Here is a 72,089-nt window from a genome sequence, read left to right on the forward strand (position 1 = left end):
AAGCAGGAAGGCGTGGTCTTTCGCTTTCTCTCAAGGAGGAAAAACCTCTCCAGAACTCTTCTTCTTAACAGCTCATTGGGCAGAACTGGGTCACATGGCACTCCCTAAACCACCAACTGGCAAAGAGCAGGATGACCTCGGCTGGTTTAGACCAATCATGATTCGCTCCCTGGAGCTCAGCACAATGTCGCCTGGTATCTGGACAGTAGCAACCAACGGTGTCTGCCACAGCTTCTTTCCTTCCTCTCCTTGCTCCAGGCTCTTCTCAGGGAGGGAGCGTAAAACCTAAAATGCATTTATGCACCGACAACTGCCCCTCTGACAACTGCCTCCTTCCCAGGAATTATCTGGTAGGAGGAGAGGCTAAGAGAGGATGACAAAGCATTATTTGAATTTATCTCATATTCTCCAATATCTATGGTATTTGCACATACTAGGTCCATTTATCCCTTCTGAGGGTGAGGCTTTTGGAACTCAAAAGCCCAAGGGTGACTTCATTTTCTCTTTTTGGTTTTCATCCCGTCCCTGAGTTAATGAATGACTAGTCAGGGTAGGGTTACAGGGGAGAGTATTTTCTCATCATACTCATCTGTGTCCCCAGGTAGACTGCAGCTCCTTGAGGGCAGAAACTTGCTTTGTTTCCCCAGCACCTGACAGTCAGTAAGCACCCAAGCAAGAGAGACTGAAAGGATAAAGGACCTCTCTTCCCGGGGCGGGAAAGGGAGCTGTAAAATCAGTCAGTGGATCTGAATACTAACCTTTCCATTCACAAGTCAAGAGAGACGACATTTTTTGGTCCCCCGAAGTTTCTGGTCTTCCCAAAGGGGAATATCTAGGTCGGGAAGATGAGGTGCACCGGCTTCAGACAAGATAAGTAGAATATTATCAGAGTCACCACAGGATTAATAAGGCATATCTGTTGCACAGGAAGCACATGGAAAGAAAATGTTAGAGTTGAAAAGTGTTCAGGATCAGAGGGGCTGTCTCCAGTCCTACGATGCCCAACAGAAAAATGGTCAAACTGGGTTAGAGAACCCCTTGGATTTGTGCAAACCGTTACACTGAGTAAGAGCCTCTAGAGAGTTCAAGATTTCCTACTACGAGCAAAGCTCTTAGCACAAGATCGGGAGGCTATGACTGTATTCGGTAGAAACTTAGAAAAAGCATTGAGATGTTCAAAGATTGGAGCTATAGAGATTTAGTGTAAAATTCCTTCTCACTGCAGATAAGACCTTTGAATTTTTTTTAACTTTTTTATAACAGCTTTACTGAGATAGAATTCACATATCATATGATTCGGCGATCTAAAATGTACAACTTAATGGCTTTTAGTATATTCACAGAGTTATGCAACCATCACCACAATCAATTTTTGAACATTTTCATCACCCCCCCAAGAGAAACCCCCTACTCATTAACATTCTCTGCCCCTCAATTTCCTCAGCACCTGGCAAACACCGGTCTGCTTTTTTGTATGGATTTGCCTCTTCTGAACATTTCATACAGATAGAATTGTGTAATACTCAGATACTGGATGTGGCCATGAGTTTCACCATCCTCATAAACAGTACCGTCACAGTTATACACACTAGAGAGACCCACAGCTGTGTCACTCAATGGGCACAGTCACATAACCAGGCCATTGGCCACTCATGTATAAAACACAGTTGGGACAACCGTTAATTTCTTTAGTAGAATGAACATCTGAGCTATTTGAAAATTAATACTAATATGGTAAGACCTTATTTTTCACTTGTAGTATTATTAATGTTTCTTTTTAGGAATTGTTGTTCTTGGTATTTACTTTATCCTTTGACCCTCCTGCCAACTTAGGCACACAAATTCTGCCACTACCAATGGAAGGATTGAAATCCAGAAAGAAGAGCGATGAAGAACCGCTTCATTGCCCTGTTCATTGTCCTGTCTGGTGGCACTGCTGGGGCCCATGGTGCATTGGCATGGGCCTGCAACCACTGGAAGGGAGGGGCCCTTCGGCCTTATTTGCATAAAGATGCCATGTGGGCTAGCAGCGGCCTTTCCCTCAGGTGAGAAGGGAAAGGGTTCAGGTTTAGGCAGTAGACAGGAGAACACCTGAGTCAGAATCAGGCTTCACAAAAAGACCCCACACATAGATGTCAGAGGGCCTCACAGATGGAAGATCATATCCTCTCCCCCTTCAAAAACATCTGCTTGCTTCTCGATGCATATGGTACAAATGTATACTCATTTCCTCCAATGTCGACTGCAAACCACTACTGCCCAATAGAGCTTCGTGTGATGATGGAAGTATTCCATTCTGTGCTATCCATGGGGCTGGAGAGCATCTGAAATGTGGCTCGTGTGACCGAGGAACTGCATTTTCAATTTTAAGTAATTTAACGTGAAATGCCACACGTGGCTAGTGGCTGCTGTACTGGACAGTGCCAACACTGAACATTTCCATTGCTGAAGGAGGTTCTATCAGATGGCACTGTTCCTTTGGAAACCAGCCCTGAGACGGGGTTTGGCATTGAGCTGGAAGGGTAAGGGAGTGGGAGAGTGAGACAGGAAAGAAAGGCAGCCAGAAGAGAGCACGTCCACACCGTGGGCACCCGGGACTGAGGGATGCAAGGAGCTCCGGAAGCCCGTGTAGAGCACGCAGTCATGGTCTCAGCATCATCCCGCCCAAAAGGTAAAGGAGTCGGTGTATTTTTCCATCAATTTCCATCGCTCATTGATTGAGGGTTGATTGAGGGGTGTTAATTCTTGAGCACATCCACCTACCCAGAGAATGGGCTGAGAAGGCTGTGTAGCCAGAGGGAGCCTTCTAACCAAGTCACAGCCGGTGGTGGGTGGGGTTGGCAAGGCCTGAGTGCTTGGGGCAGGGAGACTACCTGCCCCGTCTCACTCCTGACCCCCGTCTGCTCTCCAGATACAACTGTACTATCTTGCACAGATCCTTAAGGACATTTCTGCACATATAAATAGAAATACATATAATAATGTAAATATATATAGTTCCTTTTTTCCCCCCCATTTATACAAGTGGCATCATTCCAACATCTTCTTTTGCATTTTGCTTTTTGTACTCAACAGTGTATCCTGGAGATATTTCGTTGTAGTCATTTCTTTAATTTCCTCTGCTTGACTGTCTTTATCATGACAAAGTTCAGTCTTAAAAAGAGCTGCAATGGCTTGGCTGAAAGAATGCAAAGAGCTTTGTGTTTAGCTTATGGATTTAGAAGGCAAGCTGTTTGTTGAGACTGCAGAGTTTGGTTCAAGGCATTTTGGGATGGCGTGATTTTCCTGTTGAAGACAAATGGGAATTTGCTTGGTGATAAACTCAAGGCAGTGTGTGGGCTGATGAGACAATAGAGCATGCAATCAGTGCATTAACCTCCTGGGACGACTGCAGCAGCAGAAGGCGGCTGTCTCCGGGGTCGGGCATCCACGGCCTGCCCTGCACAGAGGCATCGGGGCCCCGGGTGCGGGCTCTAGCTCTGCTGCTGACTTGCTACATCACTGTTGAAGCCTCTTGACCTCTCAGGGCCTCTGTTTTCATGTCTCTTAGGCGAACATGGTCAGGCCTCTCCTACTGTCTCTCAACGGGTTCGATGCCTGGACTGCCAGGGGCTGCAAACCCAAATGCCTTCAGGGCTACATAGGCAAGTACCTGAGTCAAGTAAGTAATAGGGAGTACTGGGACTACAGCTAAAAGGAAAATAAGTCACACACACATCCCATCTCCCAGATTTAAACCTTTAAACAAATACTATCCTGGCTAAACAAAGCATTATCTGTGGGCTACTTGCAGCCCTTCAGCAAGAGCTTGCATCCTATGAACTTGAGTTGATTCCAGGGCACAGGAGGTGGTACTGCCGGGACTGTCTACTAAGCCTCATCCCTCATGAGTCTTTCCAAAACTGCATCTCCCACTTCGGCAGTCCGTTCCTGCACCAGCCAGGAGAAGTGCGACTGTGCTGTGAGAATGACTCGAAAAAGTCAGCGGCTTTAAACAGCAAAGGTTTATTTCTTGCTCACACTACACGTCCCTTGTGGGACTACACTACCACGTGGGCAGCTGGAGGCTGACCTCCACATCCCCACTCGTGCAGACTGACGGGGCTCACCACCTAGGACCTCTCGTCATTCAAACGCTCACACTGCCGGGGCCCAGCAGAAAGGAAACATGTGAACGGGTTCTTAAGAGCTTCTGCTTGCACTGCATTGTCAAAGCAAGTCACATGGCTTGGGTGCCCTCAAGTGTAGTCCTGTGCTGTCTGGAATGAGGACCGCCACCATCTGTGCCAGCACTGATAGTAGGCACACGCTCCTTCAGAGGTCTAACCAGCTGTGTGCGTTCCTTTCTTCCGTGTCTACAGCTCAGAGGATGTGGACTTCCTACACTCCTACACCTGGCTAAGCTCTTTATCTCACAGGCTTGTAGGCATGAAGACTGATGTGCCCTGAGCCTCCAGGCTGTTTCTCCTTCCTTGTTGCTGTGGTACTCAAGGCCTGAGCTCATTATAGCCAGAGCAGCGGCACAGTGGTGGACCTAGGGGTCCTTAGTTTGGGGTCCATTCTCTGATAGTTTTTGAAAGACTTAGTTTTTTTTTTTTTTTTGAGCAGTTTTTGGTTCACAATAAGATTGAGAGGGACGTACAGAGATGTCCCATATAACCCTTGCTTCCACACATGCCCAGCCTCCCCCATTATTCACATCCCACACTAGAACCTTAGGGTTCACTCTTGGTACTGTACATTCCATGGGTTTGGACAAATGCATAATGACATACGGTCATCACTATAATATCACAGAGTATTTTCACTGCATTAAAAGTCCTCTGTGCTCTGTCTAGTCATTGTCCCCACTACTCCCACCAGCAAACAGATCTTTCTATTGTCTCCATAGTTCTGGCTTTTCCAAAATGTCATACAGTTGGAGTCACACAGTTTGTACTTTCTCAGATTGCCTTCTTTTACTTAGTAATCTGCATCTGAGGTACCTCCGTCTTTTTTTCCCCCACATCTTTTTATGGCTTTGATAGTTCATTTCTTTTTAGCACAGAATGATATTCCATTGTCTGGATGTACCAAGTTTATCCATTCACCTACCTAAGGACATCTTGGTTGCTTCCACATTTTGGCAATTATAAATAAAGCTGATATAGACATCCACATGCAGGTTTTTGTGTGGACATACATTTTTAACTCCTTTGGTAAATACCAAGGAGCATGATTGCTAGACTGGGTGGTAAGACTACATTTAGTTTTGTAAGAAACCACCAAACTGTGTTTCAAAGTGGCCGTACCATTTTGCACTCCCACCAGCAATGAATGAGAGTTCCTGTTGCTCCACCTCCTCATCAGCGTGTGGCGGTGTCAGTGTTCGAGGCTTTGGCCATTCTCTAATAGATGTGAAGTGGTATCTCAGTACTGTTTTAATTTGCATTTCTCTGATGACATGATGTGAAGCATCTTTTCATATGCTTATTTGCCATCTGTGTATCTTCTGGGTTGAAAATTTTTGCATCTACGTTCATGAGAGATGTTGGTCTGTAGCTTGTAGAGTCTCTGTCTGGTTTGGGTACTAGATAATGCTGGCCTCACAGGATGAGTTAGGGAGCATCCCTTGTGTTTCTATCCTCTGAAAGGGACTGTAAAGACTTGGTATAATTTCTTCCTTAAATGTTTGATAGGATTCACCAGTGAACCCATCTGGGCCTGGTGTTTTCTGTTTTGGAAGGTTATTATTGATTCAATTTCTTTAGTAGACATAGGCCTATTCAGGGCACTTATTTCTTCTTGTGAGAGTTTTGCAAGATTGTGCCTTTCAAGGACCTGGTCCGTTTTATCTAGGCTATCATGTTTGTGGGCAGAGTGTTGGTCATAGTGTTCCCTTGACTATCCTTTTAATTTCCATAGGATCTGCAACGATGTGCCTTCCTTCATTTCTGATATTAGTCATTTGTGCCCTCCTTTTTTTCCCTTTAGAGTTCTTTGTTCCTATTTTCATTTTCCACTCTTTTTCTGACTTTGTGGTTTTAATTACACATTTTATATGATTCCATTTTCTCTCCTTTATCATATCAGCTGTACTTTTTTTGTTTTTTACTTTGTTTACACGGTTGCCCTAGAGTTTATAGCATACATTTACAACTACTCCAAATCCTCTTTAAAATAACACTGTACCACTTTACAGGTAGCGCGAGTATCTTATAATAACAAAATAATCCTAACTCCTCCCTCTCATCCCTTGTATCATTGCTGCCATTCCTTTCACTCATATATAAGCACATACACACACACACACACACACGATACATACACATGTACACATAATCAAATACACTGTTGCTATTATTTTGAACAAACTGTTATCTGTTAGATCAATTAAGAACAAGAAAAATTAAAAGTAAAAAGTAAAAGTTAAAATAATCTTACACTATACACAAAAACCAACTGAAAATGTATTAAAGACTTGGATGTAAGACCTGAAACTATAAAACTTGTAGATGAAAACATAGCAAGTAAGCTTTTTAACACAGGTCTTGGCAATGATTTTTTGGATTTGACACCAGAAAGCAACAAAAGTAAAAATCAACAAGTGAGAATACATCAAACTAAAATGCTTCTGTATAGGAAGCAGAGGAAACTATCAACAAAATACAAAAGCCACCTACTGAACGGGAGAAAATATTTGCAAATCATAACATCTGAAAAGGGATTAATATCCAAAATATATAAAGAACTCATACAACTCCAAAGAAAACAAATAATCCAATTAAAAAATGGGCAGAGGATCTGAATAGACATTTCTCCAAAGAAGACACAGAAGTGGCCAATAGATATATGAAGAAGTGCTCAACATCACTAATCATCAGGGAAACACAAATCAAAACCACACTGAGATATCACCTCACATCTTTTAGAATGGGTATTATCACAAAGACAAGAAATAAATGTTGGCGAGAATGTGGAGAAAAGGAACCTTTGTGCACTGCTGGTGGGAATATTAATTGACACAGCCACTACGGAAAACAGTATGGAGTTTCATCAAAAAATTACAGAACTAGCATATAATCTAGCAATCCCACTTTTGGGGATATATCCAAAGGAAATGAAATCACTATCTTGAAGAGAGATCTGCATACTAATGTTCATTGCAGCATTATTAATGATAGTTGAAACATGAAAACAATCTATGTGTCTGTCAACAGATGAATGGATAATGTTGTATATACAATGGAATATTATTCAGCCATAAAAAGAAGGAAACCCTGCCATTTGTGACAACATGGATGGACCTTGAGGACATCATGCTAAGTGAAATGAGTCAGACAAAGACAAATATCGTATGATCTCACTTATATGTGGAATCTAAAAAATCCCCATGAACTCGTAGATACAGAGAACTGATTGGTATTCACCAGAGGCAGGGAACGGGGATTGGGCAAAATGGGTGAAGAGGATCAAACAGGACAAACTTCCAGTTATAAGATACGTAAGTCCTGGGGATGTAATGTACAGCATGGTGACTACAGTTAATAATACTGTAGTGTATATTTGAAAGTTGCTAGGAGAGTAGATCTTAAAAGGTTTCATCACAGGGAAAAAAATGCAACTATGTGAGGTGATGGATGTTAACTACTTATTGTGGTGATCACTCTGCAATATATACATACATCAAATTATGTTGTATGCCCAAAACTAATACAATGCTATATGTCAGTACTTAGCATACTCGAGGTCCTGGGTTCAAACCCCAGTACCTCCATTAACAATAACAAAAAAGCTAAAAAGAAAACCCAATGTTATATGTCAGTTAAATCTCAATTAAAATAAAAAAAAACTTTAAGTAAAATTAAACATAAAAAGAAAAGTTAAAGAAAACCCAAGCATGTTGGAATTTAGCTTCCAAAAGAGGTAGCTGGCTAGGTCAATAAGATATACTGTTAAACGACGAGTTTTGTCTCCTGCTTTATAATGAACTGAAGTTTTCAACTGATCACAATTCAGAACTGGGTTTTAGCCTACGATCAGTCCTCATCCTCTTTGCCCTAAATGTCTTACATGTTACTTGTGAGCACACCAACCGTACCGCTCATCACCATCCATTTTGGTGCATGCCCAGCATTTCCCAAAGAAACTTCCCTGTAACTTTGCAAAGTGAGTGTCCTCAGACATTCTGAATTCTTGCCTGGGACAGACCAGCTTTCTAAGTCCCCATGGACTTAAATACACAGGTATCTGAGAGCAAGAGTGGGAACAGGAAGCATAACCTAATGCTCTTTCCTACAGAGATTCTAGTTAATTTCACATGTATTTTGGCACTAGTTAGAATCCTGCTTTTTTGGCCAAGCACTTGCGGGTCTGCTTTTGTAGAAGCTGCGGTGGATCAGAGCCTCCGAATTAAGAGAAATAGTTTACAAAGCTTGCTTACACCTCTTTTTTCCATCATCAGCTCCGTCAAGATGCCCCACCACCAGCCGGGAGAACAGAGATTTTCAGTTCAGGTGGGAGAAATGCTCTGAAAGGTTGTGCCCAGAGGAATAAGCCCATAGGCAAATGTTTCCAAACTACCTGAAGGTTTAAAAAATGTTTCAGAGAAAAGGAATCTTACCAAGATATGGAAAGAAAATATTTTTTTAAAACCCAGCCAAAGAGTCATGTTTGGATGTAACAAAAATACCTAAGATAAAAGCTGCTAGTGTTGTCCTCAGGGTGGTAATGAACCACCTCGCACAGCCATGCTACCTTACACAATGAAACTGCATCGAAATCACCTGACTTCGAAATGGAAAAAAAAAAATGAAGAAAAAGAAATGTTTTAATTTTACCTTCATTTATTCCTTTTTTCTTCCCTTCTTTACGTAGCTCTGAGTTTCGGGCGTGTATTATTTTCCTTCTCTCTAAAAAAACTTCTGGTAACATTTCTTGCAAGGCAGGTCTACTGGGAACAAATTCACTCAATGTTTGTTTGCCTGAGAAATTCTTTATTTCTCCGGGTACAGAAATCTAAGTTGATGGGTTTTTTTCTCTCAACACTAAATATTTTCACTTCACTCTCTTCTTACTTGCATGGTGTCTGAGAAGAATTTGGATGTAATTCTTATCTTTGTTCCTCTTTAGGTAGGGTGTTTTTTCCTCTCGCTTCTTTCAGGATTTTTTCTTTATTTTTGATTTTCTGTAATGTGAAGATGATAGGCCAAGTTGTAGTTTTTCGGGGTTATCTGGCTGGGTGTTCTCTGAGCTGCCTGGATCTGTGGTTTATGTCTGACATTCATTTGGGGAAATTCTCAGTCATTATTTTTTCAAATATTTCGTCTGTTCCTTCCTCTTTCTCCTCCTCCTGGTATTCCCAATGATGTGTGTGTTACACTTTCTTCAGATGTCCCACAGTCCTTGGATACTCTGTTCTCGCCTTTTTCAGTCTTTGCTCTCTTCGCTTTTTTGGTGTTGGAGGAATCTGTTGATCTATCCTTTACAGAGATGTTTTTCCTCAGCTGTGTCCAGTCTTCAAAAAAGCCCATCAAAGGCATTTTTCATTTCTGCTACTGTGTTTTTTGATCTCTAGCATTTCTTTTTGGTTCTTTTTAGGATTACCATCGCTCTGCTTACATTGTCCATTTGTTCTTACATGCTGTATTATTTCATCATATGCTAGAGCCCTTAGCATATTAATCAGAATTGTTTTAAATTCCTGGGCTGATCATTCCAACATGTGTGCCGTGTCTGTTTCTGATGGTTGCTTTGTCTCTTCAAACTGTGTTTTTTGCCTTTTGGTATGCCTTGTCGTTTTTTCTTGATAGCCAGACATGACGTGCCAGGTAAAAGGAAAGGCTACAAATCGGCCTTCAGCAATGTGGTGGGGAGGAGTGGGGGGAGGAGGAGCCCTCTACAGTCCTGAGATAGGTGTCTGACTTTCCGTGAGCCTCTGCCTCTGGACTGTGGACTTCACAAATGCTCCTCAGTTTTTTCTCCTCTCTTTGGTGGGACAGGATGGCTGGAGGTGGATACAGCCCCGGGTCAGTTAGGCTCTGATAATACCCTAGCAGGTTAGGCTCTGGTTAACTAGTTTCCTGGAGGGCAGGTCTTGTAAAGAAAAACAAAGTGCTCCGGCTTATTTCAGAATGGTTCCTTTTCCTCTTCCCCTGCTGCAGACCCGAGGGGACCTTTCTCCACTATGTACTGAGAGAACCTGGTCAAGCTCCTGGAGATAACTAGCACACTATACTGTGGGACCCCTCTTTGACTTGGACCTCCTGGACTTTTTAACCCTCAGAGTTGTCCACTCTGACCCTCCAGCAATTCATCACTTACAGTTCACGTTTTCCTGCCCCATCGCTGGTTCCCACGAGGTTTCCGCTCCCGAGTATCAGCTGTGATCCTCCTGTTCGCTTGTCTCTCCAATCTCGGGGGCAAGGACTTGCTCGGCATCCTCCCCTTCTTACAGATCCAAGAAGAGTTCATTGCTTTTTCTGCCTGTTCAGCTGTTACTTGTTCTTGGGGTGGAGCGGTGATGCCCAAGCTCCTTACCTGTGGAACCAGACTCTCTGACAGGTTTTAATCTCAACAGATGAAAGGTATATATGCACATAATTTCAAAGTCAAATAACCCTGCAAGATTTACTCCAAAAAGTCGTAGTCCCAGACCCCATCGTTCCACAGCTGATTCCACTCCCCAGAGGCCATTGTCAGGTGATGATAAGTGCTATGGGGGAAATAAACGCAACAGAGGAGTTAAGGGGTGCCCTCCTGGTTGCAATTTTATTTATTTTTTTAACATTTTTTACTGAGTTATAATCATTTTACAATGTTGTGTCAAATTCCAGTGTAGAGCACAATTTTTTCAGTTATACATGAACATACATATATTCATTGTCACATTTTTTTCTCTGTGAGCTACCATAAGATCTTGTATATATTTCCCTGTGCTATACAGTATAATCTTGTTTATCTATTCTGCATATGCCTGTCAGTATCTACAAATTTTGAACTCCCAGTGTGTCCCTCCCCACCCCTCTCCCCCTTGGCAACCACAAGCTTGTATTCTATGTCTATGAGTCTGTTTCTGTTTTCTATTTATGTTTTTTTTTTTTTTAGATTCTCATATGGTATTTTTCTTTCTCTTTCTGGCTTACTTCACTTAGAATGACATTCTCCAGGAACATCCACGTTGCTGCAAATGACGTTATGTTGTCAGTTTTTATGGCTGAGTAGTATTCCATTGTATAAATATACCACTTCTTCTTTATCCAGTCACCTGTCGATGGACATTTAGGCTGTTTCCATGTCTTGGCTATTGTAAATAGTGCTGCTGTGAGCATTGGGGTGCAGGTGTCTTTCTGAAGTAGGGTTCCTTCTGGATATATGCCCAGGAGCGGGATTCCTGGGTCATATGGTAAGTCTATTCCTAGTCTTTTGAGGAATCTCCATACTGTTTTCCACAGTGGTTGCACCAGACTGAATTCCCACCAGCAGTGTAGGAGGGTTCCCTTTTCTCCACAGCCTCTCCAGCATTTGTCATTTGTGGATTTTTGAATGATGGCCATTCTGACTGGTGTGAGGTGATACCTCATGGTAGTTTTGATTTGTATTTCTCTGATAATTAGTGATATTGAACATTTTTTCATGTGCCTATTGATCATTTGTATGTCTTCCTTGGAGAATTGCTTGTTTAGGTCTTCTGCCCATTTTTGGATTGGGTTGTTTGGTTGTTTCTTATTAAGTCATATGAGCTGCTTATATATTCTGGAGATCAAGTTTTTGTCGGTTTCATTTGCAAAAATTTTCTCCCATTCCGTATGTTGTCTTTTTGTTTTACTTATAGTTTCCTTTGCTGTGCAGAAGCTTGTAAGTTTCATTAGTTTTTTGGTTTTTTTTTGCTTTTATTTCTATTGCTTGGGTAGACTGTCCTAGGAGAATATTTTTGAGATGTATGTCAGATAATGTTTTGCCTATATTTTCTTCTAGGTTTATTGTATCTTGTCTTATATTTAAGTCTTTGATTCATCTTGAGTTTATTTTTGTGTATGGTGTAAGGGAGTGTTCTAGCGTCATTGATTTACATGCTGCTGTACAGTTTTCCCAACCCCATTTGCTGAAGAGATTGTCTTTATTACATTGTTTATTCTTGCCTCCTTTGTTGAAGATGAGTTGACCAAAAATTTGTGGGTTCATTTCTGGGCTCTCCATTCTGTTCCATTGGTCTATATGTCTGTTTTTGTACCAATACCATGCTGTCTTGATGACTGTAGCTCTATAGTATTGTCTGAAGTCTGGAAGAGTTATTCCTCCAGCCTCTTTCTTTTTCTTCAGTAATGCTTTGGCAATTCTAGGTCTTTTGTGGTTCCATATAAACTTTATTATGATTTGTTCGAGTTCTGTGAACTATGTCCTGGGTAATTTGATAGGGATTGCTTTAAATCTGTAGATTGCCTTGGGCAGTGTGACCATTTTAACAATATTGATTCTTCCAATCCAGGAGCATGGGATATCTTTCCATTTTTTAAAGTCTTCTTTAATTTCCTTCATCAATGGTTTCTAGTTTTCTGTGTATAATTCTTTCACCTCCTTGGTTAGATGGGTTGCAATTTTAAATAGGACACTGAAAAGGTGATGTATAAATAAGGGCGGAGGGAGTGATTTATGTGAACACTTAGAGGATAAGCCGTCTGGGCAGAGAAATGACAAATGTAAAAGCCTGGGGGGAGCGGCGCGCCAGGCTGTTCTGGATCACTGCCTCCCACACTGATGTGTTGAGGCTGCCCAGGGGGTCTTGTTAAAATGTAGATTCTGGTCTGCATGGGACCAGCAGGTCTGAATGGGACCTGAGACACTCCATTTCCAATGAGCTCCCAGATGCTGTGGCCGCTGCTGGTCCAGCGACCACAATTGGAGTAGCAAGGTCCTGGAAAGAGGAGATCACTGGGGCTGGGGCAAAAAGAGTGAGCAAGTAAACTGAACCAGTGTCAGAAAGCTGACAGGGGACCAGATCCTGCCATGCCTTCAAGCACACTGTGAGGACTTGAACTGTTACTGTAAATTAGATGGGAGCAGGGAAGTGTGTGATCTGGCTTCTGTTTTAGAGGCATCTCAGTAAGAGCTGTGTTAAGAACAGACTGTAGGAGGGTCAAGGTGGTTAGCAAGCCATTGAATGAATCCAGGTGAGAGATGCTGGCGCTTTGGACATGGAGGTGGCAGTGGGAACGTGAGAAGTAGGTAGAGACGACAGGATTTCTAATGGATTGGTTGGAGGAGTAAAAGAGAAGAGTCATTGAGCACTTGGAAGGATGGAGTTGCCATTTCTGCCCCATCTCTCACATCCATCTTCTCTCTCCGGTTCCACTGTCACTGCTCTAGTCAAGCCCCATTAATTCTCAGTACTGTAACTGCCTTCTAACAGACACTGCAAACTTCTTGAGAAATGGCTTTGTGCACTCCAGGCCTTTGGAAAGACCTTACAGTTGCTTACAGAGTCCATAGTTTAGCGTGGAAGACCCTTCACAGGCTGGCCCATTCCCACACTTCCGGGTCATTACTCCCCTTCATGAACCCATTGCTCTCGTCCAGGGCTTCACAACCTTCTCCCCATCGTGATGTACCTGCCACGGAGGATGAAAAGCTCTGGGATACTGGCACATTCTGGCATGGCTGCCCTGAAGCCATCACACTGGCTTCCATTCAGCTTCATCTACTTTCGTTATATATACTTGAAGAAAACAACCCATTTGCACACTTCCCTTTCTTGTTCCTTTATCGTTGTATCACATTGCTGCCGTCAGTGCCACGCCATGTGGAGACCATGGACCAGCAGCGTCAGCACCACCTGGGAGCTGGATACAAAGGCAAGTTCCTGGGCCTCACCCCAGGCCATGAAACCACAATCTGACAGTAGAGCCTGGGAATCCATGTTTTCACGAGCTCCCCAAGTGATTCTTTCACATGCTAACGTTGGCCATCTAGTGGATAACGTCATACCTCAAACTGAATGTCAGTAGGTCCCTACACCGTGTTTGAGACCAACTGATCCAGACTAATGTGCTCAACCCTGGCTGTCCGGTAGGATTACCTGCAGAGCTTTCAATGAAATAGCGGTGCCTGGGCCCCCACGGCCGGCGAGCCTGATGGGACTGGCTGGAGTGGATCCAAGTGATTCTAACATGGAGCCAGGTCTGAGAACCCTGGGGGAATGGCAGATGGCTCTACATTCTGTTTCCCAGATGCAACCAAATTCTCTGCCTCCCGCTGGCCGCTCTACCTGGAGTGTGTCCGGGCCCTCTCCATCTTGTTGAACACATCCATTCTAGGAATAGGCTGAGCCCAAATACAGCTTCTCTTCAAACTGGACTTGGCTCCTCTTCTCTCAATTTCCTGAAGCCACGTGGCTGGCTTCTATGGCACTTGTAGCCAAATAAGAACCTCTTACATTGTTCTCTTTGTTAAGATAAGGCCTCATTCAATGAGGTGTTTCTCAAACTGTGTTCTGTGGAGTAGTAGCATTCTGTCATATACTTTTGTTTTTTTGGATCATACGTTTTTTTTTTAATGGAGGTACTGGGGGTTGAGCCTAGGACCTCATACATGCTAAGCACACGCTCTACCACTGAGCTCTGCCCCCTGTCATGTACTAATACTTATTTGTGGGATTGTTCATGGCCAAAAAATGAAAATTGAGAACTATTACACACCACGCAATTTCTGCATGTCACTCTCCAGGTGTTTCTCCCATCCCCAGACCACAGCTTCTCAGTCTTTTTTCTTTTTTCCTTTTAGTCTTTTTTTTTTTTTTTTTTTTTTTACAAAAGTTACATTTTCTCTCACAGAGCTGAAATTCACATAACATAGAAGTAACCATTTCCAAGTTCACGGTTCAGTAGCATTTGGTATACTCACAGTGTTGTGTAATCAACACCTCTTTCAAGTTCCAAAATGTTTTCCTCACCTTGAAAGGAAACCCTACTTCCATTTGCAGTCACCCCCCATTTCCATCCAATCCTCCAGCCATTAGACATGTTACTACTTCTTACTTTGAATCAATTTGCTCTTCAGAAAATTGGGGCTCTTGCTGTATCAGACCGTTAGGAGAAACTAGGCAGGTAACGAGGGTAAACTGCCCAGCACGATACGCATCGGGTACCTAGCAGTGGCTGGATCCTTACTTCACTTTCCCTTCCATCTTGTCATTCTGGTGTCCTAGATGTCAGATTCTACAGCGCTCAGAAGAAGAAGAAAGGCTTTGTAAATTTTCTTTGGGAAAATAAAAATATATCTCCCTGCTCTGAACGGTGGAACAAGAGTAGCTGCTATAAATACCATTAGCAAAAATCTATATTAAATTTCTATTTCTATTTTAAGACCCCTTTAATTTCAGAATTATTTTAGATTTACAGAAACGTTGTAAAGATAATACAGTTTCTGTAAACCTTCACCCAGTTTCCCCCATTGTTATCCTTTTGCATAATTACGGGACATTTGTCAAAACTAAGAAGTTAACACTGGCATATCTCTGTTCAGTTAAGCTACATCCTTCATCTGGATTTCACCAGTTTCCCCACTTACACACTTTTTCTACTCCAAGATCCAAGCAGAATCCCACACTGCAAATAGTTGTCACGTCTCCTTGGTCTTTTCTGTGACAGTTTTCCCTTTCCTTGCTTTTCATGACCTTGAGGGTTTTGAAGAGTACTGGTCAGGTATTTTGTAGAACGTCCCTCAATTTCAGTTCCTCTGATGTTCTCGTGATCAGACTGGGGTTAGGGGATTTGAGATGACCACGGGGGTGAAGTACCTTCTAATCACATCAGATCACATCAGGTAGCACATGGTACCCGCAGAACTTATCACTGGTGAAGTCAACCTCAAGCTGTGGTGTCTGCCAGGTTTTTGCACTGAAAAATATTTTCCCTTTTCTATACTCTGTTCTTTGGAAGTCAGTCACTGGTTACGCCCCTCCTCAGTGGGGAGGGAGAGTAGTAAAGCCGCCCTCCTAGAGTGGGCAGTACCAGTGATTACCTGGAGTTCTTCTGGAAGACTGGTCTCCTCCTCATTTATCATTCAATCATTTATCAGTATGGACTCATATGTATTTCTTTTATATTTTGGCTTATAATCTAGTTCTATGTTACATCTTTTGTTGCTCAAATTGTTCCAGTTTGGCCACTGGGAGATCTTTCAGACTGGCTCCTGTGTCCCTTTGACATGCTTCAATCCGTTTTTTTTCCCCCAGCATCTTAGCTTTTGATATACACTTTGGTTTTCTTCCCCACAAATCCACTGAAATTGCTTTAAGGTCCTTCAGGTTACAATGGTTTCTAGACTGTCAAGTCAAAGTCTACTTTTCTGTTGTTAGTTTATCTGACCCTTCGGTGATAATACTGTTAATCTCTTTCCTTCAAGTGGCATTTCACTTTCTAAAAATTCACTATGGAATTTTCAAACATGAACAAAGCTAGAGAAAAGAACATACTGAACCTCCATGCAGCCACCACCCAGCTTCAACAGTTCTCAGCATTTTGTTGACTTTGTTTCTGTTGTCAGCTCTCCCATGCTCTACCACTAGCATACTTTAAAGGAAACCCCGGCTGTCATGAGTTCAACTGTTAAGAGTTGGTGTCTTCAACAGATTAGAATTTAAAATATATATATATATATATATATATATATATATATATATATATATATATATATATATATATAAAACTGTAAAACAATTATTATACCTAACAGAATTTATCATTAATATCCTCTAACACTCTGTATTCAAATTTCCCCCCAAATTTTAATAATTAATTTGTTCAAGTTAAGATCCACACCAAATTCACACATCACATCTTATAACAGTCCCTCCCCCTGCCACCACCCCTTCTCCAAGACATACTTTTTAAAAGTCCATTTGTTGAAGAAACCGAGTTTTCTGTCCTGTCAGCTTTCCCAGCTCTGGATTCGGCTGGCTGGGCCTTCACAGTGGGTCTGAGCATGTCAGGCTGCTCCTGGAACTTCCTAAACATTGGTAATTAGGTGTGGAGTCTTAACTAGATTATTTTCATATGTGCAAAAATATTTGCAATATGTTTGATATATATTAATTTATCTATCTATATTTATCCTAATAATACATACATATTTACAAAAACTGCTTCACTGGTGGGGAAGTCAACTTCCTAATGCACCGCACTAGAAGCCGTATTGTCCAGCTGTGCCATTTCTGATTTTCCCTTCTGAGACACCTCTAGCTCCTGGTTTTCCTCTTTGTCTTTACCATTTCTTCTCAGTTCCCGTCACAGACTCCTCTTTATCTGTGTGTTAAAGTCATTGTCTTTGGGGCCCCACTGTCACTGGTGCATTCCTCCTACTCTGTATATGGCCCCCCTTTCCATATTGCTAAGGCTCAGGACTCAAGTCTGTATTTTTTGATGCAGACTCTCTCCACTGAGTTTTAAGCCCAAATATCCAGTGACCAATAGGATGTCACTGTGAGCTTTGTCCTGTGAGCTCTTCAAACTCAGTGTGTTCCCAAATGGAATTAATTATCCTTCCTAAACATGTTTCTCAGTGTTTTCTTTAGCTCAACCAAGAGAACCACCATCCAAGATGGAAACCAGAGCCATTCTAGACTTTTCCTCACCTACCCCAAATCGCCAAGCCACAGAACCTCTATTTCCTCAATATCTCAACAGTGTCTCCTCTTCTTGCTGCAGTAAGGCTCATTTCTAAACTTTAGACAAAGAATGCATATGCATTAGCCAGACTCCCACATTTTCCGGCAGGACTGGAACCTCACCTTGCGCTCCAGCATGGAACACACTGGAATCTTGCTGAGGTCATAATCGGCTCCAGACTTCATTGTGCTTGGATACCTTGTGCTTCACACATGTTGTGAATATGACTGTCGAGGCCAAGGTCAGCAGGTGAAGCAGCTAAAGGTGGGGAGTTAAGCAGTCAGAAAACTTGGGTTCGACACCCACTTCCACCACTGAGAGCAAACTTGATTAAGTTGGTTAATTTCTCTGTGCTTCAGTTTCCTCATGTACAAAATGGAAATAATATTCCTTCACCACTTTTCTGAAATCCCCAAAGCACTAGAAACTGGAAGATGTGTCTCGTGTTGTTTTAAATAATTTGTTTGGCAGCCAAACCTGACGACTGTCAGGATTTGACGGTAAAAGCTGACGTGACTGGAATCGAGGATATTTATGGCCTTTCCATATCCCACTTAGAATATTCTTCATTTTACTGCAACATCTGCTTTTGATGACAGGCTGTTGCCCCAGCCCATTGGGACAAGTTCCACAATACGTTGTTGTACTTTTCAAAAGTACACTGTCTGAATTCTGAAACACATCTGACCTAAGAGTTTTGGAAAACAGGTTGTGTACCTGTAATACTACTTCATAGGTCTGTCAGAGGTTGACTGCTAACTAAATTAATATTTGTAAAGCAATTAGAAGAGTATGTGGCCCATAGTAGATCCTATATGTGATAAATAAACATTTCATGGAACAGTTAACCCTAGAAATGAAGTGAAAGAGAAACTATTTGGTGTCAGAAGTGTGAATTTGGGGGCCTCCATCAAAGCTGGGTTCCTACCATAGCTTTTGTTATAAAGAAACGAAAAATTAGAGAGACAGAAAAGCCCCTTTTGAATGGCACTCTAACCCTCTCTCTGCTCAGATCTAACCACTATTCTGAAGCTGATGTGTGTAAATCATTTCCAAGCAAGTTTCTCAATTTTAGTACATAGACGTGCGTCCCACGGTGTGTATTATTTTGGAACAAAGAATGATCCAGCCCCGAATGCCAATAATGCTGAGGCTGAGAAGCCCTGCCCTCGCCTCTCTCCTACGCTCTTGTGCATTGTGCGTGCCTCCACGGTGCACACACTGCAACTACCACCACTGCACACATGTGTGCTAGTCCCCTGAGGGAAGACGCCATGGGCTAGCTAACTGGGATGGAAAGGACTCATTATCTGCCGTGTCAATGAGTGACCAAGTCATGGGTCCCTCCTACCACAAATGATACAGGAGACATCAGGGAAGAAGGACAGGTGGGACTGACATGTCAAGAGCCAATGCATCCCTTCCAATTGCTGACAGGGAGACGTGTCTCCATATTTGGAAGAAGTTTCATACCCAGGACTTCCATTCGCACTCTGGCAATTTTTAAAGACAGGGAATAAATGTTAACATTTACTGAGTATACACTGTGTGGCCAGCACCATGTGTCTCAAAGGCACTAACTCAATGTGGTCTTCACAAGAACCCCATGTGGGGGAATCACTTACACCCACTTCAAGAGCAAGGAACATGAAGCACTGAGAGGTAAGAAAGTCGCCCACGGTCACAGAGCCAGCAGGGGCGGGACCAGCCTGGTGCTTTCTTTGGGGAAAGGAGAATCCTTTGTAAAGAGAAACACTTTACTCTCAAACAGCTAAAAACCTGCAGCAATTACAGGCTTTGGTTTGTATTTGTGCCTCAGTCGCACTAATTTTCTATCTAGGTGTATGCGTTTAAAATAAAAAAAAAAAGAACTGCTAGAGATTTGAAATTTTGGTCGTGTGTCACCTCAGGGGAAGCTAATTCTGGTTTTTGTCTGCAACACCCAAGCACAAACTGCAATTCCAGTAATAAAAGGAGAGCTTGGAAAACTAAGCACCTGGGGCTGATGAGAGTAATGCATTTGTCTCAGGGCAGGGGCCGAAATGTGCAGCTAAGCGTTCTGAGGGAGGACCCTGTCAATACCACATCTTTTCACCACCCTGTGATGGATGTGCTAATCTTCCGGGGTCAGCACGGCTCACCCTGGCAATGCACTGTAATAACTTATTTAAAAAGCAGCTGGCTTTTATAAATGGACTGGGCCATCAATTTTTAGGTTTTCATTCTCAGAAAGGTATTCTCTTATCAAAACAATATTTGCTATCCACAGTAAGAGCTTAATTCTACCTTTTCTACATCAGAGGAGATGGCAGAGGTGAGCAGGTTTGGGAGTCACTGTCCTTTGCTCTCAGTGCTGGATGACATTCAAGCTCTGCAGAGATAAGCAGACAACCAGAAGGACGTTAGACAGGCACTCTCATTCCTTTAGAGCAGGGGGCAGCAAGCTACCACCCAGGGGCCAAACCTGGCCCACGGCTGGTTTCTATAAATGAAGATTTATTGGCATGAGGCCACACCCATACGTTTACTTACCCCGCTGGCTGCTTTCCTGCCCTAAGGGCAGAACTGAAGAGTCACAACGGACCCTGCGGCCTGAAAAGCCCAAACTATGAAGTCTCTGGCCCTCATCAGAACACGCGCGCGCGGAGCTCTGCGCTGGAGGAGCAGGATTTGTCCCACAGGTTCGCATGATTTTCAGCAGGGTTAAGGACTTTGAGGAGGAGGGGACAGCTGGCTCATTTAAGGCCTGTGTCTAATTCAGCTGAGTTAAAGATAGAAGAAAACAGAAAACGGCCCAAACCAGGCAATAACTCTAAGTGAGAACTTTAATAAACTGGACAACATCACTGACATTAAAAACCAGGGGGAGATAGATGAAGTGGTCACTTTATGTCAAAAGGGAATCCCTCAAGTTGGCAACAGGACATGTCGATCTCCAAGTGGCTGATGTTGCAGCTCCCCTCCCGCTGCCCCAGGGCGGGCCCACGGGGATTCTGGTGAAGTGCTTATTCTATCTCCGCATCAGGTTCCCCCTTTCCCCTAGCAAACCCACAGGAGAGGGGGACGGGGTGAATGCACAAGGCGGGGGTGATGGCTGGGGCCCCGGCGCCCAGGCTGGGCTCAGAACTTGAGTGGGATGACCGGCCAGTACTTGGGCTGCTTTCGGTCGCAGTGCTTGTCGAAGCTCAGCTGCACGGCCGCCTCCATGGCCTGGATCTTGGCGGCGGCGGCCCCGTAGAGGCGCTGCATCTCGGCCTGGCGCCGCTCGCCGGGCCGCTCGGAAGGGGGCTCCACTGAGCGGCGCGTGTCGCAGTACAGGTCGTGGTCCGCGTTCACGTACTCCTCCAGGCGGGCCGCGTCCAGCTCCTGCTGCCGCCCTGGGGAGCAAGCCACACGCCCGATGAGTCTGGTGAACCTGGGTGGCCCCCGGGGCCCTCCGCTTACCCTTTCTAACTCCCTTTGCTAAGTCAGGCCCGGCGGTGCCGGCTGAGACGTTCTCTAGACTCTCCGGCAGGACCTGCACGTGGTGATTATCTCCTTAGTTAGGAAGCGCACGGCTCGCTTACTGGGGGTCTGTACGCTGACAGCAAGGGCAGAAAGCCACCAGGAAACAAGTCACCCCGAACTATCAAACCTCTGCAATGGGCCCTGCAAATACATAAAAATGAAACCACGTGGGTTTCTCTTTTCACTGACCACAAGCAGCCCAGCCAGGCACAGCCGGTGGAGCTCCCCTGGTTTCAAACACTGCGCCAGGCCAGCAGGGCCAGCAGGGAAACGCGAAGCCTCCCAGGAAGCCCGGTACAGCGAGGAGTAGTACCTCCCGCCGCCAACGAGCTGGTGCGGGGAAATCAGCTCTTCGGAAGCTGGTAGCTAGGGAAGGCAAGGATGATGGACGGGCCCCACACCCATCCAAACACAAGCCGCCCTGCGCGGGGAGAGGGGAACCTGCTCACCACCCGCTGGAGGTAAAAGGTCTGAGAAAGGGCAATTCTGCAGATGGCAGGATGGCCTCGGCCGCCCGTCTTGCTGCCGTGTTAACACGCCGGCAGCGGCCCGCCGACGTCCTCACCACGGGATGGGACCTGCCCCTCCACCTCGCACGACAGCTGAGGCTACATTTCAAGTGTGATGGTTATATGCCCTAAACCTACGCATTTAAATAAGGGTTCTTGTAAAGCAAGACATATTTACTCGGGTTCTTCTCCGCTCTATATTTCTTATTACCGCAAGTCCTAGGATCATAACTTTTCTTCTTATGTAAATAGAAAGAACGTAAACATGTCAACAAAACATAAGGTCAAATTGAGCCAACTGATACAGATTTGTGGAAGCGACTCTGTCAAGAAAAGAAAATGACAGGATACTGCACACATCTTGTAGCCGCCACTGCCACCAAGAGAAATGCTGCTTAGTAGGGAGTAAAGATGGTTGTAGGGGAATAAAAACGATGATATAAATCATTCTTTCCTTGTTAAAAAAAGTCCCAGAATGAAAGCTCAGCATGGAAGGGAACATGACAGTGAGTGGATCAAGTGTGAACAGCAAGATATTTATGTGGCTCTGCTATGTGGGTGTCTACGTGCAGTCAGTCCCCAATCCCATTCTTTATAAATCACACCTTGGAGCCGGAGGGATGGAGTTTTATAAATGTGGAAACATTATTAAAAATGCACGTGCCCATTTCTGTCTGAGCACCTCTGTGGCTTATTTTTATCTAAGGAAGTAACAGACGGATAAGCCAAATGACTGTCAAGCAAAACAGACGCAATCTGCTCCCTAATCCATGGAAAAGACAGAACTGACTATGAAACGCAGAACTAAACCAAAATACTGGCCTGCTAGGCCAATGAATGGGAGATCAACAAGCATTTGTTTCTCACTTTTGGTCTTTCTGGCAAGTCTGAAACATCAGGCTTTAAGATGTTCAGTTCTCACGGGCGTTTGAATTCTACCCCCCTCACCACCACCACCGGGGTCTACTCTTCCAAAGCCTTGGCTTCTCCACCCTAGCCAGGGACAACAGATCCCCTCTGCCACCTGTGAGAGCCCTGGACACATCACCAGTCTTCAGGCTCTCATTTTGTCACCGGCCCCGAGGAAATGATCCTGCATGGCGGGGCAGCTTGGGGTCTCAGAGCCTCTGCATCTCGAGGGCAGAGCTTCCCTGATGACAGACTGTTTACTCTCGAATTTGTCCCAAGACTAGAATCATTCTCACTGACAGATTTAGTGACACAACAGACCTTCAGCTTCCCAAGTCTCCGAGTTTAAAAGTTTTAATAAGCACTGGAATCCTGGCTTTCTTAGGAAGTGTTGTTCTCTGCCGTTAGGATATTATAACCTTTTTACTTTTGCATCTTTATTTTTCTTTTCCTGATAGCTTAACGTGGTTATAATGATGCTTCTTTCTGCTGCCCTTCTGACAAGAACGATCTTCCAGACATTCAATTGGTAGAACAACTGTACACTGAGAGCCCTTTCCTCTTCTGGCTGACAGACAGCTGTGGATGAAGCACCACGTGGTACCAAAGCCACCCCAGCCAGCCGCCCATGAAGCCTGTGCAGGTTTCCGTATTTGCACTCAGTGTGCGCTCACCACATCAACAATCACAGGGTTTGAATTCTTAATACAGTTTATGGCGTAAGAATAAAAGAATAAGATACACAGCCCTCTGTTCTCTGTTCTCTAGTTACATTTCCTTCACATCCAGGCTCCTTCATGAAAATTTAAGGCCCAAACCCTTGTCCCTGTCTTGCCTTGCAAGAGGTGTGGATGTTTCCTGTTTTCTGGCTGGCGGGTAGTTGCCGGCAAACAGAGATCGGAGGAGCGAGAAGCGGGTCCCCTCTGTGGGCAGATGGGCTGCGGGAGTCCTCACGGGGGAGGGCCCTGGGGCCCAGGCTCGCCCGTCTCCCCAGCCCCAGGGGAGGCCGCCACACTTGCCCCACCACAGGTGTTCAGAAATGGTTGTCAAGAGAAAGCTCTGACAAAGGGTAGACACAATTTTTTGTCAATAATGGTTCCTTCCAGATGCTGTGGAAGAAAAATGACAATCCAGGGATAGAGAAACAGATGCTCAACTCTCAAAGGGCGCTGGGCCGAGCCCCTCCCGCAGGTTCCTTAAAGCCTCCATGGTGGAGAAGTCAGAGGAAGAGGGGGCAGCCCTGAGTTGGGGTCTGATTTTGTTCCCTTACATCTGAGTTGCTTCACCTCTACTTACTCACATAATTAAAAAAAAAAATCCCGATTTCTAATGTTAGAATACAAATCTGAAAACCAGTCAGCTTAAAAGCAAATACCAGGGGGATGGAGCGGGGAGAGAGTACAGCTCAGTGTTAAAGCACGTGCTTAGCATGCACGAGGTCCTGGGTTCAATCCCCAGTCCCTCCATTAAAAAAATAAACAAATAAACCTAATTACCCTCTCCCCTCCCCAAAACCCAAACAACAACAAACGAACAAACCAAAGCAAATACCCTCAGGCTGGTTGGGCACTGGAGGCTACAGGTCACATGTGAAAGTCCTTTAGGGTACACTGACTTAGGGGGCCAAGCAAACCTTAGGACGCAATTCTCACTTGAAGGCATCTGCTTACTCTGTTCTATTTATTGCTTCCTCCCTCCCAAAGAAAGAATGGATTCTCAATGACTGACAGTTTTTCTCCCTGTCAACACAAGGTGAGGGCTCAGCCAGCCAGATGGAGAACCAGCGGACCGGAGCGGAGAAGCAGCACAGCACACCGCAGACGCAACTGCACGGGAGCCTTGGCATGGCGAGGCTGGCCGCTCTCACTGAGAACAGCTGTGGGGCTCAATGTTACCAAGCACTTTTTTCTTGTAGGGTATTTGGCCAAGGCAATTTGTTTTAATACGAATCGGAGTTTCTTTTTAGATTCCAGCTTTCAAACAGGCTGGGAGTGGGTTGAACAGTATCCCCCCAAATTTCCATCCACCCGGAACCTCAGAATATAATCTTACTTGGAAATAGGGTCTTTGCAGATATAATTAAGGGAAGGATCAAGATGAGATCATCCTGGATGAGGGTGGATCCTAAATCCAATGAGAGTGTTCTTATGTGAGACAGCAAAGGATTACAGACATCAGGGAGAGCGTGTAAGGATGGTGGCTGAGGCCTCTCTCGCTCCCTCTTCGGAGACGGCCCGCACTCTGTCTATGGAGTGTGTACCTACTTTTACTCTAATCTGAGCACCCATCCTGCACACCTCATGGCCTTTCTCTCGACTTCTGAGACAGCTTACACTCTACGCAGGTGTGTATCTCTCTGAATAAATCTACCTTTACTCAACCGTGGCTCGCTCTTGAATTCTTTTCTGCGCGAAGCCAAGGACCCACACTTGGCGGGGTGCGTCCCAGAGGCCCCACCTAGACCCGGGACACGGCCCTCCTCACGCCCCACACCTGTTTTTCCTGCACCATCTCTCTGGTGCCCAACGTGGGGCATTTAATTAAAGAAACAGGGTTCAAAGGGCATAATCTCTATCTGCCTACTGGGCTACAGCTCCCCTCTCTTTGGAGGGTGGCAGGGGGTTTCTCCTGCGCCCTGCAGATTCAAGTCGCCCTTTAGGTGGCGGCGGACGCTGCCTGCAGGACCTGGTAGAGGCCCGCTCTCTAGCCGTGAAGGAGCCCACCGAGCCCAAGGCTCTTCTCCCCTCCATCTTTTCTCATTCTCTCCTCTATCGCTCTCTCTCTTCAGACTTGACAAGATCCACCGAGGCGACCGCTCAGACATCCAAATTAAGACCACGTGGCAAGTAATTGGCAACCTGATTGGGTGAGATTCCCCTCCGTGGTTCCTTGAGCCCAATTCCTTAAAAAAAGAAAAAAGATGCTGCTGATACTGCAGCTACGGTGCCACAGGCCAAGGGAAGCCAGGAGCCACCAGAAGGTGGGCGAGACAGGCCCTCGAGCCTTTGGAGGGAGCGTGGCCCTGCCAACACCTTGATTTCAGTCTTCTGGCCTCCAGAACTGAGAGAATAATTTCCATAGTGCTGAGCCATGCATTCAGCCGGTGGTAATTTGCTACAGCAGTACTAAGAAACTGATTCAAGGGTTACCATGTATACAGAGTTAAAACAAGAAAAACAGTATTATACTATGAAGGAGACACTCTACTGGATTCCATCCAGGTTCAGGATATAGAACCCCGGTATTTCCCCTCCATCTATACACTTACGTGATGTCACTAATGTAGACTTAAAGTCTGTAACAGAAAAAAAAAAAAAAAAAAAAAAAAGGAAAGAAAAACCATAGAAGTGGCTTGGACTTCAGAGAACCTGACAGAGTGGGCAAACATTCATTCAGTACTCCACAGATAATTAGCCCAAGGCAGAACACTTTGGAGGACCGAGCACTAAGCCAGATGAGTGTTAGAGAATGTGATTTCCCTCCATCTTTCTAGGGTTAGCCTGTCTTTCTGATTATATTCTCTCCTATGGCACCAGAATTAATGACCTTAGCACAACTGAGCGACAGCACTGACGTGATTTATATCACACATGCCTCATTTCTGGCTTGTCAGTAACACAGCCAGAACACAGGTGCCTGCCAGCTGGGCTGTGGCCATGTCGGACGGGTCTTCCGTCCTCACCCAGCATCCCTTGCTCCACGACAAATGTCATCCCAAAGTCTGTGGACAATCACCATCTGTACTTTAATTTTTCATTTTTGGTGGGGAGAGGTAATTAGGTTATTTATTTATTTATTTCTCTCTCTCTCTTTTTTAATGGAGGGACTGGGGATTGAACCCAGGACCTTGTGCATGCTAAGCACGTGCTCTACCACTGAGCTCTACCCTCCCGCCTTCAGCATCTGTACTTTTAGAATGAAAGTGCATTTCCATCCTGCCCTTCCATTTTTCTACGGCCATTCATACCTATCGCCTCAATGATGGGTCTGATGCCCGTCTGAACATCCGGGCTGGGTGAAATGAGCCCACGTGGTGGAAATGTGCTCCGTCAGTAGGACTGCAGGCTTTAACCTCACTAAGGCAAACGGCTCACCGGGCACTGGGCTGTGGGCTTGGCTGTATCCTCTCGGTTTTCCATGGAGGGTGGACCAAGGGAGAGCCAGATGGGGTTCCAGCAGACTGACTGAGCGCTCACTAGGAAACCTAGAGTCTACATCTTCCCACTCAGGCGGACACAAAAATGGAGCAGGTGTCTCCCATCAAGAGTCTACAGAACACATCTGGGCCCTTTGGTAAGAAGAGCACTGTGAGTGCTGGGTGGGGATTGGACCTGTCCCTTTCTTCCCCTCTCATTCTGCACCAACCCCATTCCTCAAAGCTTCGAGCAACATTCCGTTTCTCCACAACTGCCCCAAGGGGCTCCTGTCACTGCTGAGTCCACTGGCTCCTTTCTCATGTGTAAAAGTGCCCACGCCCCACGCTCCATGCCTCAGATGGACCTTCCAGGGATCTTTGTAAACTTGGTTTTGTCATCTCTTCCCACCTGCATCTGCTCGTGCCGAACATGTCCCTGTTTGGCCCAGCATCTACCCTAAAACACAGGTGACAGCTATCTGACTGGCTGACGCCTTAGACCACAGTGGCAAGTGTCTGTTTTGGGGGACCTTCTTCTCTATGAGGAATGAGAATTTTCACTCATTTTCCTTCTAAGGATTATGACGAGGCCCTTGCAGGCGCAACTGATGGCTATTTATGACTAAAAAATGATAACTTTCTGGACTGAACAATAAATATTTTTCTGAAGAAATAACTGAAACACAGTTGACCTTTTAAAGCTTCACAACTGTCTCCTTTCCCGTAAGTAATGCTACCACTGAAGTTCTAAATAACAGAAATATCTTGCTAAGAAACGGTGACATATAATCAAAAGCATGCCTGTTACCACTTCACAAAAGGAGTTTTTTCCTGCTTTATCCATATTTTTTATTTTTTCAGAACCATTTGAAAGTAAATTGCAGACATCATGACAGTAATACTTCAGCATGCATTGTCAAAAAATAAGGCTACTTTCCCACAATACCATTATCTCGTCTAATAAAATCAACAATAATTCCCTAGTAGCATCTAATAACCAGCCCTTATTCATCTCATTTGTTCCAAAAATCTCTTCTATGATTGTTTAAACTGGGACCCAGTCAAAGACCACATTTGTCTCCACAAAAGGAGCTCTTTGTTTCTCCTACTTAATTTTTTTTTGTTTTTATCACTGAAATATGCGAAATTAGAGATTATCTGGAAGAACAGTAATCACAAACCGGAACATGCTGTCCCGTCTAAAGGATTGTATCCTAAGAAAATATTCAATAAGACTCAGATGACGACGAACTGTATCACGTACATGTTCCTGTGGAAGTGAATACTACTGAAAAGCTAAATCTCTCACGTTTAGCTACGCCTTCCCTTGCTAGTAGTATTTTATAAAATCTGTGTTCCCTAGCTGATTCGTGCTCGGAGTTGAGTTGGCCCTTATTGAAGAAGCAGCTTCTAGTGGCTCAAAGAGCAAAGCAGCTTCAATCAGTCACATGACTCAGGTCCCTCATCTCTTTATTCCAACATTTCCCAATGGTGTCTGTACCAAACCCTCCATGAGCATTTTGAGCGAAGGTAATGGATTGGAAAGCAGCACGGGCATTCCCATTACCTGCGTCTGAATGCCATCATTCAGGATTGCTCCAAGGAACATGGATCGATCCCACACACGACCCAAAGCGTGGGTGAAAAGAAACAACGCTGGCCAAGTGCTGGCCGTCATTTTTGGTGGTATGGCATCAGGCCCCGGCAGCTTCTTCTAACACAGACCACGGCTTTCACAGGAAGATTAGACCCTGACACCACAGCCTGTCCTCACCCTCATCAGACAATTCTCACGTCTCCCGGGGACCTGATAATGCTTTCAGGGCAGACTGCAGGGCACAAGAGCATCGGAGACCCCAGGACAAGCAATTCTGAATTATGCTACAACTATACATTTCAAAAGCACAAAGTAGCAGAAGCTAGATGTGCTGTTATTAGGAAGGGAGGGGGTTCATTTCCCAGCCCATGTATTTTACTGTATTAAGTTATGTCAAGCAAGAATGTCCTCGAAGCAGAACTAAAGTTGTGTTAATGACTACTTTGACCAAATTGTACCAGTGGCTAAATCTGAGGGACACCAAAGCTCTTCTTTTCTGTCTTAAATATTCCAAATCAATTTAAAAGTTTAAAAAGTGCTGCCTAGAGCAGAAATATGACTTTTTTTTGAAGTCATAGACTACTTTATCAAAATTATGCAGAATCTCAACTGAGCACTAATCAAGACAAAGAGTATCAGAGTAAAACCAGTTTATCGTCAACAATCCATGTTAAAGGATGAGTTATTAGCAACTAACCATAACAACTGACATATCTTGGGCACTGACTTCTGAACAGAGTGCCATTCTGTATGTTTTCTCTTCTTTTCTCATTTAATCGTCATAATAACCATTCCATTAATTAGGGCTCCCATTTCACAGGCAGGGAGACTGAGGCACAGAACGGTTAGGGTAGGTGGTGCACAGGAGGATGACAGCCTCCAGCTAGAAAGTGCTGGAGTGAGGCTGGAAGCCCGTGGTTTGAGCGGTTCTGTCACAATTATTTCGTATAGTTATTCTAACGATAATGTAAATACTGGCAAGTAGAGGTGGAGGTTGTAAGGGTTTTCATATCATTCCCTTTTTTGTTGGTTTGCTATCTAGATCATGGTAAAATAAATATGTACCACATCTTTTTTTTACAGTGATGGCAAGACCTGCGTGGTTCACTTTACATCCCACTCACAGACTGCCTCTGGGAACAAAGAAAATTGTGGCAGAGTGACTGTATTAGTTCTCTAGAGCTGCTGTAACAAAGCACAGCAAACTGGGTGCCTGAGCACAACAGAAACGCTCCGTCTCACAGTTCTGGAGACCAGAAGTCTGAGACCAAGCTGTCGGCAGGGCCGCACCCCATCCAAAGCCACTAGGGAAGGTCTGTCCCAGGCCTCTCTCCCAGCTTCTGGCAGTTCTGGGCTTGTGGTGGCCGAACTTGTCCTCACGAGGCCTTCTCCCTGAGTAGGTGTCTGTCCGTGTGCAAATTTTTCTCTTTTTATGAGGACCCCAGTCATACTGGATGAGGGCTCACCCTAATGACCTCATTTTAACCTGCTACCTCTGTAAAGACCCTATCTCCAAATAAGGTCACATCCTGAGGTCTGGGGGGTTAGGGCTCCAACAAATCTCTTCTTAGGGGACACAATTCAACCCATAACAGTGATGATAATAGTATGATTTGGAGCCCTGATGTAAACTAAGCAGATTTAGGAATAATATCAAACAAAACACGAAGTTCCTCAAGTTTATGAAGTATTCAAAGCCTACCTCACAGAATCACAGCAAGTTTAGCACTTTAGGGGATAAGGTTTGAAAAGTTCTGATTTAAGGCTCATAATTAATACTAAAATACTTCACTCATTCATTTCAAAATAATAGTAAGTGCCAGGCACGACTTAGCAAGTCAGTTTCATGACTTTTTCTTAACCCACCTAGAATTCTACTTGACAAACACAAGAAGAAACAGGGATGGCTCTTAACCAGGTATCTGTAACTGAACTGCTAACACAGAAAGGATGCATTTCATTATTTTACTTTCATTTCATTCATCTCTATCTTTCATTGAATAATTCTATTGGGTTTATTTTAAATTAGCAGGTAATTTAAAATAGACCTTTAGAAGACTGAGGTCTGTGCCCATCCTTAATTACAACTTCTATCACAAAAGCATCACTCTGATAGGAAAACCATGTTCTTCTGACTTCGGGTAAGGACAGCAGAAAGAAGCCCTATCTCCACACGATTTTCTTTATCAAAAGCTGTAACCAACAGCATTCCAACCACACGTGGACATGCTCCAATGCCTGATCTCCCTCGTTCATTATATACTTTTAAATCAGACTGTTATTTCATATGTATTTTGAAAAAAAGGTAAAATTGACTTATGAAGATCAAGGAAAGACATGTCTGTGTGTATTTTAAAAAATACTTGCTTGGATATACTTTCTAATATGCATCAAAGAAGTCAACGGTTTAATCAAAAGAAGGGAAGTTAAAAAAAACACTGAATGAGTAGTTTAGTGATGAATCACAGGCAAAGACACAAAGGGCATGAGACTTAAGACACAGCCCATTGCTCTGTTCCTGGCCCCTGGTGGAGATCAATAAATACTAAGCCATTATTAGGAAAATGTAGATCATTAAAGATGGAGATGAAACTCACCCATTCCCAGGCTTCGCTGTCTCTGTTTAGTAGAAAATTCTAGGTAAAATATATAATTAGGACTCACTTTTGAGACTGGGCACTGGTTGTAAAAGGGAGAAAAACATCTGTATATCTGTTAGAGACACTTAAAATAGAAGTGGGTTTGGGATCTTAATAGTAAAAGAATCATGAAAAGCAGTTCTAGTTTTTTTTTGTGGCCAGTTAGCAAGAAATCAAAAAAAGAAAATCCCGGCTTTCCAGCTGAAGCTCTAAGGCCACTACCACAATTCTCTAACCCCAGGGCAGACGGCCTCAGTGCAGGATCAAAGCAGACTGGTTTAAGCACCAGGCATTTTGTTACTCTGCTGACGTTCACATTGATCTCTACTCCAAAGGGAGCTTAAGATTTAAGACGTGGTAGCTCTGTAGCACCAGGAACGACTCAGAGCTGTGTACACCAGGGAGCTGGCAACAGTATTTTAGGAACCTAGCAGTCTTAGGGACAAAACCTAATCCCTAAGTTTGTGCTAGAGGAACAAGCACAGGAATTGGAATCAGACAGACCTTGGTTTGAACGCTCACAGCAAATTACTAGTTGGGCACCACAGGACAAGTCCATCAACCTCCTCAAGGCTCACTTTCCTGTGTGAAATGGGTTTATCACCTTGAGGGGCTGTGGCGTGGTTTACGGAATGCGCATGCGCACACACGGCACGAACCCCCTCATCTGGGGTAGGGTCTCAAACCCCGGAAATGGCAGAGGTACTACCGGGATCAGCTTTGTCCTAGAACTAAAGAAGAGTCCTATATGAAAACAACTCTGGACGCGAATGCAAGTGAGGTCCGTCATCACCAGAGCGTTTCCAGGCTGAGAACTGGGTGTGAAATGTTATCTGGGCGCGAGCGAGGAGTTAGAAGACTACAAACGCGGGAGAGAACGCGGCCCACGCGCCGGCTCACACTCACGGCGCTCCTCCCGGTGCCTCTCGGTCTGCGCGAAGTACTGGCGCAGCTCCTCCGTGATCTCCATGTTGCTCACGTCGCACTCGATGCCGCCGTCGGACTCGCTCTCCTCCTCCTCCTCCGCGGCGGCCCAAGCCGGCTCCTCCCTGCCGCGTGGACGCCGCCGCCCGGGCCGACCACGGCGGGAATAATGGCCGTGGGAGTCCCACGAGGCCCACTGATGCTCGTAGGACGGAGGGGACCCGCCCTCCTGCGCCTGAGCCATCGGGGGTTGGCCGTCGGGAGGGCGGTACCACTGGGAACTGAAGAACGACTCCACCGCCTTCCTATAGGCGTTCTGGTGGCTGCGCATCCACGCCATTGCTTGGTGGTAATGCTGCCAGTATCTCGCATAGACAGGATGAGATGCCCAACCCTCGGGGGCTGGCGTCGATGCCATCTACAGAATAAAGGGAAACATGGGCTGGACACCACAAAGTTCCTCCTCGAGAGAAATCCTCCAACGCTTGATCAACCAACCGACGTGTGTTTACTGTCTCCTAAATACCCGCTCTCCATTAGGATGCTACTGGCCCAAAGAGGACAAGGGACAGGTCCACGCCCACGAGGGACGCCAAGCGTGTGCACACCTGCTCTGAAGTACGGGGGCATGAGGCACCCACAGAATCACTGGTTTAAGGTTATGGCCCCTTATAGAGTGGGGACAGAGGCTAATAATGATCATTTTTAGGTAAGATGTGGGGAGCAATGACCTGATGTCTATTATCTTGGCCCTCTCTACCCACTGAACTAAGTCACTAGTTCCAAGTTAGAAAGGCCTGTTAAGAACCACAGGATGTTCTCTAGCCCTCCCCTCTCTGCCCCTGAAACACCTGCTGGCCTGGCCCCTCCTCAGTGCCTGGGATGGAAGATGACTAGCAGAGCACCCAGGGATACGTCACTTCTAGTTTTCTGATGTATTTCTTTGGGCTTCTCGATCATGAAAGGAGAATACCAAGACTTGGAAGACTAAAACTGACCTTTTTCTCTTATGAGTTAAAAAAAAAATCTTACCTTTGCTGCCATCTCTGATTGTGAAAGTCCAAATGAGCAGCCAAACTAGGAAAGAACGACCACAGTGCAAACATCTGGTCAGTACAGGGGTGTGATTTCGTGGCTATTTTGTGCTTTGCAAAGCAGCTCTTCAGAGGCTGCTTCTCCCCAGGACCGTGCCTGATCTTCACGTAACACAGCACGACAGGACCCTGGCACCTGGGCTATGACCTTGTGGGCTGAACAGGAGGGATCCCCTTGGTATGATTAAGTGGCTCAAAGGACACTGCATTTTGCAAACATAGTACTTGTTTCCCTATTGAAAGGAAAGCCCATGAAAGTCACCGTAGAAGTAGTCTTAGGTATGTAAAAAATAATACACAGAATATGAACTAACAACATACAACTATTACTTTATTTACTAATCCTTAGCTCATGCCAGTGCCTATTTAGATTAACCCTGGATGTTCCTGAGGCCTGAACCAAATAGAATATGTCTTGCCAACTCACAGAAAACCTGTGCTGAGTCTTGCCTCAGGCCTGGAGAAGCCTCTCTAAATGAAACATCTCTGCAGGTTGGGCTGTACCCTGGGCTTTAAGCCCCCTAAATGGGCCTTGTTCTGGTTTTGACCATCATAGCATCTCTCAGCCTGTGCGGGACACCAGGCTCTCCCTGCTTAACCACTCTGCCTTGTCTTGGGACAGGAAACTGTGCAAAGGAGACTGTCCACCAAGCGGCCGCGGAGAATACCTTTGCTCAACGGCCTTGTTCTGCCAGGATTTGCTCCTTTTCTCCACCCCTCTCTTGTGATTTACTGATCGGGCAGGAAATACCTCAAGGTAAAGTTAAATCTGCAGCTCCACCTTTTACAACCTATTTAAAACAGATTTCAATTTTTCCCCTCCTTTTCAAGGGTTCAGAGATGCTAAAATGCCAGCCCACACCAGAACGCACAAAAAAAGCGAAACAAAAGTAATACCCTACAATGCATGAGAATTTAAGCATCTACGAGATGAAACCACTAACACAATGTGATGCTGAGCAAACAGGCACTTGGGTTTTGAAACTTTGGAAATCCGATACTGAAGGAGTCCCATTTTCCCTGCTTCACTTAATTATAGCATAGAATTTAAGTCTCTTGGCCTTAAGAAATAAACTTGACTTATTTTGCAATCTCCATCCTGTGTTTTGCTAGGGGTAATGTGGAAAATTGAGAGGTTAACTTGACCACATCTTTTAAGATTTAGCCTAAAGAGAACGATTCACATTCTTTTAAAATATAATAAGCTTTCGAATAGAGTATTTCCAAGAGGGCTGCCATGACCTTCCGAAAGTGTATCTTAAATAGCCCACACTTCCTGTTCCCTGTTCTGAATTCATGAATACACACAAACGCAGTGAACCTAAACTGGGAAAAAGCTAACAAGTGCAGTTAAAATACAAGTGTAAATTAAATTCACAAACTATAATTTAAAGGCTTAAAACATGGGCAATTATCTGAAAACCTGGCCCTAACTGCTACATGCTTCACAGGCTACTGAAGAAATATATACATAAGTCAGTACGATTAGAGGACTAACCACCTACAGAGGTAGAGCCAACACAAATGAAATTACAGTAGAAATTAGCACATACTTGAGTCCTAAACTGTAAGGTGCAGCCTTTAAGTGGCTAATTTGCTCTAGCCAGGTTTTATACTTCTACCACTGAAATCTGAGCAGCTTTCTGAGAGCCTACAGCACATAATGACATTAACGTGAATTTCATGTGTATCTTAATCAAATTTGTTTTACAGATTAACAGTTAGCATAGCAATTGCATTAGAAAAGTCTAGGAGATGGCTGCATGTCTTTGTGAAATTAAAAGTTTTGAGTCCAGACTTCTATGCCTTATTAAAAACGTATTTAGAGCCAGATCACTGTAAGTATTAATTATCTTGGACTGGGAAATCTGACAGCTTCAGATATGTAATAAACATTATTGTGACTGAACACTACTGTAGACCTCGGAAAATCCTGTTTTTATTTATAATTGGGAAAATCCAGCCTACCTTTAGAAGCAGTAGTGCCAATATTCTGAAAATGCACAAGATGGCTTATGAGAGGCTCCCCTCTGCAGGGGTGGAAGTTAGGCGTGCACGCTAGAAGAGACAACTGTTTAAGAGGTTCAAGTGTAATTCATCACGTTTGCCAGGCTGTTCAAATGTCAATGGCTGTGATTAAAAAGGGGATGGGAGTGCTAATTTGAGGAGTGGTTACTTACTTATGCCTTTGATTCAACAAATACTTTGAGAGAAGGGCTGCCCTGTAACACTGCCTTGGAAATCGCGAAAGGCACCCTGAGCGCTTTTGCAAGAAAGAAGGCAGGACAATGAGCTGGGAGGACCGAAGAAAGCCAACTCTCGCATTTGGACCAGAAGCAGTTCAGACTCTGTGCAGTGTGCCAACTACCTATAAAGTACATCAGCTAATCTGCTGAGATGCTACACTCTTCAGACCCAGGCTATTAAGGAAAGATGCATTTACATGAATCATGGAACACAGGCAACTTTGTCATCGATTTTATTCTGATTATGCTTTCCTCATTGTTTTGGCCACTGGGACACTTATAATCAAATCTCCTGTCATCCTCCACACGATGAGAGCCCGGGGCGGCATGTTGAATGTGCTGTTCATGTCACCCTTGGCTTCATTATTTTCTCACCCCAAATTCCAAAACCTGTGTATCACATCCTTCTACATTTTAAGTACTTTTAAGATTGCTAAAATCCTATAGTCAATTAAAAATAGTTCCTGAGAAGGAATGACAGATTAACCAATTAGTTTCTCTAAAATCAAATCAAATCAAGTACAGAAAAACACATCTAAAGAAAGAGCAGCTTGCATAGAGCTTTATAATTATTATTAGCTCACTATTTCCAGTATTACTCTTGGTATTTTATGTCAACAATTTTTTTTTTCTTAAAGGGCCAAACAGTAGATATTCTGGGCTTGTGGGCCACATATGGTCTGTCACATATTCTTTCTCTTTTTATTAATTTAAAAAAAAAAACCTTAAAAAATGTAAACACCATTCTTAGCTCCCAGGCAGTACAAAAACAGGCTGTCGGCCATCAGCTGCCCAGCCCTGCTTTACATGAATACATCATCACGCTGCACAGACAGCCCTCAGTATGCCAAGCATCCTAATTATTCCTCGCTTTCCAGGTGGAAATCCGTGGAGGAAGTCTGAGATCCGCACACATCTCAGAAACTCCCAGGCTCAGAATGAGACGCGTGGAAGCAAGAAAAAGGTGATTATGACCAAAAGCAATCTTGGTGACTGGTTCCTAATATCTGCGACAAAAGAACCATCTCCGTGACCAAATAAGCAAAGTGGACCATTTCTTAAAGAGCTCCGGAGACATTTAAAGACTTAATGAAGGGGAAAAACACCCCAAACTCCCACAAAACAGGATCAATGGTCAGGGCTTAGAAAGCTTACGTGGCACCATGGTTTCTGGTGGAGATCCTACCTGCCACCCCATGTTAGGCAGTCACCCAACAAGGACTGGATGCGTGCCTATTCCCTGGAAGAAGGAACACACAGCCTTCCCTGCTGACCACATCTGTTAGTGCCCAAGGGAGGGTGAGAACCTCCTCTCAGAATGGGTCCTGATAACTTTTTCAAGCTGGTTACACTTTCCACACAGAGAGCTTAAGAACCCAATAGAAATGCCTGAGTTTCTTAAAAGCCAACATGAAAATCATTGGAGACACTACAGAAACACTTTCACACACCACCAGCACCTCAGAGAAAAGAAAGCTTATGGCGGCAGCAGACTGAGATGCCCTTTCCATGGTCTTTAGTTTCATCTTTCATTCCCCACCTCTCCGGGAGTGTCTCCTGCTCTTTCATGGCACCTGTCTCTGTGGACTGAACCGCAACGTTTCTCCTAATGGGATGCTGGAGCGGAAAGAAAAGAGACTGTCAATGTCAGAGAAGGCTGGGGTCCACACTACCGACGGGGCAGCCCTCCCCAGGGAGTACAATGGCATAACAGTCACTGCCCAGCTGAGCCCCAGCGAGTACAGAGGCTGAATTCATTGTCTGTCCTCAACCACCAGAAAAGGAAGGAAAAAAACAGCGTTGAGGTCATTCACAAAACATGGCCGAGACCCACAGGCAAAAGACAGTGCCTGAGTCTTGAATGATATATTTTTCCATATAGCCTTAAAAAATGCACTCATTCTTCAATGAATCTGCTTATCCTGAAGGAGGTATTTTTAAAGGCATCAATATACATGAACTGCAACACACAAGCTTTGTAGTTTTCAATGGATAAAATGTTGACTGTTTCCATCGAGTTATTAAAAAATGCCACCAGTAAGTAGTGTGGCGTTGATGAAAGCGACACTGTATAAATTCTTTTCACTGCCTATTTATATTCTCATCAGTATGGGATCTGAGATGCAGCTTTGCAACCACACAAAGAAAACACAAAGTCCCCTCAAAATGATAATGTATACTCTGCAACTGGATCTTCCTCTCTATCCTCCTTTTCCACTAGAATTTTGAAAATTAAATACATGAAAACTCATCTGTTTTGATTTTTTCACAGCAACACATTCAACGTCTCTCATTAAATAAGTTATGCCGGCTACAGCCTCGAAAGTCAAAACTCTCCTCTAAGGCTCGCAGGAGTTTGGTCCTCTGAGCCAAGCTGATAATTTGGGGGGGTCTAACTAGGCCTTCAATAGAAACTGTTTCCAGGTAGAAGGAAAGGGGGCTGCTGGAGACTGTTCAGAATAAACGAAGGTACGGTGAGAAATGTGGAGGACAGAGATGGAGTCGAATGCAGTTATCAGGAATCTCCGCACATGCAGTAATAACCCTATCAGAGAAGATGCCCTCCAGTAACGCACACGCCGGGAGGCGCCTCCTCAGCTAAGATAAAGGATAAAACGAGGTTTTTTTTTTTTTTTGGAGAGCACCGCTTCCTGCCGTCACCCCCAGCTATGGGAAGAGGCTGCCAAGTTCATCTGGCTTGCTGCCCACTTGGGCTCCCTCCTGTGGTTTTGCATGGTCCCTGTTTAGTGATGGCTCAAGTCTGAACGGCTTTTTTTCCACTCTCAGCAGTCCAAACTCCATCTTTCCACCAGACACAGGCCTCCTGCAAGTGCACATGCCACCATGTTCAGAAGGCCCGCGCCTCTCTGTTACTGATGGGAGAGGGAGCCAAAACCCTGAGTTTTCTTTCCTTTTCATTCCCTCAAAGCCAAACCCCAATTTACTCTTCGGGATGTTGCAATAAGAAGCAATGTCACAAAGAAGGCACAGCATGGGGGAGGAGAAAGACTGAAAGGATGTAGTTAACAATTCTTCTTTTCAATACAAATAATATTCCACCCACAGAACGGCACTGTTTAATTTGTCAGCAAGGGTGATGGGTTTGTGAATGGATTTATTTGCAAGTTCACCAGATCCCAATGTGACTAACTTAAGAATCTGAAGTGAAATATAAGGACACCCCAAAACAAAGCTACCCTCTGATTCATGAACACAACAGGCCGTGGGACAGCTGAAAATTGGGATCACAGAGGACATACTAATAATACAACGCAAAAGGGGAAACAGGGAAGTTCCCTTCTCTGCAAGTATCTTCTTCAAACACCAAAACCTAGCGTGACCGTAAAGGAATAAGGGCTGGGCAGGCAGGTGATACAAGTTAAGCGCGTATCAGTCAAAACCGTGACTTGTTTAAAGTGGTTAAAGCCACCACTGAAGGGCAGGAGCCTTATTTCAAATCTTACTTCCATAAACACACAAAGGCTAATTCCATGTTAATCTCTCTCTTTTCTGAATTTAAAGGGCATTCACTATGCCCCCTCATTAGGATATCTAATCAATTACTTGTAGGCACGGATTCTGCAATCAATTTCTTTTAACTTTCCTATTTTCCTTCCAGCATAAAAAAAATCAGAGCTAATATTTCCTGGCCTTGGATGCTGCTGGGATGTCCTTTCCTGTTAACACGCCCCTGCTACCTCCACCCTCCCTAAAATCATTGAGTAGCTAGTAACTCAAATAACTGCCTATAAAGCTCCAAATCTTTTCAGAAAGCAGACATTTAAATACATTAATATGTTTTCAAAGTTATTTTCAAATCATTTGACCTTTGATCAACAACAATGCTCTTTTTTTCCCACATGTTCACTTTTTTCACTGTTCTACAGCCCGATTTCCTATTGTAGAGAAGTACCAACGTCCCTCAGTGTCTGTGGGGTATTGCCTCCAGGACCCAGCGATACCAAAATCCACAGATGTTCAAGTCTCTTACATAAAACGGCGTCATACAGTTGGCCTTTGTATCCACGGATGCGGAAGAAGGGCCAACTGTAGTTCCAAGGGTTTTGCACCTATTCTCAGAATTCTCCAACCTCTACTCTATGCTTACATGTTCAGTTTTCCTCCCTATCCTTCTCATCTCACTCCATCCTTATATGTTGGATCCTAAAAACCAAAATAATCCTTCACCATCTGAAAAACACTTTGACAATGAAATTTCTCTCTGGAGCTTTAGTTTATATACTTTCTCACCACAGCCATGAATACACAAGAGGGGGATTTGTACATTTTACTGTGAACTTGCCTTCAGTTGTTCCCATTCAAAGATACTAGCCAACAGTGTCTGAAAATAGACCATTTCTGTTCCCATTGCCATCCCAAAGGGACTGTTACTCCTATAAAGTATATTAGTATAAACTGTATTTTTAAAGGTTACCCCACTTCACAATTCATGGGAACCCTAAGAGGAACCACAAGTGTCATTTGTTATTAACCTTTAGTCTAGACTTTAAAGCAATGTTATTCTCACTTAAGGTACAAAACAACTGAACACAGAAATTAGCTTGTGAAACAACTTCAAAAAAAAATCATTTCTGAAAACAATTAAAATTGTTCAGAACCGTCTTATCTGTACTATGGAACTCTCAGGATTTCAGAGATAAAAGGTACTTCGTTGGCCACTGGTTCAACTCCACTTAATTACTGAGGAAGAAAAGTGGGCAAAGATATTCTCCACCTCCACAGGTAAGGTGCAGATTAGACCGCAGGTGCCAAAAGTTCTCCAGATAACATCCAACAAAACCTCTGACTCCCACAGAGGTCAACGTGCGAAGGAAAGGAAAGAAAACTCCCCTGTTGCAGTAGACAGGCCAATGTTCTAGATACCCCTCTAAGTATGAGGCTGCCCTGGGCGATCTTCTGTTCTGATACTGGGCTGGATGGGCAAAATCCGAATTCACCTTCCAGACTTAGCTTAACACAGTGTTACCTGGTACATCAGAATCACATGGGGAGCTTTAATAAAAATACCGTTGGCTGGGCCCCACTTCTAGAGATTCGAAATTTAACTGGTCTGGGATAGAGGCCCGGGCATCAGAATTTTAAAAAGTCATCCAGTGAGTCTGATGCATGGCAGAGCTGAGAGGCTGTGGAACCAGTCCCCTCTCACAATTAACCAGAAATGATTTAAGAATCTCAAGGGCCTCTGGCCCACCTTTTGCCGCGGAATAATTACGACAACGTGATAGCCAAGCCCTCGGCTCTCCCGGTCTGAGGAAGCCAGGCCCAGGGGCCGCCAAGCTCCTCAAATGAAACCCCGGCCGCCCCCGGAGTCACCTCGAGGGAGCGTAGCTTGTGGATCCTGGGCGGCAGGCGAACAAGGACCTATTTCCGCTGGGAAACTGAGGATGGGGGGCCGTGGGAGAAGCTGTTGCCGGGGCGACTAGAAGCGGGCTTCCGGCGCGGATCACGTGGCTTCGACGCGCAGGAAGTCCCGCCCGCCCTGCGGGGACGTCACGTCCGCGCCGCCTTCCGCGCCGCGCAGGGGGACGGGCGTGGGGCGGGGCTCCGCCCCTCGGGGCAGAGCGTGGGGACGGCCGGGGGAGGGCGAGGCGCTGGGGTCGCGACGCTGGGGCGGGCCCCCGGCCCCGCGCCCGGGTCTGGCGGTCGGGCAGTTGGGCGCTGGGGCGGGAGGACGAGGGTCGTTTCTGCACGGCTCCCGTCCCCGCAAGTTGCTTGGCGCTTAACTTTTCTCTCTTTTTTTCAACTTTCTCACCTTCGTTCTCGTCTTTAGTTAGCCTTTCCTCTTTTTAAAAATTAAAACGGAGGGTGATAGTGGCCCAGGGGGAAAGGCCCAGGCCTTGAAAATAGTCGCCCAGATCAGAGTTTGAGTGCGATTCTAGCGCTTAGTTTATAAGCCTCCCTAAGCCTCAGGTTCTCGCCCTGGGTAGATTAGTAATACCTAGTCCACAGTGCCTAGGGTTTGACAGCAGCCAAAAATGAGTGCTAATTAACATTTTTTTTAATCATTACAATCATCAGCAATTCGGGTTCTGTTAGCATCACAGAGGATTATTAATAACCAAGCATACTGGAAATCTAATTGGCATATCCTTTCCAAGGTAATTTGGCAATAGACCAAGAGCCCTAAAAGGGGGCATATTTGTTAAATTTTATTTTTTAGTGAAGTGTAGTTGATTTACAATGTTAGTTTCAGCTGTACAGCAAAGCAATTCCGTTATACATATACATACATGTATTTTTTTCATATTCTTTTCCATTATATGATACTACAAGATACTAAGATAGCTCCGTGTGTTATACAGTAGGTCCTTATTTATCTATTTTATATACAGTAATGTGTATCTGATAATCAAAGGGGGCATATTTTTGTACTAGAATGTTCACTTCTGAAAATTGATTCCAAGATAAAACAGACGTAAACCAGTTGCTTATTGCAGAATTATTTCAAAAAAAGTGGAAACTGGAAACAACTTAAATGCCTCCTAAGGGTAGATGGCTGACTCAATGAGCCTTTCTCAATGACATGAACATGATTACAGTGTTATTCCTATACTACTACAGAAGAAACACATGCCATAAAGAAATATTAACACGTAGGTACTGGATGCCTACTGTGTGTCAAGTATTATTCTATATCTGTGGTGTCCACTGCAGCCACTAGCTACATGTGGCTGTTGGGCACTTGAATGTGGTAGTCTGAATTGAGGTGGGCTGTAAGGGCAGATTACACAGTGAATACTGAAGAATTCGTGTGAGAAAAAGAATGTAAGCTATCTCATTTTAAAATAGTGACACCATGTTAGGGAAGGACTGTTCAGGTTAAATAACATAGAAGATTAAAATTAATTTCACCTTTATCTTTTTACTTTATTAAGGTGGCTCCTAAAACATTAAACATTATATATGGGACATGCATTATATAATTACATATGTCGGTTGGACAGTGGTATTCCGTTTCCCGGATATATGGTGGTAAATAAAACAGTCTTTGACCTCACAAAATGAACACTTTGTTGAGTAAAGCACAGACAATAGATAATTGTATACCGTGTTAAGTTATATGAAGAAAATATAGCAGGGTAAGGGCTAGAAAGTGTGTTTATATTGAGGGGGGTTATTTTGGACAAGATTTGTCTTCCACTGTTCAGAAAGTGGATGTGGGAGGAAATAAGGTATCTCTGGGTAGAATGGTGGGGGGCTAGTAGGGGTGTGGTGTCCTCTGGGAAGAGTCAGGTATGGATTAAGGCTGATGAATCAATTGGGGCCTGGGGGAATCTTTGTCAGAGGGAAGAAACTGCATCAGGGGAGGAAGGGAAGAGAGAAGAGGGGTGAGACACCAGGGAGAAAGAGCTCAGGGGGCCGCTGGGAAGAGCAGAACAAAGTAGGCCTAGAGTGGATATGTTTCAGGTAGAGTAAGGAATTACTGGACCACTCTGAGTTATGGGCTTTAGTACTATGAGTGTGTGTATATATTCTCTCTCTCTCTGGGTGTTAGGTATTCAGAGTCTTAAGGTAGACCCATCAGGCCAGGGACTCAAATTCTACCCACACACATGGTCCAAGATGGTGCTGCCTTGGCACACGTAGTCCAAGATGGTGCACCACTGCACCATCCTGCTAACCAGTGGGAAGGGGGAAAGGTGATGTGCCCTTTGTGTCTAAGGTAGGGTTTCTCCACCTTGGCCCAATTCTCATTTGAGGCTGGATGATTCTGTGTTCTGGGCGCTGTCCTGTGCATTGTAGGATGTTTAGCAGCATCCCTGGCCTCTACCCACTAGATGCCAGTAGCAGCTCCCAGTTGTGACAGCCAAAAATGTCCCCAGACATTGCCACATGTCCCCTGGGGGCTAAGTGACCCCCCCCCCAGTTGGGAACCACTGCTTTAAGCAGTGCTTTAACTACCACTCAGCAGTTTCCCGCCACACTTCTGCTCCCATCCCGCTGACGGCCAGAACTTCATCACTCAGCCGTCCTAGGAGTAAAGGAGTTTGGGAATTGTCTGCTGGTCAGGTACCCAGCTGAAAGCTAGCTAAAGAAGTCGAGACGCTAGCAGATTCTCCCACACCCTCGTTACAGGGAATGGAAATTCCATAGCTGATTGAGCAGGTGTCCCTGTTTTTTCCATCTTCTAGGCAGAGTTTTAGTCATTATTCCTTGTAGTTCACCTGCATGAAAATATTCGCGGTGAGGAGCACTAAGCACCGGAAAAGCAACAATCCCTTTTGGGGATGGCCCTCGCTACTCCAGAGGGCTGACCTCGGAGAGAAACTGGATTCTGAAAGGAAGGCTGGAGGCAGGATTTTTTTCCTTGTCTTTTGGCGCCATCTGGTGGAAATTTATAAATCCTCTTGCCTGCTATTTTCTTTCATTTGTCTCAGGCATAAAGCTCAAATTATAAATAACCCTTAACTGGATTTTAGCAAAACTTTTAAGAGTCCTTTAAGGTGAGGAACTGTTCAAAGCAGGGTTCGTCACCCTTAGCACTGTTGACCTTCGGGGCCCTGCGCATTATAGGATGTTGAGCAGCATCCTCGGGCTCTATGCAAGGCACCATTTGTGACAACCAAACCTTGCCAAATCTCCCTACAGGCGCGGGGGTGGTTGAAATCATCCCCAGTTGAGAACCATTCCTTTAAAGAGAGCATCTAAAAGTCCACGGTCTGTGAAGCCGAATGCCACAGCAGTCTCCCTCTCCTGTCAGCGTATCCTGGGAGCGCGCGTGGTGTGCCTGGGAGGGACAGAAGACAGCGCCGGGAGAAAAGGAGGCTCCGGCCACAGCAAGCCATTTTCTCCTTTGTACACTCTGTACAACTCTGCTCCTGCCTGTCCCAGCAGCTGGAGATGAGGTTGACTAAGGGATGCCAAAAGGCCTGGCAGGGGGATGGAGTGTTGCTTGAAACCCCATGGCGAAGACATCTACAGGGGCCATTACCTAAAGCCGGCAGTAGCTCAGAATAATCCCAGACTGTGACACGCGGCCCCAGAGCTCTTCTTGGGGATGCGTAAGTGTGGGTGGTCCTGCCAGGTATGGGAAGCCGTGGTTAATCTTGTGGGGCTTTTTGGATCCCTCGGGCACCCCTCTGTCACCTGAGTGTTGTGGAGAAACTGGTTGGGAGCCAGTTCCCCTGCCTGGGTCAAGCCAACAGTCTTAAGTCCTTTCCTCGAAGCTGGGAAAAGGAAAGGTCTGTTTCCCAGCAGTATCCCCTGGCAGGCTTCTGGCCCCTCTGAGGGCTCTCCTCCAATTTCTCTTTGATTTCACCTTCTTTGCCAGCCCCTGTCCCACCACCCACACCTCCCTTTCAGCGGTGAACCCCACCTCCTACCAACAAAATGAAGATGACCGGCTGCAGAGTCCATCACTTTGAGATGCACTGCCGTCTGAACTCGGCACTCATGGTCCTCTTCTTTTAGAGGAAGTGGAACCTTGGCTTTGCCTAGGCTGGTCTGTTCTTGTATGCCCTGGACCCAGGCCGGCATCCTCCCAGGCACCTTGCTCCCACAAGTATCCACCTTTCTCTTCGATCAGCATTCCTCTCTTCCCTGGTCCCTTCCCCAACAGCATCAGCCTTGCTCAGGCTCCCTGATCTTCACGATAGTTCTGGTTGATCTCTTTCATCTCTCGCTCCTTACTGTTCTTTCTACTTCTTTTTCTGTGAAAAGCCGGCTCCCTTGATTCCCTTGCCTTCGTTCCACTCAGCCCACTGCCATTCCTCTCCCAGCACGCCCATCACAGTACACCTGTCTCACTGAGGCTCTCTGTGGACTTTTTCCTCTTTCCTCTCCACCATCATTCGGCCTCTCTGCAGTGTTTGGTATGACTGACCAGGCCTCTTTCTTTGCAAAGACCACATTTTCCCTCGCCAAACTGCAAAAGTCGCACGTGCTTAATGCACAAAACAAAACACGAGAAGACGACACACACAAGAATAAAAACACAAGTCTCGGAAAACACGTGTGCTTAAGCATGAAGGAAGACAACAAGAAGCACTCCCACTATTTTAAAATAAGCACTCTTTCTCTATATTGTATGTCCTGCCACTTTTGTTCTATACGAATACATTTAAGCAGGTCCGTGCTACTCTCTTTCTTACGTATAAGAACATGTAAAACCCAGTGCTTTTTTGTTGACGATCTTTTTGTATAACTGTCCCCCAGAAAGCCGACTCTAGGCTGGAGTTTAGGGTGCGGGATGTTTATTAAGGAATGGCCTTGGGACTAACACCTATGAAACACAAATGAAATGTCTATGGATAGACCCACAAGATAGTACCCATCTCTGTCCAGCAGAGGGCACAGTTGTACATAGTTACTGATGGAGAAATACTTTTAAAGTAAGATTGGGTAGAACACGGTTTATCAACTGGGGCATATTGACATTTGGGACTGGGTGATTCTCTGCTGTGGGGCTGTCCTGTGCCTTGGGGATGCTTAGCAACATCCCTGGCCTCTACCCTCTAGATACCAGTGCTGCATAAGTGCGTGCACATCCCCTCCCACCCCCACCTCTCTTTCCCCTCCCTGTGATGACCAAAAACGTCTCCAGACAGTTGCCAAATATCCCTGAGAGCGGGGGGTGCCGAATGGCCTCCAGTTGAGAACCATTGGTGGAGAGAGAAGAGCTGAATTTGGATGTGGCCTAACAACAATCTTCCTGGACCCCACAGACGTCTCAGGAGCGAGAATGGCCCTTGTGAATTGTCAGAAGTGGGGCCGACATTGGCAGCAACTTGGATGGACCTGGAGATCATCATACTAAGTGAAGTCAGCCAGAAAGAGAAAGAAAAATACCATATGATATCACTCCTATGTGGAATTAAAAAAAAACACAAGTGAACTTATTTACAAAATAGAAACAGACTCACAGACATAGAAAATAAATTTATGGTTGGGGGGAAATGGGGTGTGAAGGGATAAATTGGGAGTTTGAGATTTGCAGGTACTCACTACTATATATAAAACAGATAAACAACAAGGTCCTACTGTACAGCACAGGGAACTATATTCAATATCTTGTAGTAACCTATAATGAAAAGGAATACATGTATGTATATGTATAACTGAAACATTGTGCTGTACACCAGAAACTGACACAACATTGTAAACTGACAAGACTTCAATTAAAAAAAAAAAAGTGGGGCCAAGATGGCTGGGCCTTTGCTTTCCCACAAGAAGCAGTCACTGGACAGGAGTCTCTGGAAAGGGGTGTGGCCTTGGGTGAGGCGGCTCTCGGTCACGGGAACACCAAGTCCTTCACTGAAGGGGGATCTGGGCCGTCAAATGTTCCTGACACGTGTCACTCTACAATTGTTCATTTACTTCTCAGCGTTTTCCGCTCAATGATAGAACTCCTGAGGATTGCGGCCATGCCTCGTTTGGTTCTGTGTCATCAAAACCTAGCCAACTACATGGGAATGAATGCTGGTTACATGCATTAATGAAAAGAAATGGGAGAATATCTGTGGTTATTTGGAGATTTGCAAACTTAAATACTGTAATGAAAGGCTTCATTATGCCTTTCCTTGAGATGTGGAAAACTCCCAAAAGATTAATCCATATTTATATTATTGTATTAGCAGTACTTTTTTGAGAAGTAACAAGGGTCACTATCAACTGATCATACTAAATATTCTGAGCTTATTTTTAATGGTGTTTTGAATCTTCAGTAGATGAGATTCTGTATCAGTCACTTCTAAGGAGAATCAGGGGATTGGTGTGGGATAAAACCAACTAATTTCTGAAATGTTATTCAGAATTCAAGCAATAAAATTTTTTGCTTAAATAGATTTGATTATAAAGCACTGTATTATGTCTATGGATAGACCCACAAAATAGTACCCATTTTCATCCAGCAGAGGGCACAGTTGATGGAGAAATTGATGAAGAAATACTTTTAAAGTAAAAATGTGTTAATTTCACAGCCACACACTATAGTGACGTATGTTATCACATGTAAATGAGTACATCCAAAGTTCAATCATGTATTTTTTGTAGGCTGAGTTTCCAACTCTATTCCTTCACATTAAAAAAAAAGTTATATCTTCAACAAGCTCAGGATTAGGTTAGACTATCTCTAAATAATACTGTTCACTTCTCCTGGCTAAAATAATTTGAGCCCAACAATGTGTAAGGGTTTTCTTTAGAGCCTAATTTCACATGTGGCATGTTTTCTGTTCTCACAAGCTACTGTACAGCTCAGGACACAGAAGTAAAGCACACCCACCTACATATACTGTACAGTATATCCCCCTTACAGATTAAGACAGAATCAGGCTAACAGTGCCCCCCCATATTTTCAGATTTTGCTTGGCATGGATATTGTACACAAGAACTCATGAGTGAAACGGACAAAGAAATGTTCTCGGGGATGGAAGATCTGGCTTTGTTCCTTACTGGCTGTGTGAACATGATCAAGTCACTACTTCTCAGAATCTGTCTTCATCAGCTAATACAGGAACAATGATGCCCACCGGGCCCTCTTCCCAGATGGGTGACGTGTTTAAGAGCCGTAGACATCGGCTCATTAGATGCACGAGGTCTGTGCCGCAGTACAGAGGATTGGAAGCTACAGCAGCTGTCCTGAAGTGTCCACCAGATGGCAGCCAGAGGCTCTGGTTTTTCTTTCTATGAGGCGGCGGACTGAATGCATCTCCAGGTTTGTGGGTAATTCAGGGCGGGGGGGGGGGGACGCCGACTCCAGGTGAGAGGTTAGATTTCTGCTAGTCATGGGGGAGGACTTTGGTTAGTGTCACGACCATTCTTTTTCCTTAGGACAACCTTGTAAAGTAGGTCACTCTTTAGCTATGCTTCTTACTTTAGATATATTTCTAAGTCCATTTTGGGGAATTTATCTTTTGATAGGAATTCAAGACTGGAAAACGACATAATAGCTATATATCTGCAGATGTGTATTATGGTATTGTTTATGGATAATTAGTGCAACTGGAAGCAATTTAGGAACAGCGAATATTAGGCCGTCATCAAAATGAACATTATGAAAACTATACGGATGCATGGAAAGTAAGTCTGATGAATGATAAGAATGCTTTTATTTAAAAGCAGAATGAATTGTGTGTCATGTTAATAACTATGTTGAAATTGAGAGCATGTGAAAAAACAGATGGAATGGCACCAATTCCTGACACGTCAGAGAGTGAGCAGTCTCTTTCATTCTGTATCTCTGTGTGTGCCTCTCTCCTTCCTAAATCACATTATTGCTCTTATAGTGATATTTGCAGAAGCCGACACTTCTAAAGAGATTTTCAGGCTTTGTTTGAAATACAGTAAAGCCTCATGTATCCAGGGTGTTGGGGAGAAGTGGCATATGTAAATGACTGATGTATCTGATTTTTTTCTATTAACTGATCTTTATTCCTCTAAACACAAAACCAACAAGAAAACCATTTTGGCTCGAGTTCTTTCTAAAATGTCCTGCATACTCTCCTGCCTTCTCCAACAGTCTCCTGAACATTAATCTCATTCTTCTCGTTCTGTCTCAGGCTTACCGGGATGAATATCAATTTCTCTCCCATGCTAGAATACAGTGCCGTCCTCGTGTGCAGTTCAAGTATAACGGTGATCTGCCTGATCAGATCTCTGCTGAGTTTTGATTCCTTGATTCTTGTTTTTACAGGTTTTCTTTTCTGTTGTTTGGTCTTGTTCTCCCTTGCAGGCTCTCAGGTGTCATTTTCGGGGCTGCCAGTGTCCCCGGCTCTGGCAGCCTTCCTCTCCTAATCTCCCTGCAGATTTGCTGCTTCTAACATGCCTTGTTAGAAAATCACACACTCGAGTTTGCTGGAATTACGTGCAGAGAGCTCCGAAGGGCTTTCCACTTTGTGTAAGTGTGCGGACGGCGGAGACACGGCCGTATCTGTTTTGGCTGCTCAGAGGTATGTTGGTTTATTTCTCAGCTCTTGGCTGTTTCCTGGATACACTGAGGTCTCAGGCAGATGACCTGTGCACAAGGGACATGCTGCTACAGGGAAAATATGATACCGGCTCTCAGAAACAAAGCGTCGTCGTAGTAAATCCAGTCAACACCAACAAATCAATGGGAACTGAAGGCTGAGTCATTCAATCAATAGCCATCAAAAGCGCACGCTTGCATCTGCTCCCTCCCTCTCCCGTGTCGCTTCATCCTGGTCCAAATTTACCTCCGCTTTAGAAAGGAGCAATGCGATAAGGCCAAGCAGAAATGGAAACAAATTAGAGAACAATACTTTATGTAATTCAAGGATCTTTTCCCTTAGCCAACTAATAAATAGCACATTTTGCACACAGAAGGCATAGTTTGAACATATAAAGCAGTTTGCTAGATGCCATGGAGACTCAAAAGAACCATACATTTATGTTCCCTACCCTCATTTGTTTTTTCCCTGCAAAATAAGTAACTGTAGGGGTAGAGTGGACCATTTGTTCAATCAGAATGGAATTAAATGGAATTAATTACATTAAATAACACAACTCTCCAGGAATATATGTGTTGTATAAATTCAGTTATTTCTGCTACCCAGGGCCAGTGCTATTTTCTTTCAGTTCTGATGTCTAAAGTAAGACCTCAGTTCAGTGTTGGCCACGTTGGATGTGTAGATACTCTTTTGAAGAGAGTTTCCATCATACTTTGTTGAATTCTCCCCAACTCCTGAAGGTATTGATGGACTTCCAGAGTCTGGGAAAACTTATTACACTTCGGAGCCTTCTCTTTAGTCCAAAATACACACAACAAAATTGTCAATAACCGCGAAAGAAAATAAACAAGCCCACCCCCGAATCTTCAGAGTAGTGGTTGCAAGATAACTCATAATGGGACGTAATTTTTGGTTTCCTTTGCTTCATTCTGAAGAACTTTGCGGATTCCATGGATCGTGTGTGAGAAGCGACCTATGCTTAGATCAGTGTATGAGAAGTGACCATCTTCTAACCATCAAAGCAAATGGCGGGACAAATGTTTGTTCAGTGTGGCTAGACATGATCATCAGTACTGGAGAAGTGATGGGAAGGTCTATGGTGTTTTATTGCTTACTATGTACGGGTACAGATTATCCAGAGAACAAAAGGGAGTATATTAGGAGTGAATAGCAGTGTTATGTCTCCATTAGAAAACACGTGCTCAACAGCGCTGAGAAATGGTTATCTTTTCCATAGTTTGAAGGCTATGTTAATGAAAACCTACAATGTCCTGTTGTTATCTGAACAAACCACATGTTGGAAACTGATGCATCTCTTGAATTCTGGGTTGTTCATTGGATTGGTAGGGAAAGGTTCATTTTCAGAAAAATCATTTAATCAAACATACTGGAATAATCCAGAAGAAAATATTTAGAGCCCTGAAACCGTTCCAAAGCACATTTTGCCCAATGATTAAAACAAATTTGTTTCCATCACACTTCTACAGTGTTGTAAAAAATTGTGAAATAAGCAAAACCCTTTCCATCTTTTTTGCTCATTTTCTATTGGAACTGATGACAGGAGACAACATGGGCAAAAGGCTAGGCACTTTCCTTTCTGGCTGTAGAATGCTATGAACATCTACAAACTTGATGGTCGGTCGCTCAATGATTGTTGAGAATAATGTATACACTCAATTTCTTCGGTAACCATTTGGTTTTCTTTTAAGCTAAACAAATGCAATCAATTTAATATGCATAAGTGGTAAAACTCATAGAAATTAAGTACTAGGTGAATTGTTTTAGCAGTGGTTCTTAGCTTTAGATCCACACTAGCAGCATTTGGAGAGCGTTTAAAAACTCCAAATCCAGGCCACATCCCAGACCAGTTAAATTAGAATCTCTTGGGGCTGGGACTCAGATATCAGTGTTTTTAAGGCTCACTAGGTGATTCCAGTGCATAGCCAAGTTTGGGGACCACTGCTTCATGGACTACCCCTGCCCATCCTTAGTCAAGCTTAAGTACGGTAGGAGTCTTTCTTTAACAATCTTTAACAGTCTGATTCTTTAACAGTCCTTAGGGACTGTTTCTGTTTCTTTTGCTTTAAATAAGAGCAAACCATCCCCAAAGAATGACTGTATTTGTTTTCTTTTATTCCTCCTTCTTTTTCTCTGTTTGGGGTTTTTCTCCCATCTTGATCAATGTAGCATGATAGCATATGGTATCATGTCGTCTAGAGTTGAATACAGGCTGGATTACTTACCAGTTACCATAGATTGGCAATTTATTTAATCTCTAAGCTAGGTGTGTTTGGTTTTTGCCCTCATCTATAGCAGTGGTTCTCAACTGGAGGTAATTTTACCCCCTAGGAGATGTTTGGCGATGTTGAAGACATTTTTGATTGTCACCACTGGGGTGATGCTTTTGACATCTAGAGGGTAGAGGCCAGAAATGTTGCTAAACATCCTGCAATGCACAGGACAGCCTTCCCAGCAGGGTATTATCTGGCGCCAAGAGGCAGACAGCCACAGGAGTCTGACACTCAGGAAAGAGCGCTGTGCTGGAGACAGATTTGGGAATGATGACTTCAGAATGAGCCAAAGTTACAGGACAGAATGAAGCTGCACGGGCGGTGTAGGGAGAAGAGATAAGGGGCTCACGATATAACCCAAGAAATCTCTGCTTGGCTAATATTAATGTAGACTGACTGTGTGCTTGCCAGTCACCTTTCTAATCTGTGATAGTACATTTGACTTTTAGGGAGAGTCGTCTCTGACCTCCTCGGTCCTCATCCCCAGATGTTGGTAAGTCTGGCTTGAAACTGGTGAAAATGCATCTTGGCTGTTTTTTTTCATAGACTCCATACTTGTTAACCCTGCATTATATTTCTTGTCATTTCTAAATGGCACAGCAGATGGCAGTCCAACATAAAAAGAATGAGACGGATCTCATTCTCCAGTGGTGTCACATAGGGAACTGCACAGCATCTGAGGAAGCGCCGTCCGATAGAACTTTCTGGGATGATGGAATTCTTCTATATCTGCACTGTCCAGTACAGCAAGCGCCAGCCACGTCAGCTCTTGAGCACTTGAAATGTGACCAGTGAGAGTGAAGAACTGGAATTTTAATTTTATTTAATTTTTAAAAATGGAAGTATATTTGATTTATATTGTTCTGCTAGTTTCTGGTATACAGCATAGTGATTCAGTTATACACAAATATATTCTTTTCCATATTTTTTTCATTATAGGCTATAACAAGTTATTGAATATAATTTCCTTTGTTATATAGTAGGACCTTGTTTTTTTTTTTAAATCTGTTTCATATATACTAGTTTGTATCTGCTAATCCCAAACTCCCAATTTATCCCTCCACCCTTTATTTAAATTGAATTAAGTACAATTTAAGTAGCAACATAAGGCTAGTGGCTTCTGTACTGGACAGGGCAGCTCTAGAGAATGAACCTTGATTCTGTCACTTACAACCCGCTCAACCTGGGACAAATATCTGAACTTTCAAGCCTTCGTTCCCCTGTCTGTATTTCTTGTTTGCTGGTACCAGAATTCCTCTTGGGGACAAAACTCTCTTTGCTTGGGAAAATACCTTGATGGAAAATTTGGCTATGAAAATATAGGCCTTCGAGAAGGGCCTGGAAAGCAAATGCAGAATATGGGAAGGGCCAATCATTTCCATAAGAACTTGGGAGAAATTATTAATTTATCTTTGGCCCTGAGGAGAAGGAGTAAGGGAGAAGAGGAAAAGAGGAGCCAGTAAGAAAGGTTGGGGCTCCATGCAGTGTTCATGGCCAAAAGGATTCTGGGAACAAGGAGAGGTTACATTAGTTCCGTCACTTCCATTACTGTGTTGTACCTCCTCTGTCTTTCTAAAAAGTTGCTATAAACACAAATGGCTTGGTTGGATTCGTGTGTGTTTACAAGTATGTGTGTAAATTTTCTGTGTGAATTAAGTAAAGGGAATGGGCCCAATGTTTAGAGTAGAACTATATAGAAAAGGGGAAAAAAATGGAATGATTAGTTACTAAGCTAAATTCATTCATTCATTCATTCATTCAAAAAAAAAAAAAAAAAGCAGGAGCTCAGAGGCAGGGGAAACCATGACAAAGTAAGCCCCTAAGGAAGTTTGAGAAATCACAGAGCTACGAGCATTGGTTTGTCATTGAATGGAGGTTCACACAAGCTTATATATATCTCCAAGTAGGGGTCAGCCCAGCTACTACTGCTATTATATGTAAACTGGGGGCAATGCCACCTGCTTAAAGGGTTGTTGTGAAGATAAAATAAGATAATGCTTGTAAAGTACACATAGGCACTGCACATAGTAAGAGCTTGAAAATGCTAGTCAAGCTTCAGTTTCCTATGTTTATAATGAATACAACGTACAGGTCCCGGTTCACAGCGGCATTCCTTAGATGCCACACTCCTTCCCTTTTAGGACGGGAATCTCCTTCCAGACCCCGATTGGATGTCTATATCATTTTACACTGTAGACCCACACAGGCCCCAGAAGCTTCTCCGGAACAAATGAGGTCTTGGTCCTTCCTTCTGTCCCTTCTCTCAATTACATAAGGGCATCACTTTTAGGAACAGTGAAAGGACGTAAACTGTTTTGTGGCACTACAGCACCTATACTGGGCTGCTGTCCAATGCCCAGGCTTGTTTTTCATCTTTATCCACAACCACCTCAGATTTTTTTTCTCCCTCTCTTACAACTCATGTGAGATTATTGCATGACACTGATGAGCCCAACTTCCATCTATTTTTACCAATTTGGGAGTCTCGTTTACTCAATCCATTGTCATTGCCTCTCCTATAGTGCCCATCATTTTCAACCATTTTTATTCCTCCTGCTTTGCAAATGTCACAAACTGCCTGTTCAGTACATTCAGTACATTCTGCCTTTGGCTGAAATGTTATTTGCACCTTTTTTTACCTCTCTTATTTATGTCAGCCTGCTTCTTGTAGCTGAGTGAGTACTTATAGTTCCTTCTTTTTTTTTTTTAAAAAATTGAAGTATAGTCAGTTTACAATGTTGTGTCAATTTCTGGTGTACAGCATAATGTTTCAGTCATACATGTACATACATATATTCGTTTTCATATTCTTTTCCATTATAGGTTAGAGATTCTTCTTGTACAGAAGAATCAAGCCCCTTCCTGAGAGCAGGCTGGGAAAATTCTGAGACTCATAGGGCTTTGATTACAGCTCCTGAAAAATCCAGAGAGTACAGGCTGCTCTAGTGGTCACCAGAGGTCTGATTTTCCTCATGGACAACGTGGTAACTTAAAGTTTGAAGATTCAAATTTAAAGTGTTTCATTCATCCATAAACAAAACAAGACAAAATTACCATGTCACCTGCAATTCAGCTACTTTACCTCTAGGTGGTGCTGTGTTCGGTCCAAGCCACTCAGCAGCATATGTGGCTAACTGAAAGTGTGTTGATCAAAATAAAGACAGATATGCCTTTTGTCCCTCAAAATATATGGTTCTTATTAGGACAGCTTAGTGTAAGTATGATGGCAGAGTTTGTCCAATTTATTACTTGAATTTTCAGCCAACATTTCTATCCAAGAGAGGGGGAACTGCAGCGGGATCCTTGTAGATTGTGATGCTGAGTACTTAAGGATTTGAGGCCTGGGGAATGTTGTATTTTCCAGTATGCTCAGATTTTTAATGCAGGGGCTCAGGTGTCCTGAGTAAAGACAACTGCAGCCCCCACCTCTGAAACCCCAATAGCAGAATGGTAATCCAGGAAAAGCTGTGTTGCACATTCTGATGACTACAGAGAAACTTCATTCTGTAGTCATTTCATTTCAGCTGTTTACTCTCCCTGGTGAATAATAAACACAGGCATAAACTGTAAAGAGATATTTTCTTTTCCAGGAGATGGAATTGCCTAGAAAACTCTGGAATTAAAAAAAAAATAAACCTGAATATAAATCTTGTCAGAGCTGATAACTAATACTTGAAATTTTTATGTACCCTGAGTGGTGAGAGCTGCCAAAGAGTGTCTTAAGAGAAGCACCCCAGCTTGTCTCTGAATAGATAGGGTGTTTATCAGTCAGTATTTTATATGGAGAGCCCCACACAGACTTAGTGTATCCTGTCAAGCGCTCTTTGTGTTTGTAAATCATAGAGCAGGTTTGAAATACAAAGTAATGGTGGGCTCTGATGTGTGGCAAAGGGTTGGCATTAGTGTCCATTTTTCCCTCGCTGCACCTTTACCTAGAGCTCCCATGGGGAAAATCCTAGTGGGTAAAGAGAGCACAGGCTGAGAAATGGAGACTATCTGAAAGGCACAAGGAACAGTTACTTTTTTTGAGGGGGTTTCCGTTTAGAACCGGAGCCACGGTTTTTGAATATCCCTAGGGTTGGGCTATCAGCTAAGGTACAGAGAGAAATCACAAACAAGTTATCTAAATGCTCAGTGAAACAGCTTGTGAAATCCCAAATTTCCACAAAAGGTTACCTAATAATATTTTCTCACAATCTCCACGGTGCCTCAAACCAGACAGTCGTAATAATCTTCTGAGAAAACTGAAGGTTTGTATTTTAGCCGTTTCCATGATTCAGATACAAACGTAGTGAGGTGTATTTGAAAAAATCATACTTAAATCTGAAAAGCTATATTGTAGGAGAAAATCCTAGCTGTAAAGGAAAATGTTGAAGCTAGATTGTTGGGTGAACAAAATGGGCTACCAAACAGTACATACAGAGGATTTCCAGTGTGACTGATGGCAGAGTAGCTTGGACTGGACTAACCTTCCTACATATATAAATTGTAGGTGTCTTGACAAAATAGTAACAAAATAACTACCTGAAGGTACTAGACAATGACAAAAAGGCTGCAGAAATTGGATCTGACTCTTGAAAAAAGGGAACTGCACTGGGTAAGACCCACGTTTATATAGTTTTTCCACTGAAGGCATTCTCCAGTCAACGCTAAAACTCAAACAGAAAGCTGACATCATATTGGCCAGAGATGTCAGAGCAAATTCGGAGATGCAAGAGTGGCTGGAATTTGACAGGTAAAACTCTAGAAAGGTGGGAGTCACAGAGGTGGCTGCATATAATTTTCCCTTGAATCCTGTAACTGCGTCTCATATACGCACACGAATCTGTGTATAATCTCCCCTTACGTCCTAGGCTGATCCCTGAGTTGAACTTGCACCACGGAGCACGTAAGGATACGAGTGGAAGGCAACAACTGGAAAGCTGATAAATGCGAGCAGAGATTTAAGCTCCTGTTCACAAGGGAGACAGGGTTTGGAGTGTGAGTCCTACCAAATGACATAGGTTTGTCAAGTACTTTGGATTTTCCACTGAAATTCCAGAAAGGCCATGCCCTGGGTGTTAAAACTACGTCACAGGACTAAGAAATTAATCCTGAGACTAAGGACAAATCAAAACAGATCGACCCTCATAAAATCGTAAAACCAAGCCTCCAGAAGTTCAAGGGTATCAGCCAGTAATTTAACACCCTGGTAAGACAAAAATCAATAATATTTCATAGGGGATAACAGCATCTAGATTCTCCAAAACATGTCATCCATAACATCCAATATACCATAAAAATGACAAGATGTGCAGAAAAGCAGAAACATGTGACCTGAGGTAAGGAAAAAAAAAAAGCAGTAAATAGAAACAGATGAAAATTTGCAGACAGGAACTTAGAAGGAGCTATTATAGTCACATACAAGAACCTAAATAAAAGTTATTATAATGAGTGAGCAGATGGGAAACTAAAGCAGAGAAATAAAAACTAAAAACGAGCCAAAGGAAATTCTAAAACTGTAAAATACAGTAACAGAAATGAAAAACTCACTGATGGGCTTAACAGCAGCTTGGAATTGGCAGATGAAAGGATAAATGTATTTGAAAGAGAAATCAATAGAAATTGAAATATCCAAATTGAAGAACAAGGAGAAAAGAAGACTGAAAAAAAAAAAAAGAGCTACTTTCAATGATGGGTGGGACAGTATCAACTGATCTCACATGTGTAATTGATGTCTGAGAAGGCTGGGAGAGAAAGGAGCAGGAAAAAATGTCTGAAGAAATAATGACTGAAAAGTTCCCAATGGTGGAAAGCATCACTTTATAGGTCTAAGAGCTCAGTGGACATTAAGTAGGAAAAGTATAAAGAAAACTGCGCCTAGGCACATTACAGGCAGACTGCTGCGAACCAGAGGTAAAGAGAAAATCTTCAAAGCAGCTTTTGGGGAGGGAGGCACATCAGAAAACAATGGTATGAAGTATGTTTGACTTCTCACCGGATACATAATAGACCCCTAGAGACAACGGAATGACGTTTTAAAAGAGTGTAAAGAAAAAACGCTCTCAGAATTCTATATTCAGTAAAATAAAATAAAATAAAATAAAATAAAATAAAATAAAATAAAATACCAACACAAATCTATATCCAGAGAAAGTGTTTTTAACTATAAAAAGGAAAACATTAAAAATATATTTTGAGAAGAACAAAAGCTGAAAAGGAATTTGTTCCAAGCAGAACTGAACTGCAGGAAATGAAAAAGCAACTTCTTTAGGCTGAAGGGAAATGGCATCAACTGGTATCTCAAATACAAAAGAAGAAATAAAGAGCACTGGAAATAATAAATCTTTGCATAAATGTAAAAAGCCCTTTCTTTTTGTTTTTAATCTGAATTTATTTCAAATACGACTGACTCTTGGAGGCAAAAATAATATTTTACTTTGGTGTTAATAATATAATAAAGTGTAATATATATATCTCAACAATAACAAGGGAAGAGTTAATAGAATTTGAATGTTACAAGGTTTTTACATTTTATATGTAGCAGTACAGTGTTAAATCTACACAGTGTCTGGTAAGTTCAGGATGCATATTGTAATGTTTAGAATAACTACTCAAAGTAACACAGAGAGTTACAGATAAAAAAAGTCAATAGAGGAATTAAAATGGAATAGTAAAACAATATTTGACTAACTACATAGAAACCAAGAAAGAAGGAACAGAGGAACGACAACAAAAAATTGGAAACAGGCCTGTGAAAATAGGGGAATTTGGTATTTAATACAGATGGTATTTCAACGTGGTGGTCATGGTGGGGGAACCTATAGCCAACGCTTCACCCAAAGATTGGAAAGGAAGCAAGTATATCTGCCGTCACAGCTTCTATTCAACACTGTACTGTTTTTATTTGCTGATGACCTGGTCACGTCAAGGTAATTCAATAAAGGAAAGGATAATCTGTTCAACAAATGTTCCTGGGACCACTGGATGTCCATATGGAGAAAGCTGAACCTCAGCCCCAAACTGACCCACAGACCCCACACAATTCCAATCCAAATTCCAACAGGCTTTTTTGGAGAAATAGACAAGCTCATTCTAAAATTGTCATGGTAATGCAACAAACCTAGAAATAGCAAAACCATCTTGAAAAAGAAGAACAAAATTGGCGGACTTTACCTGACTCCAAAAAACTTGCTTGTTGTGATTCCAATTCCACGAGGTGCGGGTCCTGAGGCTGTGACATTTGCATGCAGCTTGACTGGAACGTGCTCAAAGGAATAGTACCTGTGAGAGGTGAAGGAAGTAGGATTCAGCAGAGGGAAAAACTGAAGAGCTGCAACCGATGCTCGAGTCGCCCTCTCAGGGAACCCTGCAATTGAGATAAATTGCCCTTTAGAGCTACCCCCGCTCTGAAGTACAGGAGATCTGGCTTGAAAACCCTCAGTCTGATCACTCACTGGCTACTGGCTTCTCCCAGGGCAGGACTATAGCCTTGGGCGAGTCAGCATTCTTCCGCTAAGGGCCACCAGCCACTAGTAAGTCCAGCAGCTGGGGGAATGAGTGCTTCAGCCCTTAAAGGGGCTCTGGCTGGTGCCTCAGAGCATCCATCCTTCGTGCCAGACCACAGCATCCTTTGTGCCGCTTGGATGCCCTTGCATCTTATAATAAGAAATTGTGGAAACGCTTCTTTTCAAGTCTAGTTGGTCTCTTTCTACAAAAAGCACAACTGGTACTTACCAGTTTCTCCTCTACTACGGATTCTATGTTCTACTTACCCTTGGCTCTCAGTATCAGCTAGAGTTAACAAAATGTGGTATAGCCATACAGCAGAATACCGTTATATTCATATTGTGGAAAATGGCTAAGTAATAAAAAAAAAAAAGAGTTAACTGCTTATACACGCAACAACGTGAATGAATCTCAAGAACACTTTTGTGTGTGTGTGTGTGATTCCATTTTTATGACGTTCAAGAATGGGCAAAACTCATCTACAGTGACAGAAATCAGAACAGCGGTTGCCTATGGAGGCTGGGGATTGACTGGAAGGAGCCACAAAGGAATCTTCTGGAGGAAATGGAAATATTCCACTTCCTGACTCTGGTGGAAGTTACATAGGTGTATATATTCATCATGCAATTGTACATAAGACATAAGCCAAAATGTTAACTGTACTGGAATTGAGTGATTTTCTTATTTGCTATATCCGTGTTTTCCAAGATTCCCCACTGAACACATATTTCTTGAGCAACTAGAATTTACTGTTAAGAAATAGATTGTTTTATTGTTTAAGCTCATGAGCTATTCTTCTAGTTTGGCCATTTGCAAATTTATGTCTACACAAGGTCACATTTTCCCCACATGGACTTAATGCTATACCATTTGTATTAGCCTATCGCCTACAGAAGATTTCAAAGTTCTAACAAATCCTAGATTTTGTGCGGCTAGAAAGTAACTTGAAAAATCAGCTGGTGCAGAAGATTAATGTCCACAGCACTCAGGAGAGGTGGTTATTTATTTTCTTCTGGTATATCTCTAAGTATAGAGAGCCCATCACTTCCTTTAGCCAACCTCTTTCAATACTTTATCATCTTGACGGATGATTGCTTAGAAGATCCTGTTGAGGCAGGTACACGGGATAGAATAGTATTCTACTGAGGACAAAGGGAGGTTATTGACTTCCAGAATGTTCTTACATCCACCTGATCTTATTGCTCTATTATTTGCTATTTCTATAGTTTGATTTTTTTTTATTATATATGATGAGATTAAAGAGCTGTTTGTATGTGTGAAACTCACTTTTCTTTAAGGACAACTTGTTTTTATTATTTAAGAAATCTGAAGCATGGAAGCACCTGGGCTCCATAATGATGCTTTGCCTCTAGTTCAGAATAAAGGCATCATACCCATCAGGGCTTTCTATCTAAAGAGTAAATACCTTGTCAAGAAACTTATATAAATTATCTCAAATTCGTATGAGGGCCAGGAGGTATTTCCTGGTCCTAATTCCTTTCTTCTTCCCTAATGTATTTTATAAGCCTGCTATGCTCTAGCATCCGAAAGGTCTAGCATCCGAAAGGAATGCTAACTGGGATTCAGAATTCCTTATTAGGTCAGATCAGGAGAAAATGAAAATATATGTTGGATTCCCTCAATGTGGACACCATAGGACCAAATAGTTTATCTTCCAAATCAGGACACTTAGCTAGCACAACAGCCATAAATGGGACTGTCCCAGGCAGTCTAGACTCGAACAATTTCATCTAAGCTGATTTTAGCCAACCAATGAGTGACGGCTGCAGTTGTAGGTGGGTCTGTGCACCGGAGAGGAGTGAGGGAACAGGTTCTAAGGAGAGGAAGATTCTAGTTAAGGCAAGTTTTGTCTTTGTGAGTTCAGGTAGAGAAGAAGAGTGGTCTGTGTGTCTGCTGAAGTCGACAGCTGTCACGAATATTGTTCTAAATAGGGATTTCATTACATTTCTTTGGTTCATGATGCTGACTATTGATGGGGATGTGGTTTGGTGGAAAGCTCTTTTATTTTGGGGGCGGTCTGTGTTCTTCCTACTGATTTTTCTGTACACAATCCTGTGTCTGTCTGAGAGACCGTCTGTCTGCCTGAGAACACTTCCCTTTGATTCAGGCTTCGGCCCGCTCAGCGCTTCCCCGCATTACTGTTTTGCTTTACACTAATCAAAATTGATACCGAGTGACCGATTCTGATAGCGTTCTCATTTTATGAGTATTTTTGCACACACACTGCTCCTTGGTTGTGCCCATGATTGCTACAGGGCCTGCAGAATCATTTTTAGGTTTAATTGGTTGTTCTCGACTTACTTTTAAGTAGTTTCTTGTATGTAAAACAGTTCCTAAATATAGTCTGACGAGAATACCATTCATCAGTTTAAAAGCGTAGTCCCATTCCTGGGTCTGCATTTAGAAGGAAGAAGTTTGTTAAGGAAAGATGCGTAGCCTCTTAAGTGGACTCTCAATAATCAGCCACGTGTGGGAACAAATAAGGGAGATGCAAGGACGATGCCTTTCACTTAATTCAATCACTTGTTAGTTTGATTCTATTTAATTTGATCAAAACCCCATGAAACCAAACCAATTGTAATAAGGGCAATGCAACTCCTCTTTCATTTTGACAGATGTTAATTACTGCAGGCAGGAGCTATGGAGTAATTCAATTATTGGCTATCATAACGTCATTTAATTAATAATGCATGCCTCATCTGTGAGTGAGAGAGAAGAGTGTGAAAGCTTTGGAGAATGATTACTACAACAACAAGATGTAATTCAGACACAGGCGATTCAAATTCTAAGAATTCTGCTCAGGGTAAAGGCATGCTGTAGACTACAGGGAATGGAAATGACGGAGTATGTCCACTTGCTTGGTGAATAAACTATTCCTTAGTGAAACAAGGTAGGAGGCATTGTGGGACAATTATTAATAGTGAGGTTGCCAACCATTAAAAATGGACATAGTCATGGACGTAGAAAACAAACTATGGTTACCAAAGGGGAAAGAGGGAGGAGGGGTAAATTAGGAGTTTGGGTTTAATAGACGCACACCTCTATATACAAAATAGATCAAGAAAAAGGACCTACTGTACTGCACAGGGAACTATATTCAGTATCTTGTAATAACATATAATGGAAAAGAATCTGAAAATACGTGTGTGTGTGTGTGTGTGTACAATATGTGTATAACTGAATCGCTTTGCTGTACACCTGAAAATCCACTACACATACAGCGCCAATCACATGTCTGGCAATTTTCTAATTTACACATATTCACTCCTTTAATCTTTACAACATCCTTTTCCACCTTGCTGTTGTCTTAGCTTGGGCTCCCTTAGAAGACTCTTGAGACAAGAATTCAAATGCAAGTAGTTTATTTGGGAGGTGAAGGAAACTCTCGCAAAGAGTGGGGTGCGTGAGACAGGAATGGAAAGGCAGGCAATAAAGGGTTAACAAGGTATGTACCACTAATGGCAACTGGTAAGACTTTGGGAGCCAATATACAGCCACACGTTAGAGTCACCTTAGCTAAGGAGCACGGGAACTGGGCTATTTTTTTACCTACCAGCTCTCATCGGTCACTTGCTGAGAGCTGCTCCGAGGAGGCGTTAATTCCCTGGCACTTCTAGCCTGCCAGGCAGTGGCCAAGGTGACTGTAGTGCCACAGAGAGCCTTTCCGGAAAGGGGTAGGAAGCTGGGCTACAGGCCCTGAAGTGGTGAGGGCTCGAGGCCCTGATGGCATTTACTGCAGTCCTTCATCATGTATACATTTTAAAGGAGGCTATGAAACAATATGCATAGAATGACTCCAGTTTTGCAAGCCCACTACTCCACGCACATATGCACACGCACTTACAAACATATAGAACCTCCCACGGGGTGGCTGTGGTTCTCTTCCCTCCAACCCTTCCACCTGAGCTCTGGATCCCATCCTTTTATACATTTCTGAGCACTTCACTCCTTGAATCACCTGTCTGCTCCCCACCCCCCGCCCTACTTGTTTCTCACGTGTAATAGTAACCTTCTTGTTCTGCTGGCAGTGTCTCATCTGATACACATACACTGTACGAGCTCCCATCTCTTCCCTTGGGGGAAATGTTTGTCCTGACCAGAGGTCAAAAACACACCGTGAAACCTCTATTTCAACAGTTAAACTCAGATATGCCCTCTCTTTCCTCAAAACTTCTAGCCCTGCTTGGTTTGGATGGTCTGTGGTGCCTTCATATGTTTTCTATACTTTGTTCGACGTTTATCATTGTTTTCAGCACAAGTATTAGTCTGATATTAACTGGCCACCCTTTGGGTGACCTTGAAATGTCACCTCCTCGGAGGGGTTTTCTCAGGTACCATCCCTAAGTGGCCTCTCCCTTTATCTCTTCTTTGTTTGCTTGTTTTTATGGTGTCATGTACTTTGTGCCTGTCACCCCCCTGAATGGATGTGCTGGAAGAATTCTGTCCATGGAACTCTTACTCATGAGCTATCCCTTGAGTGAATGGGTCACGGAGGAAGGCAAGGGAGTGTGACAAGTGGACAAGAAAGGGAGGGGGAGCAAAGAAGCTCCCTACTTTGCCAGAAGTGAGGCTGGTGGGAGAGGGCGCTGGGACTCCCAGGGAGAGGGCTGTAAGATGCTGGCGTGGGTGCCTATGGGCCGCCCAAGCAGATCCTGCTGCTGTTTCCCTATAGGAACGTGCATCTCATCTCTGTTCCCGTCAGGGACACGGAGGTAGACACTATTATCCCTTCTGCCCAAAGGGCACGCACACATACAGACTGGCTTTGAGTTTAACCCAGTGCTCTTTCCCCACATCTTCAGATCACACACTTTAGCGTGTACACATTTCCGAGTCTCTAGGTCTAAGCTGGGCTCAGGCACCTGCTTTTGATGATTCAGGTATCGCTTGTCCAGTGGTTGTCACTTTGGGAACCTCCTGTTATGGTACTGCTTTAAATTTCAGGTTCAAAGACTTTATTAATAGCCTTTGGCTAAAATAGACCATTATCATTAAGTGCAAAAAAGCAAGGGACATTCCAGTCTGTACAGTACGGATATAAAAAGAGAGGGAAAAGAATGGATTCACATTTGCTTGGTCACGCAGAAAAAAACCTTTGGGTGACACATGAGAAATGAATAACAGGGGAGAGGAAATGGATGGGTCGGGACATGGTGAGTGAAGACTTTTTGCTGTATGTCCCTCTGTAACTTTGAACTCTCTACCTCCCAAATTTCATATGTATTTTAAAAACTCAATTAAAATATCTCCATAATACCCCTGCAGATGTAAATGATTAACGAACATTTTTCGCTTGAACTGTCTACTGCAAGCACCCCTTATAGGCCTTCTGTCAGGATGCTACTGCCAAGAAGCCAGATTTTGGGCACATCATATGAATTCTCCACAGACATATGTGGAAATTAGTTGGAATTCTAATGACATTATTTATACTGTATTTAGCTACCCAGAGGATTCATGACCTTGCGTCATACGGTTTGCATGGGATTGTATGTTCCAAGTTTCCTAAAACATGGACTTACTAAATGAACATAACAGAATTGGTGTGAGTTGTCACGATTGAGATAAAATACACCTATGCCCAATTTTAAAAAACGGTTTGTTCAGCATTTTCACCTTCATGTGGGTACAGCTGCTAACTTTCAGTGTTGACAAGGGAAACATCGGGCTTTCATTTTAGAAGAGAAAAATTACTTTCTGGATGATGACAGGAGTGAAGTGTCTCTAATTCAAGTAGACTCTCAGGAATCAAAGAAACTCTTTGATGATCCAATTGCCTGCTTAAAAGAGAGGATTTGGGGGGATTTTTTTCCTTCTTCTGTCTTGTCTAGGATAACTGGTATTATTTATCTGAATAAAATGTGGCTTTTAAGAGAAAGAAAGTGCACTCTGCCTTTACACTTAATGCATTTCTTTTTTCCAGTGGAGTTTCTTTCACTTACTCCATTAGAGCAAAATAAATGATTTGGCTCCTTGGTGTCACATATGGTCATGTCTAAGTGAGTCTGTATGTTTATCTTAAGAATATTTTGGCTTAAAGGCAGTAAATAAAGCCTTCAGCTTCTTTAAATCCTAAGGTGCGCCATCTGACTGCCTGAATAACACTGAAAACAGTGCACTGATGACTGGGCGAGTCTGTCTCAGGAGCCTTGCTAATTGAAGACGTGTCACATTTACCCCCTTCATTTAAGCATTCTGCTCTGCAAATGATGGCTGCTCTTTTACATTTGTGCTTTTCTTGCCAAGCAAATTGTCATTGCTTGCTCAGCTCCACACCAAGGAAGATACAGGGACTGCTTCATGAGATGAAGTGCTCAGCGCCATGGCAGTCGTCAAAAAGGGACGTTATTACCTAAAAAACGGTCAAAGGGAGGTTTGTCTGAATTCACGTTCCCCGGAAGCAGAATCTGACATGAGAATTTGAGAGCAAGGGATTTCTTCAGGCAGAGCTCCCAGGAGAGGTGGGAAGGGAGGGTGCAGGATGGAGAAGTCGCAGCTTCAGCCTGATCCCTGGGAGACCCAGAGGACGGATGAGACCTCAGAGCCTGTCCGCACCGCCGAGCTTGGAGGTATGAAGGAAAAGCCCAGCTGGGCTAACAAGCTAAATCACAAATCTAAGTATGATAAGTGTCGGATTACTGATCTGAGTTCTGCCGGGCTAACTCGTAAATCTGAAATTTAGTGTCAGTTTACTGGGCTAACAAGCTAACTCGTAAATCCAAGCTCAACAAGTGTCAGTAACGTGATCTGTTCCAAATTGATAAGCTCCAGTGTACTGATTCCTTGCTTTTTGTTGTTTGAGCCTTATTGGCTAATACCCCAAGCTTGTACTTTACCCTGTAAAACCCCATGCGCACGTCTTGGAGGTGCTCAGAGCTTCGGAGCAGAAGCCCCTCTGAGCCCGCCGGCATAATACATCTGAGTACTCCAACCCTCCGAGTGGTGCTTGTTTCTTGACTGGCCTGTCGTTTCCGTAACATTTCTGGAGGCCCCAGTGAGATACACCCATGCCGGCCCCTTGAGCCGCTGAACTGGTGGCTCCGGCCGACCAGGGGACGGGATTCCGGCAGCGAACGAGGTGGCGCCGCCCGACGGTATTCCGGGTTCTCCTTCGTGATGGCAACTTGGCCCCCCGGGTGGCTGGGCTACAACCAGAGCCAGACTCCGTGGAGGGACGGACAGACTCACCAGGTGGCCGTCCGGACAAGGTCGGATCCCCCGGGAGGAATCAGGTCCTGTCCCATTGGACAGAAGAGGAGGCTGATCCCCTCCTACAGGCTCTCCGTCTGATGGTATTTCAGACGGGGAAATCAGGTCAGGTATCAGGTCCTGTCCCAGTGGACAAAAGAGCAGGCGGATCCCCTCCTGCAGGAAACAGGATATTGGTATTGGTGGGAGGACTGTTGTTAACCTCTGTGTGTGTGTGAGTGAATGAGCGGCCTGTGAAGCATGCGATCAGGCTCGAGTTTGTAGCTCCACGGCATTCTGCTACGGAGTTCGAGTGAGTCCCAACCTGCGGTTCCGTGGTGACCTCATATGGCTCAGGGCGGCATCGGTTCCTCAGGGTCCCGATTGGAGTCAGCGGCTTATACTGACCTGCCAAAGCCAAGAGGCACCTTCATCCCCGCGAGGGGAGCGGCCAGGCGGACACAACGAAAACCCTCCTTGTCTTGTCTGAGACACCGGCACAGGGTGGCTACACTGGGAGGGAAAAGGACATAGATAGCCAATGAGTCAACGCCCCTGTGCTCTCGGAGGCTAGGATGCTATTTCTTTGAAAAAGTCTCCTACCTGATTCTGTCACAGAACTCCCAAGACTTATTGTTCCCCTACTGAACTGACCCAAGTAGTGCCCCTTTTGCCTAACCTCAGACCCCCAGGACTCAAGTATAGAAGACGAATTCCTTTAGGACCGGGCTCACCCGGCCTTGGAGGTCCCTTTTCTAGTCCATTTGCTTTACCATCCGCCATCAGTCCCACGCCCTTGATACGTTAGTTCAGGATATAGAGAGGATTTAATGAAGAAAGTCCCTGGAACTGCTTGAGGCCTTGAGCTCCAGAGACATCAGCTGTGACTGGAACCCAGACTCCCTGACCAAATTAGCCTTCAGACAACTCAGAGACCCAGCAAGAGAGCAGTCTCTCTGGGAACTCTGGTGTTTTGAGGAGTGAGGAAAGAAAAGATATAAAGGCTACCTTCCCAAACATCTAAAGCAACAGATCTATTATCCTTAAACATCTAAAAAGAATGGGAGGCTCTAAGTCGAAACCCACCACTCTAGACTGCATGATTAAGAATTTCAAAAAGGGGTTCTCAGGAGACTGGAATTCGAATGACCCCTGGCAGGCTCCACACTTTGTGTGAGCTTGAATGGCCGGCCTTTGGAGTCGGGTGGCCCTCAGGAGGAACTCTCGACCTAGCAACATTGCGAGCAGTCTATCAAATAATCACTAGAACCCCGGGCCACCCAGATCAATTCCCTTACATTGACTCCTGGCTGAATATCACCCAGACTCTACCCCTATGGATTCAGTTCTGCTTAAAAGAATGGACCTGGACAATACAAGATATTAGCAGCTCAGCCGGTCCAGGCCAAAAAGACAGACAAAAAAAAAAAAGCCTATTTTCCAGGGAGACACAGAAGATGAGATATGCCTACCCCCTCTGTATGCCCCTGGGGCACAGACACCTCCAGTCCCATTGAAGACACCACCACCCTCTGTGTCACCACCTCCCCAGCCTGAGGACCCAGAGGCAGAGCCCAGCCCCCATCCTGAGCTGGTAGGAAGGAGACTCCGCTCAGCACAAGCCAGGAAGCCAGCACCACCGGCCCTCCAAGTGCCGCTGCGGGAGACACAAGGGCCACAACAAGTTGGGGAGGATGGGACTGTTCAGCCCAGGCACCCCGTACTCTGCTACCAACCTTTTAGCACCACAGACCTTCTCAATTGGCGCCATCACACTCCTTCCTACTCTGAAAAGCCGCAGGCTATGAGTGACCTCTTAGAGTCTATCTTCCATTCTCACCAGCCCACCTGGGAAGATGTCCGCCAGCTGCTTCTGACTCTTTTCAATACGGAGGAGAGGAGACACATTCTCGCTGAAGCACGAAAATGGCTGCAGGGCCGAGCCCCTGGGGACACAATGGATGTTGAGGGGAGGGCCATGACACATGCCCCTGACACCAGACCAGATTGGGACTTTAACACCCAAGAAGGAAGAGAAGTGCTGCGTGAGTACCGGGAGGCCATCCTACAAGGGCTAAGAGCGGGAGCCAAGAAGCCAACTAACATGTCTAAAACTGACCACGGTGACCCAGAGGCCAGACGGAACCCCACTGACTTCTATGAGAGACTATGTGAAGCATTCCGAGTCTACACTCCTTTTGATCCTGAGGCCCAAGAAAACCAGCAGATGGTCAACGCTGCCTTCGTAGCCCAATCATACCCAGATATACGCCGGAAACTCCAAAAACTGGATGGATTCGCAGGGATGAACGCTACATAGCTGCTGGAAGTAGCAAACAAAGTTTTTGTAAACCGAGAACGGGAAGCCCAACGAGAAGCAAACCAGCGAATGAAGCAGAAAACCGCACTCCTTGCAGCAGCCCTGGGGAAAACAAGCTTCAGCCAGAATCCTGCACCACCCCGGAAGAGGGGACCCCAACCATGGATGCCCCTGGGCCGAGACCAGTGCGCATACTGCCGGGAGACAGGACACTGGAAGAACGAGTGCCCGAACAGAAAGGATGGAAAGAGAGCACCCCCAAAAGGCCTACTTATCAGCTGGAGCCACCAGCCAGTAATCACATCGGACTGGCTGGGGTCGACTCAGAATAGGAGAGACCGGGCTCCCTGACCCTGGGCCCCCGGGAGCCCAAGGTCAAGATGTTTATAGGGGGCCAACCAAAGACTTTTACGGTAGACACAGGAGCAGAGTATTCTGTGGTGACCCAACCTGTAGCCCCCTGACCAAGAAAAAGGCGACTATTATAGGGGCTACTGGGGACTCAACTGCCCGCCATTTCTGCCAACCACGATCCTGTCGAGTAGGGGGCCATCTAGTGACACATGCCGTTATTCACTGTAAGGGACCATATTTAGTGGTATTAACTACCCCTACAGCTGTTAAAGTTGCAGGAATCATCCCTTGGATCCACCACTCCAGGGTCAAGAGAGCGACTGCACCTCAGACAGAGGGTCCCTGGAAAATTGAGAGTGTCCCGGGAGACCCGCTCAAGATCAAGATCAAGAGGGACCAAAAAAGAATCGACAAGCCCTGCTCTAGCCACACCCGGAGGCTGGCTAGTCAACACACGGCCGAAGCTTGAGGAAAGCTCAACGCAGCTGTTAAATGTATTTCTTTTGTGCTCCCTTGCCTCTTTCCTTGTTTGCTATACTAGTCTGCATATTAGCAGTGGGGCTAACTAGCGCCGCCCCACCTGACTGGAACATAGGCCATAGAATCCTAGTACCTATTTTATATCTTGTTATAATTAGTGCCATCACTGCAGCATCATGTCTAAGATAATCATAAGGCTGATGTTACTGACGCTAATGCCCTCACTCTCCTTGGCTGTACAACGCACCTGCATGGAACTGGGTGACAAATGGTCCATGTACCAACCTGTATTTTCAGCTTACAGGTGAATTCAGCCACGATCTCCAACAAATAGCAGAAACCCTGGGAACTCTGCAAAATCAGATTGACTCTCTGGCTGAGGTGGTCTTACAAAACAGGAGGGGTCTGGACCTACTCACGGCCAAAGAGGGGGGACTATGCCTCTTCCTAAAATGAAGAGTGCTGTTTTTATGCCAATCAATCAGGAATTGTCAGAGGGATGGTTCAAGAGTTACAAGACTGAGTGGAAAAGAGAAAACATTTTAGATAACAGCCCATGGACAGGCCCCTGGGGCTGGACCTCCTGGCTGGCACCGTTCATAGGTCCCTTACTCCTGATTTTTGCAGTTCTGCTATTTGGGCCCTGTGTCCTAAACTTCCTGACCCGCTTTGTCAGTGAGTGGATAGAGGCTATAAAACTTCAGATGTTAGCCTCCAATTATGAGCCCCTGCAACAGATGAGTAATGAAGCTTACTCCAACTGGAGTTGTGAAAGCATCAAGAGGGGGGAATGTGAAGGAAAAACCGGGCTGGTCTAACAAGATAACTCACAAATCTAAGTGTGATAAGTGTCGGATTACTGATCTGAGTTCTGCCGGGCTAACTCGTAAATCTGAAGTTCAGTGTCAGTTTACTGGGCTAACAAGCTAACTCGTAAATCCAAGCTCAACAAGTGTCAGTAACGTGATCTGCTCCGAATTGATAAGCTCCAGTGTACTGATTCCTTGCTTTTTGTTGTTTGAGCCTTATTGGCTAATACCCCAAGCTTGTACTTTACCCTATAAAACCCCATGCGCACATCTTGGAGGTGCTCAGAGCTTCGGAGCAGAAGCCCCTCTGAGCCCGCCAGCGTAATACATCTGAGTACTCCAACCCTCCGAGTGGTGCTCGTTTCTTGGCTGGCCTGTCATTTCCGTAACAGAGGCAGGGCGCTGGACTTCCACATTCCCACACTGCTGGGGAGGAGGGCAACTCCCAGACGCCAAGGCTCCCAGGACAGCAGAGAGAAGGGGCTACAGAGGCTGAGGGGCAGTGCTCCGAGGAAAGTTCTAGGTGCCAGCCTTCAGAAGCAAAGCCCACAAAAGCCAGGGCACAGAACCTACAGGAGAGGTCTGAGTGGGTCAGGGCAAGGCACCCACGTGTCTGCTACAAGGTCAAGGTAGGGCCGGCTTCATGGGCACGTGACTGATGCAGCTGCACAGGGTTCTGCCCTCCCTGAGAAGGGCCCTAGGCTTGGGATTCAATGCTCTGCAGTCACCATCTTGAAATTCTCAATGATTTCATTTGACTTTGTGTTTTGCAAGTCTGATGGGACGATGCAGCAAGCGCTGAGCACTTGGAGCCTTGGCCCAGGCGCAGCCTTGCCTTCCACCCCTGCCATCGCCCTGGGACCAGGTCTCAGTTGCTGGCTTAGCTGCTTCCCAGTGCCCGGGAGCCACCCACCCTCTCCCACCTGTCCCTGCTCAGCGACTGCGGCCGCCCTCTGCTCGGGCGGTGAGTAGTACGAGGGCGAGGGCGTTGGGGAGGCCAGTTCCGCCACTGCTGCCTGCCTCCGGCCGGTGGGTGGGGGTGGCGCGCGTTGGGTTTGGGGAGGGCTGGGGTTGAGGACATGCCCTGTGGCATCTCATTACTGCCCAGGACCAGGCGGGATGGGGTGGGGGAGGAAGATCATGCTTCACCCGCTGGGATCCGGGTACTTGGGTGAATCCTGGCGTGGAGCCTTCCATCCTTTGGGGGCATTGCCTGTCCACTGGGGGTGTGGTGCTGGTCCCCTGGGAAGGGGAGATTGACTTCCCAGTTCCGGGCCTGGCCTGTAGCATCGGCCAGGTGGCGGGCTGGAGGGGTGGACGCGGCAGCTAAGGAGTTATGCACACACACGTGTGACCGCACAAAGTTGCAAGGCCAGGGACCCTGTCACCTGGGAGGGTCTGCACTCACTTCCCGAGTATCCCACGGAGGATTGTGGCGGGGGGGGGGTGTGCAGGGGAGCTCAGCATAGAATAGCAAATACCACCACCACAGGCTGGAGAGAAAGGCGAAGAAAGGAAAACTTTTTATATGTTAATGACTTTGAGAGTACTTTCTCCTGTTTTGTTCACATTTTCTTTTTGTACTGAGTCCTGTAAATTAGACAGCCAACCTGGGTCAAGGTAAGATAATTTTTAATAGGGAGATTACTGGAGCAGGTCAGAACAGACGGAAACGTCTTAATGCTCACATCAGGAAAAGTAATAATTATAATACAATTCAAAATGAATTACCATTTATTGAGCCTTTCTATGCCATTCATTGTACAAATTGCCTTATTTATCTCTTTTAAGTTCAACAAAGACCCTGCAAGCCATCGATGACAAAACCGACTTTCAGAAAGGTGTGTTATTTGCCCCAATTCACAAATCTAGTAAGTGGAGACTCAAGCCAGCCTCTGTCTGACTGCAGAGCTGCTAACTTCTGAGCCAGCCCTCTCCAAGAGAAATACAGCTGTAATTTTAAGTATTCTAGTAGTCATAGTAACAAAAGGTGGAATTAATGTCAATAATC

General features: G+C 44.3%; 1 protein-coding gene across 3 annotated transcripts; it reads right to left on the reverse strand.

The window, feature by feature from the left end:
• Positions 1–20,449: 20,449 nt before the first annotated feature.
• Positions 20,450–40,695, reverse strand: GEMIN8 (gem nuclear organelle associated protein 8). Of its 3 annotated transcripts, none has more exons than XM_045525037.2 (4): positions 40,537–40,695; positions 32,895–32,939; positions 31,839–32,280; positions 20,450–21,019 (listed from the first exon to the last, which is right to left on the reverse strand). In XM_045525037.2, exons 2-4 carry the CDS (start codon positions 32,904–32,906, stop codon positions 20,763–20,765), a joined length of 711 nt encoding a protein of 236 aa, XP_045380993.2. In that variant the 5' UTR covers positions 32,907–32,939; positions 40,537–40,695; the 3' UTR covers positions 20,450–20,762. The 3 variants fall into 3 exon arrangements, with proteins under 3 accessions (XP_045380993.2, XP_045380995.2, XP_045380994.2); XM_045525039.2 differs by having other exon boundaries at positions 31,845–32,280; positions 40,537–40,694; XM_045525038.2 differs by having other exon boundaries at positions 40,415–40,684.
• Positions 40,696–72,089: the final 31,394 nt, after the last annotated feature.

This window comes from Camelus bactrianus, chromosome X (genome assembly GCF_048773025.1).
Source record: "Camelus bactrianus isolate YW-2024 breed Bactrian camel chromosome X, ASM4877302v1, whole genome shotgun sequence".
Taxonomy (NCBI): Eukaryota; Metazoa; Chordata; class Mammalia; order Artiodactyla; family Camelidae; genus Camelus; species Camelus bactrianus.

Excerpts from the sequence above, each read along its gene's own strand:
- GEMIN8 (XM_045525037.2), bottom strand. Across the intron at positions 21,020-31,838 it reads CCGGGAGGAGCGCCGTGAGT|GGCGGCAGCAGGAGCTGGAC; the intron begins GTGAGCCGGCGC and ends CTTGCTCCCCAG.